The sequence below is a fragment of the Pristiophorus japonicus genome, chromosome 23 (genome assembly GCF_044704955.1).
Source record: "Pristiophorus japonicus isolate sPriJap1 chromosome 23, sPriJap1.hap1, whole genome shotgun sequence".
NCBI classification, from domain to species: Eukaryota; Metazoa; Chordata; class Chondrichthyes; family Pristiophoridae; genus Pristiophorus; species Pristiophorus japonicus.
This window is the reverse complement of record NC_091999.1, coordinates 20129916-20202004: the sequence shown is the minus strand read 5'-3', so window position 1 is coordinate 20202004 and position 72089 is coordinate 20129916. Positions and strand designations below refer to the sequence as shown.

Here is a 72089-nt window from a genome sequence, read left to right as displayed (position 1 = left end):
TGAGACTCCAGGGATGAATAAAGCCATACGAGAATAATTGAGGGTATGGAAAGAAGCACATAGACAAAAGAGGATGTGAAGAGATTTGGATAAAAGTAACAAAAAAACAATTAGGAAGGCAAATAGGAATTATGAAAATAAAATTTCTAGGAACATAAGACAAAGTTGTAAAATATTTTACATGCACATCAATTAAAAAGAAATGTTCGAATGGGAATAACGCCATTAAGGGTTCGACAGGATAATACCACAGCTAACGACAAAGAGATGGCAGAGATATTAAATCATCATTTTGCTTCAGTATATACCAGGGAGATAGAACAAGAGGCCATGATATTCGACGATGAGATTAGAAATGCGATCAGTGCATTTGAAATAAAAACAGGGGATATATTATCCAAACTAATCAAAATCAAAAAGAATGAAATCCCTGGTCCGGATGGATTGTATCCATGTATTTCAAAAGAATATAGGGAAGAGATAGCAGAGGCATTACTGCACATGCTTAATATTTCGTTAAAAACAGGTGTCGTGCCAGAGGACTGGCGGATAGCTGACGTAATATGTATATTTAAGAAGTGTCACATGTCTCGTCAAAGGAATTACAGACCAGTCAGCAAATATCCGTGGTAGGGAAACTAATGGAATCCCTACTAAAGGAGAAAATAAAAGAACATCTAGAAGCTAAAAATATAATAATGAACAGTCAGCATGAATTGTAAAAAGGAAAGTCTTGCTTGACCAATGTCATTGATTTATTTTGAAGAAGTAGCAGAGATAATAGACAGTGGTAATGCAGTTGACATAAGTTATCTAGATTTACAAAAGGCCTTCAATAAGGTGCCCCAGAATAGACTGATGAACAATGTCAGAGAATGCGGAGTGAGGGGACAAGTAGCAGAACAGAATGGATTGCTAGCTGGCTTCAAGACAGAAAGCAGAGAGTAGGGTTAAAAAGTAGTAGCTATTCACAATGGCAGAAGGTGGGTAGTGGTGTTCTACAAGGATTAGTACTGCGACCACTGTTGTTCACAATTTATATTAAAGATTTAGAATCAAAAATACAATTTCTAAATCTGCAAATGACACCAACTTGGGGAGAGGGGATATTCAAGACTGAGGACTGCAACAATTACAGGAGGACATTAATAAACTTGCAGAATGGGAATATAATTTTCAAATGAAGTGCAACATAGATGAATGTGAGTGTTACGTTTTAGTAGGACAAATGGGGAGGTCACTTATTACTTGGAGGATACGAATCAAGGTGTGCTAGAGGAACAGAGGGATCTCGGATTAAAATACACAAATCACTAAAAGTTCCACCACAGGTTAGCAAGTGCATAAAAAAGCAAACTAAGCACTAGGGTTTATTTTTACAGATAGAATTGAAAATTACGGAAATTATGCCGAACCTGTATCGAACGTTAGTTAGTACAGACTTCGAGTTTTGCGTATAGTTCTGGGCGTCACATTATAAAAAAGATATAGAGGCACTAGAGAATGTGCAGAGAAGTGTGACAAGGATTATACCAGAAATGCGAGGGTATACATATCAGCAAAGGATGAACGTGCTGCTTTTATTTTCTCTTGAAAAAAGAAGGCTGTGGGGTGACCTACTAGAGATCTTTAAAATTATGAAAGGTTTTAAAAGAGTGGATACAGAGAGATTGTTTCAACTTGTGGGGAAGAGCATAACTCGAAGCCATCAATATAAGATAGTCACCAAAAAATCCAATAGGAAATTCAGAAGAAACTTATTTACTCAAAGCATGGCGAGAATATGGCAGTCTCTACCACAGGGAGTGGTTGAAGAGAATAGCATAGATGCATTTAAGGGGAGGCTAGATAAGCATATGAGGGAGAAGGGAATAGAGGGTTATGCTGATAGATTTAGATGAAGAAAGACGGGAGGAGGCTCGATTGGAGCATAAACGCCGGCATGGACTGGTTGGGCAGAATGCCTGCTTCTGTGCCATATATCTTATGTAATCCTATGTTATACTGATAACAAATGCAACAAGAACAGCAAACGCCTTTATTGTAGTAAAACGTCCCAAGGCTATTCACAGGAGCGTTAACAAAATATTTTTGACACCGATCCATATAAGTAGATTTTAGGACAGATTACCAAATTCAAAGAGATAGGTTTTGTGGAGTGTCTTAAATGAAGAGAGAGAGAGAGATAAAGTTTGGCAGAGAGGTGTAGGGAGGGAATGACAGAGCTGAGAGACTGGGCAGCTGAAACGATTAAAATCGGTCATGCTCGTGAGGGCAGATTTGGAGGAGCCTCGAGATCTTGACAGCTTGGAGAGCTGGAGGAGTTTACAGAGATAGGGAGGGGTGCGGCCACGGAGAGATTTGTAAACAAGGGTGAGAATTTTAAAATCTAGGCGTTGCTCGACCGGAACCCCCTATAAGTAATCGAGTAGAGGTGTGATTGGTGACCGGGACTTGGTGCGAGTTTGGCTATGTACGCTAGGGTTTTGGTTGGTGTCAAGCTTATGTCGGGTCGAAGATGAAATGCTGGCCATGAGTGGGTTGGTATATTCAAGTCTAGACGTAATAAACGCATGGATGAGGGTTTCAGCAGATGAGTTGAGACAGAGGTGGAGTCGGGAAATGTTACGGTGGTGGAAGTAGACGGTCTTGTTAATGGAGTGGATAGGTGGTCAGAATCAAATATCGGAGTCAATTATGACACCAATGTTGTGAACAATCTGGTTCAGTCTCAGACGGTTGCCACGGAAAGGGGTGGAGTCGGTAATTGGACAACGGAGATTGAGGCGGGGACCGAAGCCAATGGCTATGGACTGCCCAATTTTAGTTGGAGGGGGTTTCTGCTCTTCCAGTACTGGATGTCGGACAAGCAGTCTGACCAATCAGTGAAAGGACCTAGGGGGTCATCAGCGGTAACAGTGAGGGAACGGGAAGAGAAGCCATTTCATCAATTCTCTGGATATATAAGAGTGGAACCGGGCGAGGCCAGTCCCACCCAGCTGGTCGACGTTGGAGAGGCGTTGGAGGAGGATGGAGTAGTCAACCGTGTCATTGGCTGCAGACAGGTCAAGAAGGATCAGGAGTGACATCTTACCACTGTCAGACTCACATCAGGATTTTATTTGTGATCTTCATAAGGGCCGCTTCAGTAATATGACAGGGACGAAAAACTTTGTAGATGGATTCGGAACAAGGAGCTGCGGGAATTCTGTGCTTGGATGTGGGGCGACGGCAGATCTAGGCCTTTGAACAAGAAAGGTAGGTATGAGATGGGGCAGTAGGGTGCAAGGACAGAGGTGTCACGGGCACGGTTGCCCCTAAGTTGTGTGAGTGCGTTGCGGCGCCGCTCCCTCGAGGCGGCCGTGCACCAGGCAGTGCATGCCGCACAGTCCAGCTGGCGCAGGCTCCAGCACAGATGCTCTTTTCAACCATGTCCTGCAGCCTCGTTCTTTCGACCCACAGGAGCAGCTTTCGGCGCCTGTGCGGTAGACCCTTTCGATACTAGATCGTACTAGAGGCCTGTCCCTGAGCCGCAAGGATGTGAATACGAATGATGTGATTATCCACACCACCATTTAGGCGGCCTTCTGTGCACGCATGCGGAATCCCAGAGCCACGCATGCATATCATCCAACAGTTGCAGCCTGCACCACGGACATATTTTCTTCAGGTCCATGGGGAAACTGACTGGCTGGGAATAAAGGATCGAAAAGGGAGGGTTAGAGAGAGACCACGGGTGGTGGGGGGGGGGTGGTCGAGGACTGGGGGTGTGGGTGGAGGGCGAGATACTGGGGGAGAGAGGAACTGGGGAGAGAGACAGTCTGGGGGAGACTGGGAGAGAGAGAGAGACTGGTGCGGAGAGAGATACGAGCGAGAGAGAGAGACTGGGGGAAAGAGGGAGACAGGGGGAGAGAGAGGGACTAGGAGCAGGATAGAGAAAGAGATTGGTGATCGAGAGAGATTATGGCGGGAGAGAGACTGGGGGCGGAGAGAAAGTGACTGGGGGATTGAGAGAGACTGGGAGAGAGAAAGATATACTTGGAGGAGAGAGAGGGACTGGGGAGAGAGAGTGTGAGAGAGATAGATTGGGGTGAGAGAGAGAGACTGGAGGCAAGAGAGAGACACTGGGGAGAGAGAGAGACTGGGGGGAAAAGACTGGGAAGAGAGAGACTGGAGGGAGAGAGAGAGACTTGGGGAGAGAGAGACTTGGGCAGAGAGAGAAAGAGAAACTGGGCTGTGGTTGGCGGCCGGTGGTGGGGGGCGGGGGAGGGGGAGGGGGGAGAGAGGGAGAGACACAGAGAAGGGAGTTTGTACAACGAACTAAAAGCTTTTAATTAATTCTATCACAAACAAACTTGCAGAATACGAATGTAAATGTCAAATTAATTTCAATACCGATAAGTGTGAGGCACTGCATCTTTGTAGGAGGCATAAGGAGGCTAGCTACTCCTTGGAAAATATGAATCTAAGTCGGTTAGAGGTGCAAAGGGGTCTGGCTTATAGCTTCACAAATCATTAAAAGTTACAACGTGGTTTAAAAAAACATAAAAGTGCAATTATAGCACTGGGGTCCAATTCTGGAGGAATTTAATTGAAAGGATACGTAAAAGCCGTATCGAACATTGTCTGATTGTCTCATGATTTAATGCAGCGGGATGGGAATATGGCATTACTGTATGTATGCTTATAAGTGGTTCCTGTTGTAGTTGTAAAAGTTGTTGTTGTAACATTAGCCCACAAATGAAAAGGTCACGCACAAAGGAGTTCATGGCACACTCAGTACAATAAAATTAGTGCGAACATTGGTCAAGGATTGATATTTCGAGGCGAGGTGTGATGACAGCACATTGGTGTCTGATGGGGACAGGGAACGGTTAACAATATTTGCTAACATGGGGGCCAGGTAGGGAAGTTACGTTGTCAAAGGGTTGGTGGGAATAGGGCCAGGCGGAGCGGAAGGTGGGTCTCCTGGGCGAAATGAGCTCGGAGAGGGCAAGAGCAGAAATAGGTGAGGAACTAGAAAAATATGCGATTTCAGGGATATGGCAGGCGGCCACCTTAAGAGACGTTTGGCACGGTGGGCTGGGGAACGGAAGGGAAGGGGCAGAGGCAGCTGAACGAATAGTCTCAATTATTGTGACAAAGAAGTCCATGTGCTCCTCGCACCTGTTGTTGGAGGTGAGGGCAGGGATCCGAAAATGTTTTATGTGGTCCAGCCAGATCTGGCGATGAATGTTTAAACTAGTTATCTCCCACAGAAGTTCAAAAGTGCGTCCCTTTGACTTATGGAAGCAAATATGAGGACCATACCAAGGGGAAGACCACAGAAAGAAATTATTTATTGTGGACAAGAGCACGAAAGGTGAAGGGGAGGGTGTGATTGAGCAGATTGATAGTTGCAGAAATGTTTTGGGCAATGGTAGGTCAAATGCTATGCAGTTGGGAATTTGAAATTCAGCCCTCGCTTAAATGTTGCGGCGAAGATACTGACATCTGCTCGATAGGGTGAAAATTTATCTCGGTATATCTTATCAATAAAATCGGGAAGAATCTAACCCAGACAATTACCACCCTTTCTGTTTTCTATTAATCGCCATTACATTGATTGAGCAGTTATAATAATGCCATGAAGTCACATCTACGCACAAATATCCTCCTCACTGATATTCAGTTTGGGTCTAGCCAGAAACACCCGGATGCAAACTTCATTATAGCCTTGATACAGACATCTTTCAATGAGGGGTTCAAGGTGGCAATTCTCCAATGGCTGAGATCATAACTGCTACAAGGAATGTGACCGTTATTGTCGTACCTCAGGGAAGTGTTCTCAGAGGAACCACCTCCAGCTGCCTCAATGATGACCTTCCACTATCATATATGTCAGGAGTGGGTCCACCCACTGATGATTCTGCCATTTTGCAGCTCCTCCGATATAAGGACAGGCAGAACGTCCAGGCTTCGACTGATCTGCGGTAAGTAATAATCTGCTGCATAAGAATCAGGTATACTGATCAACACTCTGACCACCCATCTCCCCATGAACTTCACCGAAGCACCACCCACAAACAGTTGGTGATCACTATTGACCAGAAGCTGAACTGGTTCAGCCATATGAACACTGACTGTAAAAGCAGGGCAGAGGCTGGGCGCTCAGTGACAAGTGACTCACGGCCTGATCGCAACAAAATAGCATAGGAAATAAGAGTAGAAGTACGCCATACGGCCCCTCGAGTCTGCTCCGCCCTGGCATAAGACCATGGCTGATCTGAGACCATGGCTGATCTGATATTGACCTGAACTCAACCTTCCTCCCTGTTCTCCATAACACTTGACTGCCCTATATTTCAAGAATCTCTGTCTCAGCCTAACACATTCAAGGACTCAGCTTCCAAAGCTCTATGGGGTAGAGTATTCCAAAGATTCACTGCCCTCTGAGAGAAGAAATTTCTTCTCATCTCTGTCTTAAACGGGCGACCCCTTATTCTGGAACTCTGCCTCCTAGTTTTAGATTCCCGCACGAGGGTAAACATGTTCTCAGCATCTACCCTGTGAAGTCCCCTCAGAATGTTATATGTTTCAGTAAGATCTCCACTCATTCTTCTAAAATCCAAAGAGTACAGGCCCAAACTGCTCAACCCTTTCTCATAAGACAACCCCTTCATCCCAGGAATCAACCAAGTGAACCTTATCCGAACTGCTTCAATTCAAGTATATGCCTCCTTAAATAAGGATACTAAAACTGTACGCAGTAGTCGAGGTGTGACCTCACCAACGTCCTGTACAGTTCTAGCAAGACTTCCCTACTTTATACTAAACCCCTTGCAATAAAGGCCAACATTGATAAGAACATAAGAAATAGGAACAGGAGTAGGCCATACGGCCCCTCGAGCCTGCTCTGCCATTCAATACGATCATGGCTGATCCGATCATGCAGTCAGCTCCACCTCCCTGCTCGCTCCCCACAATGCCTTATCCCCTTATCGTTAAAGAAACTGTCTATTTCTGTCTCAAATTTATTCAATGCCCCAGCTTCTACAGCTCTCTAAGGCAGCGAATTCCACAGATTTACAAGTCTCTATCTCCTCATCTCAGTTTTAAATTTGTGACTCCATATTCAAAGATCAGGCCCTCTAGTTCTAGTCTCCCTCATCAGTGGAAACACCCTCTCTGCATCCACCTTGTCAAGCCCCCTCATAATCGTATACGTTTCGATATGATCACCGCTCATTCTTCTCAATTCCAATGAGTACAGGCCCAACCTACTGAACCTTTCCTCATAAGTCAACCCCCTCACCCCAGGAATCAACCTAGTGAACCTTCTCTGAACTGTCTCCAAAGCAACTATAGACTTTCGTAAATATGGAAACCAAAACTGCATGCATTATTCCAGGTGTTGCCTCATCAATAGCCACTAAAGCTGTAGCAAGACTTCCCTGCTTTTATACTCCATCCCTTTTGCAATATAGGTCAAGATTCCATTGGCTTCCTGATCACTTGCTGAACTTGTATACTAACCTTTTGTGTTTCATTCGCAAGTACCCCTAGATCCCGCTGTACTACAGCAAATTGCAATCTTTCTCCATTTAAATAATAACGTGCTGTTTGATTTTTTTCTGCCAAAGTCCATGACCTCGCACTTTCCAATATTATACTCCATCTGCCAAATTGTTGCCTCTCACTTAGCCTGTCTAAGTCCTTTTGCAGATTTCCTCTTCCTATCTTTGTATCATCAGCAAACTTGGCTATGTTACACTCAGTCCCTTCTTCCAAGTGGTTAATATAGAGTGTAAATGGTTGGGGGTGCCAGCACTGATCCCGGCGGCACCCCACTAGTCAATCGTTGCCAACCCGATTCTCTGTTTTCTGTTAGTTGGCCAATCCTCTATCAATGCTAATCTGTTACCCCAAACCCAGGGAACTCTTATCTTGTGAAATAACTTTTTATGTGGCACCTTGTCAAATGCCTTCTGGAAGTCCAATTACACCACATCCAAAGGTTCCCCTTATCAATAATGTTCGTTACATCCTCAGAGAATTCCAGCAAATTTATCAAACATGACTTCCCCTTCATAAATCTATGCAGATTCTGCCTGACCGAATTTTGCTTTTCCAAATGTCCTGCTACTGCTTCCTTAATACTGGACACCAACATTTTCTCAACCACAATTGTTAGGCTAACTGGTCTATAGTTTCCTGCTTTTTGTCTGGCTCCTTTGTTAAATAGTGGCGTCACATTTGCAGTTTTCCAATCTGCTGGAACCTCCGCCTAATGCAGGGAATTTTGGTAAATTTCAACCAACGCATCCACAATTCCTGCCACTGCTTCTCTTAAGACCCGAAGATGCAAGACATCAGTTCCAGGAGAGTTATCTGACTTTAGTTCCATTATCTTACTGAGTACCACCTCCTTAGTGATTCTGATTGTGTTAACTTTCACCCCCCCTCCCCTCATCGGCCCTTGACTATCCACTGTTGGAATATTGTTAGTGTCCTCCACCGTAAAGACTGATACAGAATATTTGTTCAATGTTTCCGCAATCTCCATGTTCCCCATTACTAATTCCCCAGTCTCGTCCTCTAAGAAACCAACATTTACTTTAGCCATTCTTTTGCTTTTTATATACCTATAGAAACTCTTGCTATCTGTTTTTATATTTTGTCCTCGTTTAATTTCATAGTCTATCTTCCCTTTCTTAATCCTTGTTTTAGTCATTCTTTGTTGTTGGCTATTAAAAACTTCCCAGTCTTCTCTCCTCCCGCATTTTTTGTCCATATTGTATGCCCTTGTTTTTAATTGGATCGCGTCCTTTATTTCTTTAGTTATCCATGGATGGCTATGGTTGCTCTTACATCCTTTCCTTCTCACTGGAATATATTTTTCTTGAGAGTTGTGAAATATCTCCTTAAATGTACATCTGTTAATCAACTGTCCAACACTTTAATCTATATTCGCAGTGCACTTTAGCCAACTCTGCATTCGTATCTTCATAGTCTCCTTTATTTAAGCTAATTGCGCTGGTTAGAGATCCAACTTTCTCACCCTCCATCTGAATTTGAAATTCAATCATGCTATGATCACTCATTCCAAGGGGATCCTTTACGAGGAGATGCATTTGCCTTCCTAATTAAGTGCTGCATCTGCATGCCAACCTTTTGTGTTTGATGTACAAGGACCCCCAGTTCTCTCTGTACTTTAGCATTTTGTAGTTTCTATCCATTTAAATAATACTTTGCTTTTCTAGTCTTCCTACCAAAGTGGTTAACCTCACATTCTCCCACATTATACTACATCTGCCAAATCTTTGCCCAAGCACATAACATATCAATCTATTTCACTTTGAAAACTCTTTTTGTCATCTTCACAACTTGCTTTCCCACATATCATTTTATCGCCAGCAAATTAGGCCACAATGCACTCAGTCCCTTCATCCAAATCAATAATATAGATTGTAAATAGTTGATCCTCAAAGCCTGTCAAACACCTAAAAGCCTCAGATCATAAATGCTATAGAATAATCACCACTCACCTGGATGGGCAACTGCAACAGACAAGAATCTGTAAAACATCCAGGACAGAGTACATTAAACAAATCTGTGTCCATGTACCACTCGACTGTATCCACCCCTCCCAGCTCTGCGGCTGCAGTAAGTTAGGTCTACAGACTACTGAAACAAGTCACTGACGTTACTTGGACAGCACCTCCCGCCCGTGATCTTTACAGCGAGAAGGAGAACAGTAAACTCTTGAGAACCATTATTTCCAACACAGCAAGCCCGACCCCACCATTCATTACTGCTCAGTCAGAATCCAGGAATTCTCAAACTACCACCACGTGGGAACACCCTCAGCAGAAGAATTCTTTCAGCTCAAGGAGGATACCCACCACCAGCTTCGCAGCTCACCTAGAGATGTAAACCAAATAGATTCTCGCCACAGTCACCCAGATCCCAAGAACATATTAAAAAACGTCAATGGGAGCGGAATTATGAACCACTGTTGTGAGTTGCTTGAGACTGTGTCCAGGGAGGCGAACGGACTCTGTGCCCAGGGAGGGGAATGGAATTTGTGAATGGAAGCGAGTGGAGTCTGTGTCCAGGAAGAGGAATGGAATCTGTGTCCAGGGAGGGGAATGGAGACTGTGTCCAGGGAGGGGAATGGAATCTGTGTCAAGGGTGGGGACTGGAATCTGTGTCCAGGGAGTGGAATGGTGTCTGTGTCCAGGGAGGGAGGTGTAGTCTGTGTCAAGGGAGGGGAATGGAACTTGTGACTAGGAAGCGATTGGAGTCCGTGATAAGGCAATGGAATGCAGTCTGTATCCAGGGAGGGGAATGGAGTCTGTGTCCATGGAGTGTAATGGAGTCTGTGTCCAGGGAGGGGAACGGAGTCAGTGTCCAGGGAGGGGAATGGAGACTGTGTCCAGGGAGGTGAATGAAGTCTGTGTCCAGGGAAGGGAATAGAATATGTGTCCAGGGAGGGGAATGGAGTCTGTGTCCAGGGAAGGGAATGGAATCTGTGTCCAGGGATGTGAATGGAATCTGTGTCCAGGGAATGGAGTCTGTGTCCAGGGAGGGGAATGGAATCTGTGTCGAGTGAGGGGAATGGATTCTGTGTCCAGGGAGGGGAATACATTCTATGTCCAGTGGGGGGAATGGATACTGTGTCCAGGGAGGGGAATGGAGTCTTTGTCCAGGGAGGGGAATGGAGTCGGTGTCCAGGGAGGGGAATGGAGACTGTGCCAGGGAGGGGAATGGAATCTGTGTCCAAGGAGGGGAATGGATACTGTGTCCAGGGAAGGGAATGGATTCCGTGTCCAGGGAATGGAGTCTGAGTCCAGGGAGGGGAATGGAGTCTATGTCCAGGGAGGGGAATTGAATCTGTGTCCAGCGAGGGTAACGGAGACTGGGACCAGGGAAGGGAATAGAATCTCTGTCCAGGGAGGGGAATGGAGTCTGTTTCCAGGGAGGGGAATGGAATGTGTGTCCATGGAGGGGAATGGAGTCTGTGTCCAGCGAGGGGAATGGAGATTCTGTCCAGGAAGGGGAATGGAGTCTGTGTCCAGGGAGGGGAATGGAGTCTCTCTCCAGGGAGGGGAATAGAATATGTGTTCAGGGAGGGGAATGGAGTCTGCGTCCAGGTAGGGGAATGGAGTCTGTGTCCAGGGAGGGGAATGGAGTATGTGTACAGGGAGCGGAATGGCGACTCTGCCCAGATAGGGGTATGGAAACTGTGCCCAGGGAGGGGAATGGAGTCTGTGTCCAGGGAGGGGAATGGGTTCTCTGTCCAAGGAGTGGAATTGAATCTGTGTCCAGCGAGGGGAACGGAGACTGGGACCAGGGAAGGGAATAGAATCTCTGTCCAGGGAGGGGAATGGAGTCTGTTTCCAGGGAGGGGAATGGAATCTGTGTCCATGGAGGGGAATGGAGTCTGTGTCCAGGGAGGGGAATGGAGATTCTGTCCAGGAAGGGGAATGGAGTCTGTGTCCAGGGAGGGGAATGGAGTCTCTCTCCAGGGAGGGGAATAGAGTATGTGTTCAGGGAGGGGAATGGAGTCTGCGTCCAGGTAGGGGAATGGAGTCTGTGTCCAGGGAGGGGAATGGAGTATGTGTACAGGGAGCGGAATGGCGACTGTGCCCAGATAGGGGTATGGAAACTGTGCCCAGGGAGGGGAATGTAGTCTGTGTCCAGGGAGGGGAATGGAGTCTGTGTCCAGGGAGGGGAATGGGGTCTCTGTCCAAGGAGTGGAATGGCGACTGTGTCCAGGGAGGGGAATGGAGACTGCCAGGGAGGGGAATGGAGACTGTGTCCAGGGAGGGGAATGGAGTATGTGTCCAGGGAGGGGAATGGAGACTCTGCCCAGGGAGGGGAATGGAGACTGTGTTCAGGGAGGGTAATGAAGTCTGTGTCCAGGGAGGGGAATGGAGACTCTGTCCCGGGAACGGAATAGAGTATCTGTCCAGGGAGGGGAACGGGTTCTGTGGCCATGGTACTGAGTTTGTGGCGAGTGTTGAAGACGATTACTTCAATTATTTTCTGAAAATGTAGCAATAATTGAATTCTTTTTTAAAATCAGAACCTTCACCGGCAATATATTTAATACCCATTGCGAATGTGTTAAAGGCAAACTTTCCGAACACAAATCAATTAACCTTTAAAGAAAAGACTGTCTGTTTCAGTAGACCGATAATATGACCCACATTGTAAGCTGCCACTGTAGTGTTTCAGAAAGTGTCTGAAGACAGTTGGAGACGTGTTAACTTGCTGCTATTTACCTGGTTGTGAGAACTGAACAGATCACCAATTGATTGATGGATTCTGGAAATTAGAAATATCTAAATATTTCACGATGCACAATCCTCTGCTTACGAACGGCTGGACTAATTTCCACCAACATGAGTTGCTGAACAATTGAAATGCACCTTGTTCAAAAATAACTTAATAAACATCTTACTGGAACAGATATTACACTTTTAATCCTGTGCTGGTCATTTGGAAACAGTGACAGTTCGGCAGAGCAGGAGATGATTGAATGTAATACAGCTGCCTGGGGCTGAATAATGAGTGAATATTGTCCCATATTTCAGTGTATCTTTCGTCCATCATCAGCGCTGGTTTCTATAGATCAGTGTCATGAATTAAAGGAGTGGACATTAAAACTCCTGTTGCCGCTGAACAAATATTTCTGATCCGCTGCTAGGGTTCAGTGCAGCATGGATTTATGAAGGGGAAATCATGCTTGACATATTTTCTGGATTTTTTTGAGGATGCAACTAGTAGAGTGGACAAGGGAGAACCAGTGGATATGGTGTATTTGGACTTTCAAAAGGTCTTTGACAAGGTCCCACACAAGTGATTGGTGTGCAAAATCAAAGCACATGGTATTGGGGGTAATGTACTGATGTGGATAGAGAATTGGTTGGCCGGCAGGAAGCAGAGAGTTGGGATAAACGGGTCCTTTTCGGAATGGGAGGCAGTGACTAATGGAGTGCCGACTAATGGAGGGCTCAGTGCAGGGACCCCAGCTCTTTACAATATACATTAATGATTTGGATGCAGGAATTGAGTGTAATATCTCCAAGTTTGCAGATGACACTAAACTGGGTGGCGGTGTGATCTGTGAGGAGGATGCTAAGAGGCTGCAGAGTGATTTGGACAGGTTAGGTGAGTGGGCAAATGCATGGCAGATGCAGTGTAATGTGGATAAATGTGAGGTTATCCACTTTGATGGCAAAAACACGAAGCAGAATATTATCTGAATGGTGGCAGATTCGGAAAAGGGGACGTGCACAGAGACCTGGGTGTCATGCTTCATCAGTGAATGAAAGTTGGCATGCAGGTACAGCAGGCGGTGAAGAAGGCAAATGGCATGTTGGCCTTCATAGCTATGGGGTTTAAGTATAGGAGCAGGGAGGTCTTACTGCAGTTGTACAGGGCCTTGGTGAGGCCTCACCTGGAATAGTGTGTTCAGTTTTGGTCTCCGAATCTGAGGAAGGACATTCTTGCTATTGAGGGAGTGCAGCGAAGGTTCACCGGAATGATTTCAGGGATGACTGGATTGACATATGAGGAGAGTCTGGATCAACTGCGCCTTTATACAGTGGAGTTTAGAAGGAAGAGAGGGGATCTCATAGAAACATATAAAATTCTGACGGTACGGGACAGGTTAGATGCTGGAAGAATGTTCCCAATGTTGGGGAATACCAGAACCAGGGGAGATAGTCTAAGGATAAGGGGTAGGCCATTTATGACTGAGATGAGGAGAAACTTCTTCACTCAGAGAGTTGTTAACATGTGGAATTCCCTGCTGCAGAGAGTCGTTGATTACAGTTCATTGGACATATTCAAGGGCAAGTTAAATATGGCCCTTATGGCTAAAGGGATCAAGGGGTATCGAGAGAAAGCAGGAAAACGGTACTGAGATGAATGATCAGCCATGATCTTATTAATGGTGGTGCATGCTGGAATGGCCGAATGGCCTATTTCTGCACCTACTTTCTATGTTTCTATGTTTCCTCAATCTTGTAGAGTCTTTGGCTGGTTGCAGTGACTTCGGTATTAGCACTGGTCGACGGTTTGATGGTAAATAAATGTGCTTCCTTGAGTCAGCGCTGGATGATTGTTGGTTTTTCCATGACTCCGAGGCTTCTTGTTAGGTTCTTCTTGTTATTTTGCTGTAACCTCGTCTGGCAAGTTAGATGTTTCAAAGCCAGAGTCAAAGATCCCAGATTCCAAGTGCTTTTCCAGAGTGTTCTCAGATATATTTCTTCAGAAGTGCTTTCTCAGCCCAAAAGGTATCACAGCCCAAAAGTCACCACCAATGCCCCCATTAATACCGGAGAGCACAATTGATTTCTGACGACTGCTTTTGTGCGATTTTGGCAGGCTGATCAACTCTAATGTGATCCCTTTGTGAAAAATGTTGGTGGGCTAATTGAGCATGAGCATGATACAAGATTCCCAAAGGTGTTGATGGGGATTCCGAATGGTGCCGTTAGAATGTAATCAGGTCTTGATACTGTCCATTGTTTGTTTTGCTGATTCCAGGGATTTTCTTTATAGCCGTTTTAAGAACTATTAAAATATGTATGTATCTGGGTCCCTGGTAAGTGGGCTTTTGTCTCCCTGGGGCCTGCCTCCCAGATGGGCTAGCAGCCCTATGCAGACCCAGCATACAATTTAAAATGTCCAAACTCAATCTAAAAGGCCCTAATTTAGTCCAAAATCCCTAATAGTGAGATATTTCTGTCCACATTTCTCCTCCAAAAGTCTAACACAGTCTAATTTAAATTCCAGACACAGAAGGGCTGAATGGCCTACTCCTGCACCTATTTTCTACGTTTCTATGTTTCTATGTTTCTAGTCCATTGAGTCGGGGGTCCCAGAATTTTGTGAATCCGACAGACATTAGTGAACAGTTGGGTTGTTACAACAATCCAACAGCTTTCATGGGAACTTTTTTCTGCTGGCGGCTGCACAAATAGCCTGCTTCATTCAGCTCAATTTCACAATCTGCCTTTGTGTTTTTGTGGGTTCTCTCTCACCCACCCTTTTTCCTGTTTGAAACTCACTTTACAGGGGATTAAAAGGGGAGGATTTGGCGACCAGAGGCTCAAACCAAACATCACGTTAAGATCTGACGGAGTCACTCAATTCATTGGGAACGGAATATCATCGGCCTTTGACCATGGAAGCGAAAAGCACTGTTCACAGCGGGGAGAAACAGTACACGTGCTCTGTTTGTGGACAAGGCTTCAGCCGATCAGTCAAACTGGAGAGACACAAGTGCAGTCACACTGGGGAGAAACTGTGTAATGGTGGGGACAGTGGGAAATGTTTCAACTACCGGTCCCAGCTGGAAACATATTGGCGAGTTCACACCGGGGAAAGGCCGATCAGTTGCTCTGAGTGTGGGGAGGGATTCACTTGTTCATCCCACCTGTTGAGGCACTAGTGAATTCACACTAGGAAGAGGCCGTTCACCTGCTCCGAGTGTATAGAGGGATTCACTACATCATCCCATTTGCTGACACACCAGCGAGTTCACACTGGGGAGAGGCGGTTCACCTGCTCTGAGTGTGGGAAGGGATTCAGTACGTTAGCCCACGTGTTGAGGCACCAGCGAATTCACAAGTGACTGCAGGGGTTGGAATCTGCTGTTATCGCTGCTGTTAATCACATCCCGACTGAACCATGTTCATTCTGACAGTTGGAAGCCGAGTGAGGAGGTCTCGGATCGCGGGGATAGGTTAGGCAGGGAGGATACAGGAGGTAGGTGTAAGGGCAATTACCACCTGGGTGCAGCAGACCCCACCTCACTGTAACTGTAGGGATTTACACAGTGTGTACAACCAGAGCAGCTACAGTTAAACACAAAATGGAGGTTAAAAGAGAGGATTGCAGCCTCATTTAAATATATTACTCAAATATAATATTACAACCAGAACTGAGCACGTTGAGGTCGGGATTACGATTTTTACCAATTTAACCTCCTTCACGCCCACAACCCGCCCGCTTCATTAGGTTAAAGTCCCCCCCCCCCCATTGTCTCTGGAATTGTCCAGTTCATTGATCTTTATTGTAACTGCTCTACAGCGAAAGATCAGCGGGAACCGGCTGTGTCTGTCCTCCTGCCATCGGCAGAAGAAGTCTCCGCTCAGAGATCAGTCAGCCTCACCTGTTTAGTGAGAGGTTTCTCCCCTCGAGAAATCTTTGTCAAATGGACCGTCAATGACAAACCGGTAGATTCCGGCAACTACAAAACACCGAGGTGATGGCGGAGAATGGCAGCAGATCCTTCTCCATATAGAGCCTGCTATCCATTGCAGCTGAGGAGTGGGCCAACGGCGCTTCTTACTCCTGTGTGGTGGGACATGAAGCGATCCACTTGAAGATCACCAACAGAACCGTCAATAAATCCAGCGGTAAACCCAGTTTTGTGAACATTTCCCTTGTTCTGATGGACACCGTCAATTCTTGTCAATGACAATCTCTCGATTGCATTTCAGTTCTAAATTAAAACCAATAAAGTGTTTTCTTTCTAACAGTGAGCTAAACACACAGCCGCTCAATTAATTGTGTTTCCTATTTTGGCCAATGTGAGGGCTGTTTATCTGAAGTAGGGTGTTTGCGGGTCTCGTTTTTAAGGCTTGTACAGCCAGAGCTCCCAGCACAGATATACCATGGTGAAGCTCTCTCTTTACAGGATTCCTGAAAGTAACTTTGCAAACTTCCTCCCTTTTCCATTTCCGATAAATAAACACAGCACATTTAAATCTCTCTGTCCCTATTTCTCGGGTTGTCTATCGCGAATTCAGAATTGAAGTAAGTTTCAGATTTCAGCCACTGGGAACTGAAGTGATGGCCACACGCGAACACGAACTGTACCTCCATTCCCCGCCAGTGAGAGGGGAAAGGGTAATTGTTAACCAACTTTAGTCCCACTCCCCTAACTAGAGAGAGGGGGGGGAGGGTAATTGTTGGCCCACTTTAACACCATTCCCTAAACAGCGAGTGAGAGGAACAGCAATTGTTAACCCACTGTACACGCACTACCCAACCAGAGATAGGGAAATGGACAATTGTTAACCCACTGTATCAGGCACTCCCCCAGCAGAGATTGTGATGGGTAATTGGTAATCTACTGTAGCTCCCCACTCCCCCAGCAGAGAGAGAGTAAAGGGTAATTATTAGCTTACTGGACCTCTCACATCCACCAGCGAGAGGGTAAAGGGCAATGTGTAATTCATGTAATCCCCACTAACTACCCCTCCCCCCCCGCCTGCAGGGACATGGGAAGTGAACCACCTTCTTTTATATGGACTAAGTTGGCGTCAGTACAATGTGAGATTCTAACCCATGGTCTAAAGATTTTAAACTTGCCACATGAGTATTATATTCTGAATTAACTGTTTATTCCAAGTAATATTTTTAAATAGGATTGGGGTTGCAACAGTCCCTGTTAATTGTAAACTAACATGCTGAATTCTCATGGGCCATATCTAAATTGGTGGATGAATCCTCTGTGGGATTCTCACAGTTGTGTCCCTGATGTTTCTCAGGCCCATCGGTTGAATTGTTGCATTCTTTCGGCTGACGTCACATTATTCCTCAAACAGAACATATTTACACAGAGCCAGGGAGAATAAATGTGAAAGTGAGTTTGTGTGTGTTCACATGGAAGTGTGTTGATGATTTTGTGTAAGTGTGTGTGTTTTTGTGTAAGTGCACACTTACACACACATAAAGACACATGTCAATCCACACACACATTTACACAAAACACACTTACACACACTTTCACACACACATCAATCCAAACACACACTTACACAAAGCACACTTACACACACTTACACAGAACACACTTACACACACATAACCACACACACACCAATCCAAACACACACTTACAAAAAGCACACTTGCACACACTTACACACACATAAATACACACATCAATCCATACACGCACTTACACAAAACACACTTTCACACACTTGCACACACACATCAATCCAAACACACACTTACAAAAAGCACACTTGCACACACTTACACACACATAAATACACACATCAATCCATACACGCACTTACACAAAACACACTTTCACACACAAAAACACACACATCATTCCACACACACACTTACACAAAACACAGGTACACACACTTACACACACATTAACACACACATCAATCCACACACGCACTTACACAAAACATACTTACACACATAAATACACACATCAATCTACACACACACACACTTACACAAAACACACTTACGCACACATAAATACACACATCAATCCACACACGCACTTACACAAAACACACTTACACACACATAAACATACACATCAATCCACACACGCACTTACCCAAAACAGACACACACACACACACACTTACACCCACATAAACACACATGGCAATCCACACACGCACTTACACAAAACACACGTGCAAACACTTACACACACTTACAAACACTGATACACACTTACACAAAACACATTTACACACACATAAACACACACATGAATCCACACACGCACTTACACAAAACACACGTACACACACTTAAACACACATAAACACAAAAATTATTCCAAACACGCACTTACAAAAAGCACGCTTATACACACTTACACACACACATTTCCACACACGTCAATCCAAACACCCACTTACAAGCACACACTTCCACATACATCAATCCAAACACTCACTTACAAAAACAAACTTACACACACTTACACACACATAAACACACACATCAATCCACACACACACTAACACAAAACACACGCACAAAAACACACAAAAACTTACCTGTAAACCCACTGTTACATGTAAACACGCACACGCTGATACCTAAACATAAACGAACACTCAGACATAATCACACACTTACAATTACAGACAAACACACACATGAACTTACATACATATACACTAGGATACACATACACTTACACATAAGCACACACGTGAACGCACTTGCACACAAACATACACACACAAACATCAATACACAAACCCTTAGACATGGACGTGCTTATACATAAACTTACCTGCACACACTACACCAAACCGCACACTCATAATTACAGATAAACACACGCTTCCCTATGGACACACGCCCACTTACACAAAAAAACACAAAGACTTACACACACATACACAATTTTACAAATGCACACGTGCACAAACTTACACATCAACAAACACAGTTACACATAAACACACACACACACACACACACTTTTACACATAAACGTACACACAGAGAGAAAAGCACGCACACAATTACATAAACACACACATCAACACCCTCACAGGGACACAGAAACACGAACTAATCCAGAACAACAGATAGTCATACACTCACAAAAACAGTAAAGAGCACAAACAAAAACCTCCGGCTTTAGACGAATGACAATTAAAATGCAGTTTTTGGCCGGACAAAGTACCAATGCTTGGCCAGAATAAATAATTCCTGATACCATAATATCTCACGTTTCACTATTCTATCCTTACACATACACTGGATCAATATAGTTCTTGCAAACCGATACGTTAATTATGGTCAGAGCATTACCCTAACAAATAAATAAACAAGGTAAAAACTCACAACTGATCTCTTACATAGCCCCTTTGGCAGGCTGCAAATAATTAACTACCTTAACCTAGCGCTAAAACAATAGAGATCCAGCTGTAATCCTCACTCGATATTTCATCATATTATTTCCGAATGATCGATCGTAGCGAAGTCATCCAAAATCAATTAGCCTCTGAGATTGAAGAAAAACTATCATATTTTCCAAAACGGACGAAAGGAGGATCATAAAGGAAGAGCGACTGTGGAGTGAGGAACAGAGGGAGGTTGCTGAGAGTGATTAACTTAACACAAAGTATACATTCAAAGTTAAATTAGAGTACAAACTAATACCGTAAGGGAAAGAAAAGAGGAAATAAAATAATAGTATGACATCCCACATTAATAAACGATCTGAATATATTTCCTCCCCTACATCCACGTAGATTCCTCAGACAACATCTGGAGTGAAGTCTATGAGTACGAGAGCGACAACATCTGTACAATTGCTTCCACATTCATCATCCTGTTCTTCCTGAGCATTTCCTACAGCGCTGCCGTCACTCTGGTGAAAGTGGAAAGATTCAATCCGCTCACACTTCCATCTGACGGAAGACGTTTGACAAACCCTGAGATAAATGCCCTAGAGCACTAAACCTCAGCTTCATTCTTTTATCCCTCTATTACTGTCAAGTGATGGTCTGACTTTCGGCCGACGTAGATTTTCTTCATCTGTTTATCATTTCTGTGTCACTAAAAATAAACGATGTCCTCTTGGCGATTCTCAGAGTAAAATGCCTCAAGTTACTAGATCCGAATCAGTATATAACTTGGATTTCCGTCTTTCTGTTTGAAATGTGTTCGATAATTGTGGATGTAATGTAACTGTATCTCGGAGTTTCACCGTGCCTTGAATATTTCATGTGTAAATAAATAACTTTACTCATTCTTATTCACAATTGTTCCCTTCCCTTTATGCTGAGCCCCTGTTCTCTCTCTCTGGTGTCTGTCACAACTGTACAGATAGCTGGCAGCTCCGAGATAAGAACATAAGAAATAGGAGCAGGAGTAGGCCATATGGCCTTTTGAGTTTGCTCCGCAATTCAATACATTCAGGGCTGATCATCGACCTCAACTCCACTTTCCCGCCCGTTAGCCATATCCCTTGTTCTGCTTGAGTCCAAAAATCTATCTATTTGGGCCTTGAATATATTTAGAGACTCAGCCTCCACAGCCGTCTGGGGCAGAGAATTCCAAAGATTCAGAACCCTCTGAATGAAGGAATTCCTCCTCGTCTCTGTCTGAACTGGCCGATCGTTTATCCTTAGACAGTGCCTTCCTAGTTCTGAACTCTCCAGCCATGGAGAAACAAAGCTTCAGCATTTACCCTGTCAATCGCTCTCAGAATCTTATGTTTCAATCAGATCAACTCTCATTATTCTAAACTCCAGAGTGTACAGGCCCAATCCGCCTGTGTTCGGTTCTCAATGTTTTGCTCAGTTGTATTCACTTTGTGTTCACTTTTTTAAACTTCCCTGTAAATTGTTTTCTATGAAATTGTTAATAAATCTGGAATGACAAATAAACTAACTTGGAATTTGCTGTGTTCCTTTCTCCATGGCTCCATTTTCCCTGTCACACTCTGTTTTATTTACCTGACAGGTATGTTTCACCCCTCCTGTCTGGGTTGTGATTGAACCAAGTCCCATTGGTGAAAGACCCACTGCGCCACCCAGTGTCCCATCAGAGTAAAGACACCTCTACCGATGCCTTGTTGTATCCGGTCCCAGAGGCGCAATTACTGCACAGCGACCAGATGCACTATGCAGCCTCCTCGAATATTATGGTCTGTCGCAGTCACATGGCAGGTTCTATTAAAGAGCAGGACTCTGCTCCATCACAGCTTGTCACATTTCAGTACACGACAGAGTAAGTTTTCCTCTGCAGTATCCCATACAAATCTCCTAGGGCAGGTACAGCATGGGATTGATATAAGGTAAATGCCCCTATACACTGTCCAATCAAACACTCACAGGGCAGATAAAGCACGCATTAGATACAGAGTGAAGCTCCCTCTAGACCGACCCATCAAACATTCCCTGTGCAGGGAGAGCACGGTTAGATACAGAGTAATGCTCCCTCTACACTGACCCATCAAACTCTCCCAGTGCAGAGACAGCATGGGTTAAATGCACAGTAAATCTCCCTCTACACTGACCCATCAAACTCTCCCAGGGCAGGGACAGCACGGGTTAGATAGCGTGTAAAGCTCCCCCTACACTGACACATCAAACTCTCCCAGTGCAGGGATAGCACGGGTTAGATACAATGTAAAGCTCCCTCTACACTGACGTATTTAACTCTCCCAGGGCAGGTACAGCACGGGTTGGATATAGAGTAAAACACCCTCTACACTGTCCCATCAAAAGTCGCAGGGCAGGGATAGCACTGGTTCGAAATCTGACACAAACACCGAGCACAACCTTGGGGAATCATTCCCAGAGCCCGGTGCATTTCAGATTCACACACGCTCTCTCGACCGTTTTCTGTTATACACAGCGACTCTCTCAATTTTCCAGTTGAACAGCTTTGAGACAGTATTTCTGGCAGATGAGATCCGGCGCCGCACAGTGCCCATGGGTATTATGGAGCCCTCTCCGCCGCTGTGCTAGGTGGGGGCAGAGTGTGTGATCGCCGGAGAAAATCCAATTCTGATCTAATACCATTTTAGTTTTGACCAGGCTAAGTATGCGAGTGGAGACCTCCTCTCGGGGAGGGCATTTGTACAATGATTTTTGGTTTTGGATAGTCCTCTTTAAATGACTCTCGAGTCCAAACGTTTTAAACAGAACGAGGAGCAAAGTAACCACCTCCAATGCTGCTCAAATCTCAGCAACACCCATTAAACCCTGACACTCTGTCTCCTGTTTCCAGAATGCAGTTAGCCCTACTGAAATTAGTAATGGGGAACATGGAGATGGCAGAAATTCTCAACAATATTTTGTATTAGTCTTTACAGTCGAGGACACTAGCAATATTCCGACAGTGGATAGTAAAGGGCCTATAGGACGGGTGGAACTTAACACAATCACAATCACTAAGGCGATGCTACTCAGTAAGATAATGGGAATAAAGGCGGATAAATCCCCTAGACATGATGGATTGCATCCTCGGGTCTTAAAAGAAGTAGTGATAGGGATTGTGGATGTATTGGTTTTAGCTTACCAAAATTCTCTGGATTCTGGGGAGATCCCAGCAGATTTTAAAATTGCAAATGTAACGTGCCTATTTAAAAAAAGGAAGCAGACAAAGAGCAGGAAACTATAGACCAGTTAGACTAACATCTGTGGCTGGGAAAATGTTGGAGTTCATTATTAAAGAAGCTGTAGCCGGACATTTTGAAAAGCAAAATTCGGTCAGGCAGAATCAGCATAGACTTATGTAGTGGAAGTCATGTTTGACAAATTTGCTGGAGTTCTTTGAGGATGTAACGAACAGGGTGGATAAACCAGAATCAGTGGAAGTGGTGTATGTCGATTTATAGAGGCATTTGACAAGGTGCGACATAAACGGTTAATGCACAAGATAAACGTACACGGGGTTGTGGGTAATATAGTAGCATGGATAGAGAATTGGCTAACGAACATAAACAGAGAGTAGGGATAAATGGGTAATTCTGTGATTGGCAACCAGTAACTAGTAAGGCGCCGCAGTGATCAGTGCTGTGACCCCAACTATTTACTATCTATATTAACGACTTGGTAGAAGGGACTGAGTGTAACATAGCCAGGTTTGATGACTTTACAAAGATGTGAGGAAAAGCAATGTGTGAGGAGGACACAACAAATCTGCAAAAGGACGTAGACAGGCTAAGTGAGTGGGCAAAAATTTGGCAGATGGAGTATAATGTTAGAAAGTGTGAGGTCATGCACTTTTGCAGAAAAAAATCAAAGAGCACGTTATTATTTAAATGGAGAAAAATTGCAAAGTGCCGCAGCACAGCAGGACCTGGGGTATTTGTGCATGTAACACAAAAGGATAGTATGCAGGTAGAGCAAGTGATCAGGAAGGCCAATGGTATCTTGACTTTTATTGCAAAGGGGATGGAGTATAAATGCAGGGAAATCTTGCTAATGCGATATAAGATATTGGTGAGGCCAAACCTGGAATACGACGTGAAGTTTTGGTTTCCATATTTACGAAAGGATATACTTGTTTTGGAAGCAGTTCAGAGAAGGTTCAGGCGGTTGATTCCGGGAATGAGGGGGGTGAGTTATGAGGAAAGGTTGAGTAGGTTGGGCCTCCACGCATTGGAATTCAGAAGAATGAGAGGTGATCTTATCGAAAAGTATAAGCTTATGAAGGGGCTTGTCAGGATGGATGTAGCGAGCATGTTTCCACTGATGAGGGAGACTAGTACTAGAGGGCATGATCTTAGAATCAGGGGCCGCCCATTTAAAACAGAGATGAGCAGAAATCTGTTCTCTCAGAGGGTTGTAAATATGTGGAAATCGCTGCCTCAGAGAGTTCTGGAAGCTGGGTCACTGAACAAATTTAAGGCAGAAATAGACAGTTTCTTAAACGATAAGGTGATAAGGGGCTATGGGGTGCGGGCAGAGAAGTGGAGCTGAATCCATGAACAGATCAGCCCTGATCCTATTGAAAGATGGAGCAGGCTCCAGGGACCGTATTGTCTGCTCCTGTTCCTATTTCTAAACCCCAATGGATTTTTGTCCATCGTCTTAACCACTCGGCCACAACTACTGGTCCGCTGCCTCTTTAAATGTTACTCAGATAAAACTCAGTCATCCATCTCTGGGCAGCAGACGGCCACAGAATCCTGAAACAGTCTCCGTTTGCGAAAAATCTGGAAGAGGAAATCTGCTTTTGCTATATTTTTACTGTTCTATTTTACACTGGAACTTTTTATCATGAGTCTGTATCATGAAACAAAAGTAAAATTTTACATTTTGAAACAACTGCCTCCGCATCGGGGAATTGAACCCCAGTGTCTCGGGTAACAGGCGGGGATACTCACCGCTATACTAACGAGGAGGTGACAGATAGTGCGACTGTCAGATCCGGAATTGAGCTATGAACAGAAGTGGACACCATGAGAAGCCGACCGACACATTGAGAGACAGAGACAAACCGACAAACAGGGAGAGACAGACAACGAGATAGAGACAACGAGAGTCAGAAAGTGTGAGTCTAAGAAGGAGAGGCAGACTGAGTGAAAAAAAGACTCAAACACACACATATAGAGAGATGTGTCTGTGTGCTCTATAAAGAGAGAGAGGGAAAGAGTGAGAAATACAATGACAAGGAGAGAGACAGATAGAGAGAGAGGGACAGAGATATCAATAGAAAATGATGGAAATATTCAGCAGGTTAGAGACAGGCTGTCAAAGAGAGATGATCGGAAAGAGAGAGACAGTCAGACATAGAGTCTGAGAGAAATCCATTGGAACAGAACTGGACACCGTGAGAAAGAAAGAGAGACAAACAGAGAAACAGGGTGAGTCAGAGACTCAAACACACACAAAGCTCTCTAAAGAGAGAGAGAAAGGCAGAGACTCAACGATACAGATACTTTTCACAATTTCATTTCATTATCGGCTCAGAGTGTCACAGACAAATTCAGATTCAAATCGGGTATCACTGAGCAGGATGGGAAACAAACTGCGTTAAATTATGGGGTTACCAGGACTGAGGATCTCAAGTCCGAAGGATTGACCACTCGTCCATCCTCATCCTGTCAGTATCCGGATTCTGTCACTATGAAAATCTGGGCTTTACCTCCAGACACACACATACACATTGGGTTTCAGTCAGCATTTTCGAACATTTTTCGTAATATTGACACGGACACAACTCTCCTATTCTTTTTCGAGTAAGGGTCTGGGACCTTTCACATCCACGCGGGGGTGCAGACGGAACTTCAATTTAACATTTCTTCCGAACGTCAACAGCTTCAAGAATGCAAAATTCCCCAAGTGCTGCGCTTGAGTATTAGCCAAGATTATATGCTTAATTCTTAGGTGTGCGACTTGAAAACATAAACTCCTGATTCAGTCGAGACTGCTGCCAATGAACCAAAGCCGATACCAAAGTTCACAACCGTATTATTTATCCAATTCTTTTTTACAAGTTCCAGGACATACCAAATTAATGGTGATGATTTCCACAGACAGTTGCACATACACAGAGACATATATACAGATAGACAGAGAGAGAGAGAGAGAGACATACACACACACACATAACCTAAAATTTACACGCACCAACCGAGATGCACAGATGCCTTAGACATATAGAATGATAGACAGGCTGAATCACTGTAGCAACTTTGACAGCTTTTTGCGTTTTTCTATCCGTATGTATCTTTAATATTGCAGATTAATAAAAATCAGAAAGAGAAGTCATTGTTGAATGGTGTGGGAGGTTATTCCACCTATCTCAGGATCAGTTTTGTCGAAACCTGCTTAAATTATGAAATGCAATGAAAGATACTGAGTATCGAAGTCGGCAGGATTCGAAATTTCATGCGAAACACCCAATGGATTTCTAGTTCATCGCCTTAACCACGCGGCCACGACTGCTGCGTTGCTGCCTCTTTAAACGTTACGCAGAAAAAATGCAGTCATCCATTTCTGTGCAGCAGACGGCCAAAGAATCCTGAAAAAGTTTTCATTTGCTAAAAATCTGGAAGAGGCAATCTCCTCTATCTGTATTTTTGTTGTTCTTTCTTGCTCTGGAACTTGATAACATGGATCTATACCAAGAAACAGAAGTAAAATTATGCATTTTGAAAAAACGGCCTCCCTGCAAGGAATTGCACCCCGCTCTTCCGCATGAAAGGCTGGGATACTCACCACTATACTAACGAGAAACTGACGAGTATCAGTTCTGTCACAGCAGGAATCGAGTTGTGAAGAGAACTGGACAGCATGCGAAGTCGACAGACACATTGAGAGACAGAGACAAACCGACAAACTGGGAGAGACAGACAGCAAGATAGACACAACGAGAGACAGAAAGTGTGAGACTGAGAAGGAGAGGCATACTGAGTGAGAAAAATACTCAAACGCATTGAGATACAGAGGTTTGTGTGTGTGATCTATAAAGAGAGAGAGGGATAGAATGAGAGAAAGACAATGATAAAGACAGTGGCAAGGAGAGATACAGATAGAGAGAGAGATATAGAGAAAAAAACAGAAAATGATGGAAATATTTATCAGGATAGAGACAGGCACTAACAGAGACAGACAAAGAGAGACAGACAGGCAGAGACATAGACAGACAGAGATGATGGGAAAGAGTGAGACAGTCAGAAAGAGAGACTGAGAAAATCCGATTGGAACAGAACTGGACACCGTGAGAAACAGAGACAAACACGAAAACAGGGAGTGACAGACAGTGAGATAGAGACAGAGAGAGACAGGAAGTTTGAGACTGAGACGGAGGGTCAGACTGAGTGAGACAAAGACTTGAAAACACGTACACAGAGATGTGTTTGCGTGCTCCAAAAAGAGAGGGAGGCAAATAGTGATGGAATGACAAGAAAAAGCCAGGGACAAAGAGAGAGACAAAGAGGGAGACAGATAGAGAGAAAGACAGATAGAGAGAGAGAGACAAAGAGGCAAAAACAGAAAATGATGGAAATACTCATCAGGTTAGAGGCAGGGAGTAACAGAGACAGGCAAATACATGGACAGACAGAGATGATGTGAAGAGAGAGACAGTCAGACAGAGAGTCTGAGAGAATCCATTTGGAACAGAACTTGACACCATCAGAAAGAGACAGATTGAGCGACAGAGGCAAACAGAGTAAAAGGGATAAACAGAGTTAATCAGAGAGAGGCAGACTGATACAGACAAAGACTCAAATACACAAACACATACACAGCTCTCTAAAGAGAGAGGGGCAGAGACAAAGCGACACAGATACATTTCACAATTTCATTTCATTATCTGCTCAGAGTGTCACCGAGCTACAGAAAAATGCAAATGCAACAAATGAAAATCGGCTATCACTGAGCAGGATGGGGAAAAAAATATATTTGTTTAATTAAGCAATTACCAGGAGTGGGATATGAATCCACGCGAGGAAAAACCCATTGGATCTTAAGCCCAACGCATTAACCACTCGGCCATCCTGGTCTCGTCAGCGATTGGATTCTGTCTCTGTGAGAATCTGGGCTTCAAATCCACCCCCACAGACACACACAAATACGAAGGGTTTCAGGGAGCATTTCCGATCATTTTTAGCAATATTGACACAGGGGCAACTCTCCTATTATTTTTCGAGTAATGCTCTGGGATCTCTCACAACCACCCGAGTGCGCAGACGGAGCTTCAATTTAACATTTCATCCGAAAGTCAACAGTTTCAACACTGCAAAATTCCCCAAGTGCTGCAGTTGAGAGTTAGCCAAGATTATATGCTCAAGTCTCAGGAGTGCGACTTGAACACACAAACTCCTGATTCAGTCAAGAATTCTGCCACTGAAGCAAAGCTGAGACAAAAGTTCACAGCCATATTACTTTCCCCAAGTCTTTTTTTTAAGTTCCAGGATATACCAAATTCATGGTGATGATTTCCACAGACAGTTGCACATACACATAGACATTTTTACAGATAGACAGACACAGAGACACACACACACAAATTTACACGCACCAACGGACATGCACAGATGCCTTAGACATCTCGAGGGATAGACAGGCTGAATCAATGTCGCAACTTTGGCTGATTTTTGCGATTTTCTATCCGTAAGTATCGTGAATATTGCAGATTAATGAAAGAAAGAAAACAGCGGCGGCATTGAAAGGTGTGGAACGTTGTTCCGTCTATCTCAGAATCAGTTTTGCAGGGACCTGGTTAAATTGTCAAACAGAATGAAATATGCTGAGAAACGGAGTCGGCAGGATTCAAATCTATGCGGGGAAACCAGAATGGATTTTTAGTCTATGGCCTTAACCACTAGGCCACGACTACTGGTCGCTGCCTTTTTAAATGTTACTCATTTAAAACTCAACCATCCATCTCTGTGCAGCAGACGGCCACAGAATCGTGAAGAAGCCACCGTTTGCTAGAAATCTGGAAGAGGCTGTATTGTTGCTGCTCCATATTGCTCTGGAACTTTTTAATATGAATCTATACCAAGAAACAGAAGAAAAATTCTGCCTTTTGTAAAATGCAGCCTCCCCGTTAGGGAATTGAACCGTGGTCTACCGTGTGACACGTGGGGATATTCACCACTTTCCCACGAGGAATTGATGCGCATGGGTTTTGTCAATGCAATATTCGAGCTGTGAATAGAACTGGACACCATGAAAAGTCGACAGACACATTGAGAGACAGCGTCAAACCGACAAACAGGGAGAGACAGACAGCGAGATCGAGACAACGAGAGACAGCAAGTGTGAGACTGAAAACGAGAGGCAGACTGAGTGAGAAAAAGACTCTCAAACACATACATCTAAAGAGATCTGTGTGTGTGATCTATAAAGAGAAAGAGGGAAAGAGTGAGAGAAAGACAATCATAAAGACAGTGACAAGGAGAGAGACAGATGGAGAGAGAGCGACAGATAGACAGAGAGACAAAGAAATAAAAAGAAAACGTTGGAAATTCTCAGCAGGTTAGAGACAGGAACTACCAGCGACAGGCAAAGAGAGACAGGCAGGCAGAGACATAGATAGACAGAGATGATGGGAAAGAGTGAGACAGTCAGACAGAGAGACTGAGAGAATCCCATTGGAACACAACTGGACACAGTGAGAAAGAGACAGGCACATTGAGAGACAGAGACAAACAGCGAAACAGGGAGAAACAGAGAGCGAGGTAGAGACAGAGAGAGACAGAAAGTTTGAGACTGAGAGTTAGGGTCAGACTGAGTGAGGCAAAGACTCAAACACATACATATACAGAGATGTGTTTGTGTGATTTATAAAGAGATGGTGGGAAAGAGTGAGAGAAAGACAGGGACAAGGAGAGAGACAAAGAGGGAGACAGATAGAGAGAAAGATAAATAGAGAGAGAGAGACATAGAGACAAAAACAGAAAATGATGGAAATACTCATCAGGTTAGAGACAGGGACGAGCAGAGACAGGCAAAGACAGAGATGATGGGAAAGAACGAGACAGTCAGACAGAGAGTATGACAGAATCCCATTGGAACACAACTGGATACCGTGTGAAGGAGACAGATTGAGAGACAGAGAGAAACAGAGAAACAGGGACAGACAGAGTGAATCAGAGAGAGGCAGACTGAGAGAGACAAAGACTCAAACACACAAATACATATACAGCTCTCTAAAGAGAGAGCGAGAGGCAGAGTCTGAGCGATACAGATACATTTCACAATTTCATTTCATTATCTGCTCAGATTGTCACCGAGTTGAAGAAAAATGGAAATGCAACAGATGACAATCAGTTATCACTGAACAGAATGGGAGAAATCGCTGTTTAATTAAGCAATTGCCAGGAGTGGGTTTCGAACCCACGCGGATATAAACTCATTGGATTTTAAGGCCAACGCCTTAACCACTCGGCCATCCTGGTGCCGTCAGCAATTGGATTCTGTTTATGTGAGAATCTGGGCTTCAACTCCACCTCCACAGACACTCACAAACACATCGGGTTTCAGGGAGCATTTCCGAACATTTTTCGGAATATTGACACGGGGGCAACTCTCCTATTCTTTTTCGAGTAATGCTCTGGGACCTCTCACAATCACCCGAGTGCGCAGACGGAGCTTCAATTTAACATTTCATCCGAAAGTCAACAGTTTCAACAATGCAAAATTCCCCAAGTGCTGCAGTTGTGTGTTAGCCAAGATTATATGCTCAAGCCTCAGGAGTGCGACTTGAACACACAAACTCCTGATTCAGTCAAGAATGCTGCCACTGAACCAAAGCTTACACAAAAGTTTACAGCCATAATACTTTCCCCAAGTCTTTTTTTTAAGTTCCAGGACATACCAAATTCATGGTGATGATTTCCACAGACAGTTGCACATACACATAGACATTTTTACAGATATACAGACACAGAGACACACACACAAAAATGTACACGCACCAACGGACATGCACAGATGCCTTAGACATCTTGAGGGATAGACAGGCTGAATCACTGTCGCAACTTTGTCTGATTTTTGCGATTTTCTATCCGTATGTATCGTGAGAATTGCAGATTAATGAAAGAAAGAAAACAGCGGCGGCATTGAAAGGTGTGGGACGTTGTCCCGTCTATCTCAGAATCAGTTTTGCAGGGACCTGATTAAGTTGTCCAACAGAATGAAATATGCTGAGAAACGGAGTTGGCAGAATTCAAATCGATGCGGGGAACCCCGAATAGGTTTTTCGTTTATGGCCTTAACCACTGGGCCACGACTGCAGGCTCGCTGCCTTTTTAAATGTTACTCAGTTAAAACTCAACTATCCATCTCTGTGCAGCAGACGGCCACAGAATCGTGAAAAAGTCACCGTTTGCTAAAAATCTGAAAGAGGCTGTATCTTTGCTGCTCTATATTGCTCTGGAACTTTTTAATATGAATCTATACCAAGAAACAGAAGCAAAATTCTGCCTTTTGTAAAATGCAGCCTCCCCGTTAGGGAATTGAACCGTGGTCTCCTGTGTGACAGGTGGGGATATTCACCACTTTCCCACGAGGAATTGATGCGCATGGGTTTTGTCAAAGCAATATTCGAGCTGTGAATAGATGTGGACACCATGAGAAGTCGACAGACACATTGAGAGACAGAGACAAACCGACAAACAGGGAGAGACAGACAGCGAGATCGAGACAACGAGAGACAGCAAGTGTGAGACTGAAAACGAGAGGCAGACTGAGTGAGAAAAAGACTCTCAAACACATACATCTAAAGAGATCTGTGTGTGTGATCTATAAAGAGAAAGAGTGAAAGAGTGAGAGAAAGACAATCATAAAGACAGTGACAAGGAGAGAGACAGATGGAGAGAGAGCGACAGATAGACAGAGAGACAAAGAAATAAAAAGAAAATGTTGGAAATTCTCAGCAGGTTAGAGAGGGGAACTACCAGCGACAGGCAAAGAGAGACAGGCAGGCAGAGACATAGATAGACAGAGATGATGGGAAAGAGTGAGAGAGTCAGACAGAGAGAATGAGAGAATCCCATTGGAACACAACTGGACAACGTGAGAAAGAGACAGGCACATTGAGAGACAGAGACAAACAGTGAAACAGAGAGAAACAGACAGCGAGGTAGAGACAGAGAGAGACAGAAAGTTTGAGACTGTGAGGGAGGGTCAGACTGAGTGAGGCAAAGACTCAAACACATACATATACAGAGATGTGTTTGTGTGATTTATAAAGAGAGGGAGGGAAAGATTGAGAGAAAGACAGGGACAAGGAGAGAGACAAAGAGGGAGACAGATAGAGAGAAAGATAAATAGAGAGAGACATCGAGACAAAAACAGAAATAATGGAAATACTCGTCAGGTTAGAGACAGGGACGAGCAGAGACAGGCAAAGACATAGATGATGGGAAAGAACGAGACAGTCAGACAGAGAGTATGACAGAATCCCATTGGAACAGAACTGGATACCGTGTGAAGGAGACAGATTGAGAGACAGAGACAAACAGAGAAACAGGGACAGACAGAGTGAATCAGAGAGAGGCAGACTGAGAGAGACAAAGACTCAAACACACAAATACATATACAGCTCTCTAAAGACAGAGCGAGAGGCAGAGACTGAGCGATACAGATACATTTCACTATTTCATTTCATTATCTGCTCAGATTGTCACCGAGCTAAAGAAAAATGCAAATGCAACAGATGAAAATCAGTTAACACTGAGCAGAATGGGAGAAATCACTGTTTAATTAAGTAATTACCAGGAGTGGGGTTCGAACCCACGCGGATATAAACCCATTAGATTTTAAGCCCAACGCCTTAACCACTCGGCCATCCTGGTGCTGTCAGCAATTGGGTTCTGTCTATGTGAGAATCTGGGCTTCAACTCCACCTCCACAGACACACACAAATGCATCGGGTTTCAGGGAGTATTTCCGAACATTTTTCGGAATATTGACACGGTAGCAACTCTCCTATTCTTTTTCGAGGAATGCTCTGGGACCTCTCACAACCACCCGAGTGCGCAGACGGAGCTTCAATTTAACATTTCATCCGAAAGTCAACAGTTTCAACACTGCAAAATTCCCCAAGTGCTGCAGTTGAGTGTTCGCCAAGATTATATGCTCAAGTCTCAGGAGTGCGACTTGAACACACAAACTCCTAATTCAGTCAAGAATGCTGCCACTGAACCAAAGCTGAGACAAAAGTTCACAGCCATATTACTTTCCCAAGTCTTTTTTTTAAGTTCCAGGACATACCAAATTCATGGTGATGATTTCCACAGACAGTTGCACATACACATAGACATTCTTACAGATAGACAGACACAGAGACATACACACATAAATTTACACGCACCAACGGACATGCACAGATGCCTTAGACATCTCGAGGGATAGACATGCTGAATCATTGTCGCAACTTTGGCTGATTTTTGCGATTTTCTCTCCGTATGTATCGTGAATATTGCAGATTAATGAAAGAAAGAAAATAGCGGCGGCATTGAAAGGAGTGGGACGTTGTTCCGTCTATCTCAGAATCAGTTTTGCAGGGACCTGGTTAAATTGTCAAACAGAATGAAATATGCAGAGAAACGGAGTCGGCAGGATTCAAATCTATGCGGGGAAACCCGAATGGATTTTTAGTCTTTGGCCTTAACCAATGGGCCACGACTACTGGCTCGTGCCTTTTTAAATGTTACTCAGTTAAAACTTAACCATCCATCTCTGTGCAGCAGACGGCAACAGAATAGTGAAAAAGTCACCGTTTGCTAAAAATCTGGAAGAGGCTGTATTTTTGCTGCTCTATATTGCTCTGGAACTTTTTAATATGAATCTATACCAAGAAACATAAGCAAAATTCTGCCTTTTGTAAAATGCAGCCTCCCAGTTAGGGAATTGAACCGTGGTCTCCCGTGTGACAGGCGGGGATATTCACCACTTTCCCACGAGGAATTGATGCGCATGGGTTTTGTCAAAGCAATATTCGAGCTGTGAATAGAACTGGACACCATGAGAAGTCGACAGAAACATTGCGAGACAGAGACAAACCGACAAACAGGGAGAGACAGACAGCGAGATCGAGACAACGAGAGACAGCAAGTGTGAGACTGAAAACGAGAGGCAGACTGAGTGAGAAAAAGACTCTCAAACACATACATCTAAATAAATCTGTGTGTGTGATCTATAAAGAGAAAGAGGGAAAGAGTGAGATAAAGACAATCATAAATAAAGTGACAAGGAGAGAGACAGATGGAGAGAGAGCGACAGATAGACAGAGAGACAAAGAAATAAAAAGAAAATGTTGGAAATTCTCAGCAGGTTAGAGAGGGGAACTACCAGCGACAGGCAAAGAGAGACAGGCAGGCAGAGACATAGATAGACAGAGATGATGGGAAAGAGTGAGACAGTCAGACAGAGAGACTGAGAGAATCCCATTGGAACACAATTGGACACCGTGAGAAAGAGGCAGGCACATTGAGAGACAGAGACAAACAGCGAAACAGGGAGAAACAGACAGCGAGGTAGAGACAGAGAGAGACAGAAAGTTTGAAACTGTGATTGAGGGTCAGACTGAGTGAGGCAAAGACTCAAACACATACATATACAGAGATGTGTCTGTGTGATTTATAAAGAGAGGGAGGGAAAGAGTGAGAGAAAGACAGGGACAAGGAGAGAGACAAAGAGGGAGACAGATAGAGAGAAAGATAAATAGAGAGAGAGAGACATCGAGACAAAAACAGAAAATGATGGAAATACTCATCAGGTTAGAGACAGGGACGAGCAGAGACAGGCAAAGACATAGATGATGGGAAAGAACGAGACAGTCAGACAGAGAGTATGACAGAATCCCATTGGAACAGAACTGGATACCGTGTGAAGCAGACAGATTGAGAGACAGAGACAAACAGAGAAACAGGGAAAGACAGAGTGAATCAGAGAGAGGCAGACTGAGAGAGACAAAGACTCTCAAACACACAAATACATATACAGCTCTCGAAAGAGAGAGCGAGAGGCAGAGACTGAACGATACAGATACATTTCACAATTTCATTTCATTATCTGCTCAGATTGTCACCGAGCTACAGAAAAATGCAAATGCAACAGATGAAAATCAGTTATCACTGAGCAGAATGGGAGAAATCACTGTTTAATTAAGTAATTACCAGGAGTGGGGTTCGAACCCACGCGGGTATTAACCCATTGGATCTTAAGCCCAACGCCTTTACCACTCGGCCATCCTGGTGCCGTCAGCGTTGGGATTCTGTCTATGTGAGAATCTGGGCTTCAACTCCACCTCCACAGACACACACAAACACATCGGGTTTCAGAGAGCATTTCCGAACATTTTTCGGAATATTGACACGGGGGCAACTCTCCTATTCTTTATCGAGCAATGCTCTGGAACCTCACACAAACACCCGAGTGCGCAGACGGAGCTTCAATTTAACATTTCATCCGAAAGTCAACAGGTTCAACAATGCAAAATTCCCCAAGTGCTGCAGTTGAGAGTTAGCCAAGATTATATGCTCAAGTCTCAGGAGTGCGACTTGAACACAAAACTCCTGATTCAGTCAAGTATGCTGCCACTGAACCAAAGCTGAGACAAAAGTTCACAGCCATATTACTTTCCCCAAGTCTTTTTTTTAAGTTCCAGGACATACCAAATTCATGGTCATGATTTCCACAGAAAGTTGCTCATACACATAGACATTTTTACAGATAGACAGACACAGAGACACACACACAAAAATGTACACGCACCAACGGACATGCACAGATGCCTTAGACATCTCGAGGGATAGACAGGCTGAATCACTGTCGCAACTTTGGCTGATTTTTGCGATTTTCTATCCGTATGTTTCGTGAATATTGCAGATTAATGAAAGAAAGAAAACAGCGGCGGCATTGAAAGGTGTGGGACGTTGTCCCGTTTATCTCAGAATCAGTTTTGCAGGGACCTGATTAAATTGTCAAAAAGAATGAAATATGCTGAGAAACGGAGTTGGCAGAATTCAAATCCATGCGGGGAAACCCGAATAGGTTTTTCGTCTATGGCCTTAACCACTGGGCCACGACGACTGGATCGCTGCCTTTTTAAATGTTACTCAGTTAAAATCAACTGTCCATCTCTGTGCAGCAGACGGCCACAGAATCGTGAAAAAGTCACCGTTTGCTAAAAATCTGGAAGGGGCTGTATTTTTGCTGCTCTATATTGCTCTGGAACTTTTTAGCATGAATCTATACCAAGAAACAGAAGCAAAATTCTGCCTTTTGTAAAATGCAGCCTCCCTGTTAGGGAATTGAACCGTGGTCTCCCGTGTGACAGGTGGGCATATTCACCACTTTCCCACGAGGAATTGATGCGCAGGGGTGTTGTCAAAGCAATATTCGAGCTGTGAATAGATCTGGACACCATGAGAAGTCGACAGACACATTGCGAGAAAGAGACAAACCAACAAACAGGGAGAGACAGACAGCGAGATCGTGACAACGAGAGACAGCAAGTGTGAGATTGAAAACGAGAGGCAGACTGAGTGAGAAAAAGACTCTCAAACACATACATCTAAAGAGATCTGTGTGTGTGATCTATAAAGAGAAAGAGGGAAAGAGTGAGAGAAAGACAATCATAAAGAAAGTGACAAGGAGAGAGACAGATGGAGAGAGAGCGACAGATAGACAGAGAGATAAAGAAATAAAAAGAACATGTTGGAAATTCTCAGCAGGTTAGAGACAGGAACTACCAGCGACAGGCAAAGAGAGACAGGCAGACAGAGACATAGATAGACAGAGATGATGGGAAAGAGTGAGACAGTCAGACAGAGAGATTGAGAGAATCCTACTGGAACACAACTGGACACCGTGAGAAAGAGACAGGCACATTGAGAGACAGAGAAAAATAGCGAAACAAGGAGAAACAGACAGCGAGGTAGAGACAGAGAGAGACAGGAAGTTTGAGACTCAGAGTTAGGGTCAGACTGAGTGAGGCAAAGACTCAAACACATACATATACAGAGATGTGTTTGTGTGATTTATAAAGAGAGGGAGGGAAAGAGTGAGTGAAAGACAGGGACAGGGGAGAGAGACAAAGAGGGAGACAGAATGAGAAAAAGATAAATAGAGAGAGAGAGACATCGAGACAAAAACAGAAAATGATAGAAATACTCATCAGGTTAGAGACAGGGACGAGCAGAGACAGGCAAAGACAGAGATGATGGGAAAGAACGAGAGAGTCAGACAGAGATTATGACAGAATCCCATTGGAACACAACTGGATACCGTGTGAAGGAGACAGATTGAGAGACAGAGACAAACAGAGAAACAGGGACAGACAGAGTGAATCAGAGAGAGGCAGACCGAGAGAGACAAAGACTCAAACACACAAATACATATACAGCTCTTTAAAGAGAGAGCGAGTGGCAGAGACTGAGCGATACAGATACATTTCACAATTTCATTTCATTATCTGCTCAGATTGTCACCGAGCTGGAGTAAAATGCAAATGCAACAGATGAAAATCAGTTATCACTGAGCAGAATGGGAGAAATCATTGTTTAATTAAGTAATTACCAGGAGTGGGGTTCGAACCCACCCGGGTATAAACCCATTGGATCTTAAGCCCAACGCCTTAACAACTCGGCCATCCTGGTGCCGTCAGCATTTGGATTCTGTCTATGTGAGAATCTGGGCTTCAACTCCACCTCCACAGACGCACACAAACACATCGGGTTTCAGGGAGCATTTCCGAACATTTTTCGGAATATTGACACGGGGGCAACTCTCCTATTCTTTTTCCAGCAATGCTCTGGGACCTCACACAACCACCAGAGTGCGCAGACGGAGCTTCAATTTAACATTTCATCCGAAAGTCAACAGTTTCAACAATGCAAAAATCCCCAAGTGCTGCAGTTGAGAGTTAGCCAAGATTATATGCTCAAGTCTCAGGAGTTCGACTTGAACACACAAACTCCTGATTCAGTCAAGTATGCTGCCACTGAACCAAAGCTCAGACAAAAGTTCACAGCCATATTACTTTCCACAGGTCTTTTTTTTAAGTTCCAGGATATACCAAATTCATGGTGATGATTTCCACAGACAGTTGCACATACACATAGACATTTTTACAGATAGACAGACACAGAGACACACACACAAAAATGTACACGCACCAACGGACATGCACAGATGCCTTAGACATCTCGAGGGATAGACATGCTGAATCATTGTCGCAACTTTGGCTGATTTTTGCGATTTTCTATCCGTATGTATCGTGAATATTGCAGATTAATGAAAGAAAGAAAATAGCGGCGGCATTGAAAGGTGTGGGTCGTTGTTCCGTCTATCTCAGAATCAGTTTTGCAGGGAGCTGGTTAAATTGTCAAACAGAATGAAATATGCTGAGAAACGGAGTCGGCAGGATTCAAATCTATGCGGGGAAACCCGAATGGATTTTTAGTCTATGGCCTTAACCAATGGGCCACGACTTCTGGCTCGTGCCTTTTTAAATGTTACTCAGTTAAAACTTAACCATCCATCTCTGTGCAGCAGACGGCCACAGAATCGTGAAAAAGTCACCGTTTGCTATAAATCTGGAAGAGGCTGCATTTCTGCTGCTCGATATTGCCCTGGAACTTTTTAATATGAATCGATACCAAGAAACAGAAGAAAAATTCTGCCTTTTGTAAAATGCAGTAACCCGTTAGGGAATTGAACCGTGGTCTGCCGTGTGACAGGCGGGGATATTCACCACTTTCCCACGAGGAATTGATGCGCATGGGTTTTGTCAAAGCAATATTCGAGCTGTGAATAGAACTGGACACCATGAGAAGTCGACAGACACATTCCGAGACAGAGACAAACCGACAAACAGGGAGAGACAGACAGCGAGATCGAGACAACGAGAGACAGCAAGTGTGAGACTGAAAACGAGAGGCAGACTGAGTGAGAAAAAGACTCTCAAACACATACATCTAAAGAGATCTGTGTGTGTGATCTATAAAGAGAAAGAGGGAAAGAGTGTGAGAAAAACAATCATAAAGAAAGTGACAAGGAGAGAGACAAATGGAGAGAGAGCGACAGATAGACAGAGAGACAAAGAAATAAAAATAAAATGTTGGAAATTCTCAGCAGGTTAGAGACAGGAACTACCAGCGACAGGCAAAGAGAGACAGGCAGGCAGAGACATAGATAGACAGAGATGATGGGAAAGAGTGAGACAGTCAGACAGAGAGACTGAGAGAATCCCATTGGAACACAACTGGACACCGTGAGAAAGAGACAGGCACATTGAGAGACAGAGACAAACAGCAAAACAGGGAGAAACAGACAGCGAGGGAGAGACAGCGAGAGACAGAAAGTTTGAGACTGAGAGTTAGGGTCAGACTGAGTGAGGCAAAGACTCAAACACATACATATACAGAGATGTGTTTGTGTGATTTATAAAGAGAGGGAGGGAAAGAGTGAGAGAAAGACAGGGACAGGGGAGAGAGACAAAGACGGAGACAGATAGAGAGAAAGATAAATAGAGAGAGAGAGACATCGAGACAAAAACAGAAAATGATGGAAATACTCATCAGGTTAGAGACAGGGACGAGCAGAGACAGGCAAAGACATAGATGATGGGAAAGAACGAGACAGTCAGACAGAGAGCATGACAGAATCCCATTGGAACAGAACTGGATACCGTGTGAAGGAGACAGATTGAGAGACAGAGACAAACAGAGAAACAGGGACAGACAGAGTGAATCAGAGAGAGGCAGACTGAGAGAGACAAAGACTCAAACACACAAATACATATACAGCTCTCTCAAGACAGATCGAGAGGCAGAGACTGAGCGATACAGATACATTTCACTATTTCATTTCATTATCTGCTCAGATTGTCACCGAGCTGGAGTAAAATGCAAATGCAAATGCAACAGATGAAAATCAGTTATCACTGAGCAGAATGGGAGAAATCATTGTTTAATTAAGTAATTACCAGGAGTGGGGTTCGAACCCACCCGGGTATAAACCCATTGGATCTTAAGCCCAACGCCTTAACCACTCGGCCATCCTGGTGCCGTCAGCATTTGGATTCTGTCTATGTGAGAATCTGGGCTTCAACTCCACCTCCACAGACGCACACAAACACATCGGGTTTCAGGGAGCATTTCCGAACATTTTTCGGAATATTGACACGGGGGCAACTCTCCTATTCTTTTTCCAGCAATGCTCTGGGACCTCACACAACCACCAGAGTGCGCAGACGGAGCTTCAATTTAACATTTCATCCGAAAGTCAACAGTTTCAACAATGCAAAAATCCCCAAGTGCTGCAGTTGAGAGTTAGCCAAGATTATATGCTCAAGTCTCAGGAGTTCGACTTGAACACACAAACTCCTGATTCAGTCAAGTATGCTGCCACTGAACCAAAGCTCAGACAAAAGTTCACAGCCATATTACTTTCCACAGGTCTTTTTTTTAAGTTCCAGGATATACCAAATTCATGGTGATGATTTCCACAGACAGTTGCACATACACATAGACATTTTTACAGATAGACAGACACAGAGACACACACACAAAAATGTACACGCACCAACGGACATGCACAGATGCCTTAGACATCTCGAGGGATAGACATGCTGAATCATTGTCGCAACTTTGGCTGATTTTTGCGATTTTCTATCCGTATGTATCGTGAATATTGCAGATTAATGAAAGAAAGAAAATAGCGGCGGCATTGAAAGGTGTGGGTCGTTGTTCCGTCTATCTCAGAATCAGTTTTGCAGGGAGCTGGTTAAATTGTCAAACAGAATGAAATATGCTGAGAAACGGAGTCGGCAGGATTCAAATCTATGCGGGGAAACCCGAATGGATTTTTAGTCTATGGCCTTAACCAATGGGCCACGACTTCTGGCTCGTGCCTTTTTAAATGTTACTCAGTTAAAACTTAACCATCCATCTCTGTGCAGCAGACGGCCACAGAATCGTGAAAAAGTCACCGTTTGCTATAAATCTGGAAGAGGCTGTATTTCTGCTGCTCTATATTGCCCTGGAACTTTTTAATATGAATCGATACCAAGAAACAGAAGAAAAATTCTGCCTTTTGTAAAATGCAGTAACCCGTTAGGGAATTGAACCGTGGTCTGCCGTGTGACAGGCGGGGATATTCACCACTTTCCCACGAGGAATTGTTGCGCATGGGTTTTGTCAAAGCAATATTCGAGCTGTGAATAGAACTGGACACCATGAGAAGTCGACAGACACATTCCGAGACAGAGACAAACCGACAAACAGGGAGAGACAGACAGCGAGATCGAGACAACGAGAGACAGCAAGTGTGAGACTGAAAACGAGAGGCAGACTGAGTGAGAAAAAGACTCTCAAACACATACATCTAAAGAGATCTGTGTGTGTGATCTATAAAGAGAAAGAGGGAAAGAGTGTGAGAAAAACAATCATAAAGAAAGTGACAAGGAGAGAGACAAATGGAGAGAGAGCGACAGATAGACAGAGAGACAAAGAAATAAAAATAAAATGTTGGAAATTCTCAGCAGGTTAGAGACAGGAACTACCAGCGACAGGCAAAGAGAGACAGGCAGGCAGAGACATAGATAGACAGAGATGATGGGAAAGAGTGAGACAGTCAGACAGAGAGACTGAGAGAATCCCATTGGAACACAACTGGACACCGTGAGAAAGAGACAGGCACATTGAGAGACAGAGACAAACAGCAAAACAGGGAGAAACAGACAGCGAGGGAGAGACAGCGAGAGACAGAAAGTTTGAGACTGAGAGTTAGGGTCAGACTGAGTGAGGCAAAGACTCAAACACATACATATACAGAGATGTGTTTGTGTGATTTATAAAGAGAGGGAGGGAAAGAGTGAGAGAAAGACAGGGACAAGGAGAGAGACAAAGACGGAGACAGATAGAGAGAAAGATAAATAGAGAGAGAGAGACATCGAGACAAAAACAGAAAATGATGGAAATACTCATCAGGTTAGAGACAGGGACGAGCAGAGACAGGCAAAGACATAGATGATGGGAAAGAACGAGACAGTCAGACAGAGAGCATGACAGAATCCCATTGGAACAGAACTGGATACCGTGTGAAGGAGACAGATTGAGAGACAGAGACAAACAGAGAAACAGGGACAGACAGAGTGAATCAGAGAGAGGCAGACTGAGAGAGACAAAGACTCAAACACACAAATACATATACAGCTCTCTCAAGACAGATCGAGAGGCAGAGACTGAGCGATAGAGATACATTTCACTATTTCATTTCATTATCTGCTCAGATTGTCACCGAGCTGCAGAAAAATGCAAATGCAACAGATGAAATTCAGTTAACACTGAGCAGAATGGGAAAAATCACTGTTTAATTAAGTAATTACCAGGACTGGGGTTTGAACCCACGCGTGTATAAACCCATTGGATCTTAAGCCCAACGCCTTAACCACTCGGCCATCCTGGTGCTGTCAGCAATTGGGTTCTGTCAATATGAGAATCTGGGCTTCAACTCCACCTCCACAGACACACACAAATGCATCGGGTTTCAGGGAGTATTTCGGAACATTTTTCGGAATATTGACACGGGGGCAACTTTCATATTCTTTTTCGAGTAATGCTCTGGGACCTCTCACAACCACCCGAGTTCGCAGACGGAGCTTCAATTTAACATTTCATCCGAAAGTCAACAGTTTCAACAATGCAAAATTCCCCAAATGCTGCAGTTGAGTGTTAGTCAAGATTATATGCTCAAGTCTCAGGAGTGCGACTTGAACACACAAACTCCTGATTCAGTCAAGAATGCTGCCACTGAACCAAAGCTGAGACAAATGTTCACAGCCATATTACTTTCCCAAGTCTTTTTTTTAAGTTCCAGGACATACCAAATTCATGGTGATGATTTCCACAGACAGTTGCACATACACATAGACATTTTTACAGATAGACAGACACAGAGACGCACACACAATAATGTACACGCACCAACGGAAATGCACAGATGCCTTAGACTTCTCGAGGGATAGACAGGCTGAATCACGGTCGCAACTTAGGCTGATTTTTGCGTATTTCTATCCGGATGTATCGTGAATATTGCAGATTAATGAATGAAAGAAAATAGCAGCGGCATTGAAAGGTGTGGGACGTTGTTCCGTCTATCTCAGAATCAGTTTTGCAGGGACCTGGTTAAATTGTCAAACAGAATGAAATATGCTGAGAAACGGAGTCGGCAGGATTCAAATCTATGCAGGGAAACCCGAAAGGAGTTTTAGTCTGTGGCCTTAACCAATGGGCCACGACTACTGGCTCGCTGCCTTTTTTAATGTTACTCAGTTAAAACTCAACATCCATCTCTGTGCAGCAGACGGCCACAGAATAGTGAAAAAGTCACCGTTTGCTAAAAACCTGGAAGAGGCTGTGATTTTGCTGCTCTATATTGCTCTGGAACTTTTTAATATGAATCTTTCTCAAGAAACAGAAGCAAGATTCTGCCTTTTATAAAATGCAGCCTTCCCGTTAGGGAATTGAACCGTGGTCTCCCGTGTGACAGGTGGGGATATTCACCACTGTCCCACGAGGAATTGATGCGCATGGGTTTTGTCAAAGCAATATTAGAGCTGTGAATAGAACTGGACACCATGAGAAGTCGACAGACACATTGCGAGACAGAGACAAACCGACAAACAGGGAGAGACAGACAGCGAGATCGAGACAACGAGAGACAGCAAGTGTGAGACTGAAAACGAGAGGCAGACTGAGTGAGAAAAAGACTCCCAAACACATACATCTAAGGAGATCTGTGTGTGTGATCTATAAAGAGAAAGAGGGAAAGAGTGAGAGAAAGACAATCATAAAGACAGTGACAAGGAGGGAGACAGATGGAGAGAGAGCGACAGATAGACAGAGAGACAAAGAAATAAAAAGAAAATGTTGGAAATTCTCAGCAGGTTAGAGAGAGGAACTACCAGCGACAGGCAAAGAGAGACAGGCAGGCAGAGACATAGATAGACAGAGATGATGGGAAAGAGTGAGACAGTCAGACAGAGAGACTGAGAGAATCCCATTGGAACACAACTGGACAACGTGAGAAAGAGACAGGCACATTGAGAGACAGAGACAAACAGTGAAACAGAGAGAAACAGACAGCGAGGTAGAGATAGAGAGAGACATAAAGTTTGAGACTGAGAGGGAGGGTCAGACTGAGTGAGGGAAAGACTCAAACACATACATATACAGAGATGTGTCTGTGTGATTTATAAAGAGAGGGAGGTAAAGAGTGAGAGAAAGACAGGGACAAGGAGAGAGACAAAGAGGGAGACAGATAGAGAGAAAGATAAATAGAGAGAGAGAGACATCGAGACAAAAACAGAAAATGATGGAAATACTCATCAGGTTAGAGACAGGGACGAGCAGAGACAGGCAAAGACATAGATGATGGGAAAGAACGAGACAGTCAGACAGAGAGTATGACAGAATCCCATTGGAACAGAACTGGATACCGTGTGAAGGAGACAGATTGAGAGACAGAGACAAACAGAGAAACAGGGACAGACAGAGTGAATCAGAGAGAGGCGGACTGAGAGAGACAAAGACTCAAACACACAAATACATATACAGCTCTCTAAAGACAGAGCGAGAGGCAGAGACTGAGCGATACAGACACATTTCGCAATTTCATTTCATTATCTGCTCAGATTGTCACCGAGCTACAGAAAAATGCAAATGCAACAGATGAAAATCAGTTATCACTGAGCAGAATGGGAGAAATCACTGTTTAATTAAGTAATTACCAGGAGTGGGGTTCGAACCCACGCGGGTATGAACCCATTAGATCTTAAGCCCAACGCCTTAACCACTCGGCCATCCTGGTGCCGTCAGCGATTGGATTCTGTCTATGTGAGAATCTGGGCTTCAACTCCACCTCCACAGACACACACAAACACATCGGGTTTCAGGGAGGATTTCCGAACATATTTCAGAATATTGACACGGGGGCAACTCTCCTTTTCTTTTTCGAGTAATGCTCTGGGACCTCTCACAACCACCCGAGTGCGCAGTCGGAGCTTCAATTTAACATTTCATCCGAAAGTCAACAGTTTCAACACTGCAAAATTCCCCAAGTGCTGCAGTTGAGAGTTAGCCAAGATGAAATGCTCAAGTCTCAGGAGTGCGACATGAACACACAAACTCCTGATTCAGTCAAGAATGCTGCCACTGAACCAAAGCTGAGACAAAAGTTCACAGCCATATTACTTTCCCAAGTCTTTTTTTTAAGTTCCAGGACATACCAAATTCATGGTGATGATTTCCACAGACAGTTGCACATACACATAGACATTTTTACAGATAGACAGACACAGAGACATACACACAAAAATTTACACGCACCAACGGACATGCACAGATGCCTCAGACATCTCGAGGGATAGACATTCTGAATCATTGTCGCAACTTTGGCTGATTTTTGCGATTTACTATCCGTATGTATCGTGAATATTGCAGATTAATGAAAGAAAGAAAGAAAGAAAGAAAGAAAGCAGCGGCATTGAAAGGTGTGGGACGTTGTTCCGTCTATCTCAGAATCAGTTTTGCAGGGACCTGGTTAAATTGTCAAACAGAATGAAATATGCAGAGAAACGGAGTCGGCAGGATTCAAATCTATGCGGGGAAACCCGAATGGATTTTTAGTCTATGGCCTTAACCAATGAGCCACGACTACTGGCTCGTGCCTTTTTAAATGTTACTCAGTTAAAACTTAACCATCCATCTCTGTGCAGCAGACGGCAACAGAATAGTGAAAAAGTCACCGTTTGCTAAAAATCTGGAAGAGGCTGTATTTTTGCTGCTCTATATTGCTCTGGAACTTTTTAATATGAATCTATACCAAGAACCAGAAGCAAAATTCTGCCTTTTGTAAAATGCAGCCTCCCCGTTAGGGAATTGAACCGTGGTCTCACGTGTGACAGGCGGGGATATTCACCACTTTCCCACGAGGAAGTGATGCGCATGGGTTTTGTCAAAGCAATATTCGAGCTGTGAATAGAACTGGACACCATGAGAAGTCGACAGACACATTGCGAGACAGAGACAAACCGACAAACAGGGAGAGACAGACAGCGAGATCGAGACAACGAGAGACAGCAAGTGTGAGACTGAAAACGAGAGGCAGACTGAGTGAGAAAAAGACTCTCAAACACATACATCTAAATAAATCTGTGTGTGTGATCTATAAAGAGAAAGAGGGAAAGAGTGAGAGAAAGACAATCATAAAGAAAGTGACAAGGAGAGAGACAGATGGAGAGAGAGCGACAGATCGACAGAGAGACAAAGAAATAAAAATAAAATGTTGGAAATTCTCAGCAGGTTAGAGACAGGAACTACCAGCGACAGGCAAAGAGAGACAGGCAGGCAGAGACATAGATAGACAGAGATGATGGGAAAGAGTGAGACAGTCAGACAGAGACTGAGAGAATCCCATTGGAACACAACTGGACACCGTGAGAAAGAGACAAGCACATTGAGAGACACAAACAAACAGCAAAACAGTGAGAAACTGACAGCGAGGTAGAGACAGAGAGAGACAGAAAGTTTGAGACTGAGAGTTAGGGTCAGACTGAGTGAGGCAAAGACTCAAACACATATATATACAGAGATGTGTTTGTGTGATTTATAAAGAGAGGGAGGGAAAGAGTGAGAGAAAGACAGGGACAAGGAGAGAGACAAAGAGGGAGACAGATTGAGAGAAAGATAAATAGAGAGAGAGAGACATCGAGACAAAAACAGAAAATGATGGAAATACTCATCAGGTTAGAGACAGGGACGAGCAGAGACAGGCAAAGACAGAGATGATGGGAAAGAACGAGACAGTCAGACAGAGAGTATGACAGAATCCCATTGGAACAGAACTGGATACCGTGTGAAGGAGACAGAGTCAAGCAGAGAAACAGGGACAGACAACATGAATCAGAGAGAGGCAGACTGAGAGAGACAAGACTCAAACACACAAATACATATACAGCTCTCTAAAGACAGAGCGACAGGCAGAGACTGAGCGATACAGACACATTTCGCAATTTCATTTCATTATCTGCTCAGATTGTCAACGAGCAACAGAAAAATGCAAATGCAACAGATGAAAATCAGTTATCACTGAGCAGAATGGGAGAAATCACTGTTTAATTAAGTAATTACCTGGAGTGGGATTCGAACCCACGCGGGTATGAACCTATTGGATCTTAAGCCCAACGCCTTAACCACTCGGCAATTCTGGTGCCGTCAGCGATTGGATTCTGTCTATGTGAGAATCTGGGCTTCAACTCCACCTCCACAGACACACACAAACACATCGGGTTTCAGGGAGGATTTCCGAACATTTTTCGGAATATTGACACGGGGGCAACTCTCCTATTCTTTTTCGAGTAATGCTCTGGGACCTCTAACAACCACCCGAGTGCGCAGACGGAGCTTCAATTTAACATTTCATCCGAAAGTCAACAGTTTCAACACTGCAAAATTCCCCAAGTGCTGCAGTTGAGAGTTAGCCAAGATGAAATGCTCAAGTCTCAGGAGTGCGACATGAACACACAAACTCCTGATTCAGTCAAGAATGCTGCCACTGAACCAAAGCTGAGACAAAAGTTCACAGCCATATTATTTTCCCAAGCCTTTTTTTTAAGTTCCAGGACATACCAAATTCATGGTGATGATTTCCACAGACAGTTGCACATACACATAGACATTTTTACAGATAGACAGACACAGAGACATACACACAAAAAGGAGAGGCATACTGAGTGAGAAAAAGACTCAAACGCATTGAGATACAGAGGTTTGTGTGTGAGATCTATAAAGAGAGAGAGGGATAGAATGAGAGAAAACAATGATAAAGACAGTGGCAAGGAGAGATACAGATAGAGAGAGAGATATAGAGAAAAAACAGAAAATGATGGAAATATTTATCAGGATAGAGACAGGCACTAACAGAGACAGACAAAGAGAGACAGACAGGCAGAGACATAGACAGACAGAGATGATGGGAAAGAGTGAGACAGTCAGAAAGAGAGACTGAGAAAATCCGATTGGAACAGAACTGGACACCGTGAGAAACAGAGACAAAGACGAAAACAGGGAGTGACAGACAGTGAGATAGAGACAGAGAGAGACAGGAAGTTTGAGACTGAGACGGAGGGTCAGACTGAGTGAGACAAAGACTTGAAAACACGTACACAGAGATGTGTTTGCGTGCTCCAAAAAGAGAGGGAGGCAAATAGTGATGGAATGACAAGAAAAAGCCAGGGACAAAGAGAGAGACAAAGAGGGAGACAGATAGAGAGAAAGACAGATAGAGAGAGAGAGACAAAGAGGCAAAAACAGAAAATGATGGAAATACTCATCAGGTTAGAGGCAGGGAGTAACAGAGACAGGCAAATACATGGACAGACAGAGATGATGTGAAGAGAGAGACAGTCAGACAGAGAGTCTGATAGAATCCATTTGGAACAGAACTTGACACCATCAGAAAGAGACAGATTGAGCAACAGAGGCAAACAGAGTAAAAGGGATAAACAGAGTGAATCAGAGAGAGGCAGACTGATACAGACAGAGACTCAAATACACAAACACATACACAGCTCTCCAAAGAGAGAGGGGCAGAGACAAAGCGACACAGATACATTTCACAATTTCATTTCATTATCTGCTCAGAGTGTCACCGAGCTACAGAAAAATGCAAATGCAACAGATGAAAATCAGTTATCACTGAGCAGAATGGGAGAAATCACTGTTTAATTAAGTAATTACCAGGAGTGGGGTTCGAACCCACGCGGGTATTAACCCATTGGATCTTAAGCCCAACGCATTAACCACTCGGCCATCCTGGTCTCGTCAGCGATTGGATTCTGTCTCTGTGAGAATCTGGGCTTCAAATCCACCCCCACAGACACACACAAATACGAAGGGTTTCAGGGAGCATTTCCGATCATTTTTAGCAATATTGACACAGGGGCAACTCTCCTATTCTTTTTCGAGTAATGCTCTGGGATCTCTCACAACCACCCGAGTGCGCAGACGGAGCTTCAATTTAACATTTCATCCGAAAGTCAACAGTTTCAACACTGCAAAATTCCCCAAGTGCTGCAGTTGAGAGTTAGCCAAGATTATATGCTCAAGTCTCAGGAGTGCGACTTGAACACACAAACTCGTGATTCAGTCAAGAATTCTGCCACTGAACCAAAGCTGAGACAAAAGTTCACAGCCATATTACTTTCCCCAAGTCTTTTTTTTAAGTTCCAGGATATACCAAATTCATGGTGATGATTTCCATAGACAGTTGCACATACACACAGACATTTTTACAGATAGACAGACACAGAGACACACACACACAAATTTACACGCACCAACGGACATGCACAGATGCCTTAGACATCTCGAGGGATAGACAGGCTGAATCAATGTCGCAACTTTGGCTGATTTTTGCGATTTTCTATCCGTAAGTATCGTGAATATTGCAGATTAATGAAAGAAAGAAAACAGCGGCGGCATTGAAAGGTGTGGAACGTTGTTCCGTCTATCTCAGAATCAGTTTTGCAGGGACCTGGTTAAATTGTCAAACAGAATGAAATATGCTGAGAAACGGAGTCGGCAGGATTCAAATCTATGCGGGGAAACCAGAATGGATTTTTAGTCTATGGCCTTAACCACTAGGCCACGACTACTGGTCGCTGCCTTTTTAAATGTTACTCATTTAAAACTCAACCATCCATCTCTGTGCAGCAGACGGCCACAGAATCGTGAAGAAGCCACCGTTTGCTCGAAATCTGGAAGAGGGTGTATTGTTGCTGCTCCATATTGCTCTGGAACTTTTTAATATGAATCTATACCAAGAAACAGAAGAAAAATTCTGCCTTTAGTAAAATGCAGCCTCCCCGTTAGGGAATTGAACCGTGGTCTACCGTGTGACACGTGGGGATATTCACCACTTTCCCACGAGGAATTGATGCGCATGGGTTTTGTCAATGCAATATTCGAGCTGTGAATAGAACTGGACACCATGAAAAGTCGACAGACACATTGAGAGACAGCGTCAAACCGACAAACAGGGAGAGACAGACAGCGAGATCGAGACAACGAGAGACAGCAAGTGTGAGACTGAAAACGAGAGGCAGACTGAGTGAGAAAAAGACTCTCAAACACATACATCTAAAGAGATCTGTGTGTGTGATCTATAAAGAGAAAGAGGGAAAGAGTGAGAGAAAGACAATCATAAAGACAGTGACAAGGAGAGAGACAGATGGAGAGAGAGCGACAGATAGACAGAGAGACAAAGAAATAAAAAGAAAATGTTGGAAATTCTCAGCAGGGTAGAGACAGGAACTACAAGCGACAGGCAAAGAGAGACAGGCAGGCAGAGACATAGATAGACAGAGATGATGGGAAAGAGTGAGACAGTCAGACAGAGAGACTGAGAGAATCCCATTGGAACACAACTGGACACCGTGAGAAAGAGACAGGCACATTGAGAGACAGAGACAAACAGCGAAACAGGGAGAAACAGAGAGCGAGGTAGAGACAGAGAGAGACAGAAAGTTTGAGACTGAGAGTTAGGGTCAGACTGAGTGAGGCAAAGACTCAAACACATACATGTACAGAGATGTGTTTGTGTGATTTATAAAGAGATGGTGGGAAAGAGTGAGAGAAAGACAGGGACAAGGAGAGAGACAAAGAGGGAGACAGATAGAGAGAAAGATAAATAGAGAGAGAGAGACATAGAGACAAAAACAGAAAATGATGGAAATACTCATCAGGTTAGAGACAGGGACGAGCAGAGACAGGCAAAGACAGAGATGATGGGAAAGAACGAGACAGTCAGACAGAGAGTATGACAGAATCCCATTGGAACACAACTGGATACCGTGTGAAGGAGACAGATTGAGAGACAGAGAGAAACAGAGAAACAGGGACAGACAGAGTGAATCAGAGAGAGGCAGACTGAGAGAGACAAAGACTCAAACACACAAATACATATACAGCTCTCTAAAGAGAGAGCGAGAGGCAGAGTCTGAGCGATACAGATACATTTCACAATTTCATTTCATTATCTGCTCAGATTGTCACCGAGTTGAAGAAAAATGGAAATGCAACAGATATCACTGAACAAAATGGGAGAAATCACTGTTTAATTAAGCAATTGCCAGGAGTGGGTTTCGAACCCACGCGGATATAAACTCATTGGATTTTAAGGCCAACGCCTTAACCACTCGGCCATCTTGGTGCCGTCAGCAATTGGATTCTGTTTATGTGAGAATCTGGGCTTCAACTCCACCGCCACAGACACACACAAACACATCGGGTTTCAGGGAGCATTTCCGAAAATTTTTCGGAATATTGACACGGGGGCAACTCTCCTATTCTTTTTCGAGTAATGCTCTGGGACCTCTCACAATCACCCGAGTGCGCAGACGGAGCTTCAATTTAACATTTCATCCGAAAGTCAACAGTTTCAACAATGTAAAATTCCCCAAGTGCTGCAGTTGTGTGTTAGCCAAGATTATATGCTCAAGTCTCAGGAGTGCGACTTGAACACACAAACTCCTGATTCAGTCAAGAATGCTGCCACTGAACCAAAGCTTAGACAAAAGTTTACAGCCATAATACTTTCCCCAAGTCTTTTTTTTAAGTTCCAGGACATACCAAACTCATGGTGATGATTTCCACAGACAGTTGCACATACACATAGACATTTTTACAGATATACAGACACAGAGACACACACACAAAAATGTACATGCACCAACGGACATGCACAGATGCCTTAGACATCTTGAGGGATAGACAGGCTGAATCACTGTCGCAACTTTGTCTGATTTTTGCGATTTTCTATCCGTATGTATCGTGAGAATTGCAGATTAATGAAAGAAAGAAAACAGCGGCGGCATTGAAAGGTGTGGGACGTTGTCCCGTCTATCTCAGAATCAGTTTTGCAGGGACCTGATTAAGTTGTCCAACAGAATGAAATATGCTGAGAAACGGAGTTGGCAGAATTCAAATCGATGCGGGGAACCCCGAATAGGTTTTTCGTTTATGGCCTTAACCACTGGGCCACGACTGCAGGCTCGCTGCCTTTTTAAATGTTACTCAGTTAAAACTCAATTATCCATCTCTGTGCAGCAGACGGCCACAGAATCGTGAAAAAGTCACCGTTTGCTAAAAATCTGGAAGAGGCTGTATCTTTCCTGCTCTATATTGCTCTGGAACTTTTTAATATGAATCTATACCAAGAAAAAGAAGCAAAATTCTGCCTTTTGTAAAATGCAGCCTCCCCGTTAGGGAATTGAACCGTGGTCTCCCGTGTGACAGGTGGGCATATTCACCACTTTCCCACGAGGAATTGATGCGCATGGGTGTTGTCAAAGCAATATTCGAGCTGTGAATAGATCTGGACACCATGAGAAGTCGACAGACACATTGCGAGACAGAGATAAACCGACAAACAGGGAGAGACAGACAGCGAGATCGTGACAACGAGAGACAGCAAGTGTGAGATTGAAAACGAGAGGCAGACTGAGTGAGAAAAAGACTCTCAAACACATACATCTAAAGAGATCTGTGTGTGTGATCTATAAAGAGAAAGAGGGAAAGAGTGAGAGAAAGACAATCATAAATAAAGTGACAAGGAGAGAGACAGATGGAGAGAGAGCGACAGATAGACAGAGAGACATAGAAATAAAAAGAAAATGTTGGAAATTCTCAGCAGGTTAGAGACAGGAACTACCAGCGACAGGCAAAGAGAGACAGGCAGGCAGAGACATAGATAGACAGAGATGATGGGAAAGAGTGAGTCAGTCAGACAGAGAGATTGAGAGAATCCCATTGGAACACAACTGGACACCGTGAGAAAGAGACAGGCACATTGAGAGACAGAGAAAAACAGCGAAACAAGGAGAAACAGACAGCGAGGTAGAGACAGAGAGAGACAGGAAGTTTGAGACTCAGAGTTAGGGTCAGACTGAGTGAGGCAAAGACTCAAACACATACATATACAGAGATGTGTTTGTGTGATTTATAAAGAGAGGGAGGTAAAGAGTGAGAGAAAGACAGGGACAAGGAGAGAGACAAAGAGGGAGACAGATAGAGAAAAAGATAAATAGAGAGAGAGAGACATCGAGACAAAAACAGAAAATGATGGAAATACTCATCAGGTTAGAGACAGGGACGAGCAGAGACTGGCAAAGACATAGATGATGGGAAAGAACGAGACAGTCAGACAGAGAGTATGACAGAATCCCATTGGAACAGAACTGGATACCGTGTGAAGCAGACAGATTGAGAGACAGAGACAAACAGAGAAACAGGGAAAGACAGAGTGAATCAGAGAGAGGCAGACTGAGAGAGCCAAAGACTCTCAAACACACAAATACATATACAGCTCTCGAAAGAGAGAGCGAGAGGCAGAGACTGATCGATACAGATACATTTCACAATTTCATTTCATTATCTGCTCAGATTGTCACCGAGCTACAGAAAAATGCAAATGCAACAGATGAAAATCAGTTATCACTGAGCAGAAGGGGAGAAATCACTGTTTAATTAAGTAATTACCAGGAGTGGGGTTCGAACCCACGCGGATATAAACCCATTGGATCTTAAGCCCAACGCCTTAACCACTCGGCCATCCTTGTGCTGTCAGCAATTGGGTTCTGTCTATGTGAGAATCTGGGCTTCAACTCCACCTCCACAGACACACACAAATGCATCGGGTTTCAGGGAGTATTTCCGAACATTTTTCGGAATATTGACACGGGGACAACTTTCATATTCTTTTTCGAGTAATGCTCTGGGACCTCTCACAATTACCCGAGTGCGCAGACGGAGCTTCAATTTAACATTTCATCCGAAAGTCAACAGTTTCAACAATGCAAAATTCCCCAAGTGCTGCAGTTGTGTGTTAGCCAAGATTATATGCTCAAGTCTCAGGAGTGCGACTTGAACACACAAACTCCTGATTCAGTCAAGAATGCTGCCACTGAACCAAAGCTTAGACAAAAGTTTACAGCCATAATACTTTCCCCAAGTCTTTTTTTTAAGTTCCAGGACATACCAAATTCATGGTGATGATTTCCACAGACAGTTGCACATACACACAGACATTTTTACAGATATACAGACACAGAGACACACACACAAAAATGTAAGCGCACCAACGGACATGCACAGATGCCTTAGACATCTTGAGGGATAGACAGGCTGAATCACTGTCGCAACTTTGTCTGATTTTTGCGATTTTCTATCCGTATGTATCGTGAGAATTGAAGATTAATGAAAGAAAGAAAACAGCGGCGGCATTGAAAGGTGTGGGACGTTGTCCCGTCTATCTCAGAATCAGTTTTGCAGGGACCTGATTAAGTTGTCCAACAGAATGAAATATGCTGAGAAACGGAGTTGGCAGAATTCAAATCGATGCGGGGAACCCCGAATAGGTTTTTCGTTTATGACCTTAACCACCTGGCCACGACTGCAGGCTCGCTGCCTTTTTAAATGTTACTCAGTTAAAACTCAACTATCCATCTCTGTGCAGCAGACGGCCACAGAATCGTGAAAAAGTCACCGTTTGCTAAAAATCTGGAAGAGGCGGTATCTTTGCTGCTCTATATTGCTCTGGAACTTTTTAATATGAATCTATGCCAAGAAACAGAAGCAAAATTCTGCCTTTTGTAAAATGCAGCCTCCCCGTTAGGGAATTGAACCGTGGTCTCCCGTGTGACAGGTGGGGATATTCACCACTTTTCCACAAGGAATTGATGCGCATGGGTTTTGTCAAAGCAATATTCGAGCTGTGAATAGATGTGGACACCATGAGAAGTCGACAGACACATTGAGAGACAGAGACAAACCGACAAACAAGGAGAGACAGACAGCGAGATCGAGACAACGAGAGAGAGCAAGTGTGAGACTGAAAGCGAGAGGCAGACTGAGTGAGAAAAAGACTCTCAAACACATACATCTAAAGAGATCTGTGTGTGTGATCTATAAAGAGAAAGAGTGAAAGAGTGAGAGAAAGACAATCATAAAGACAGTGACAAGGAGAGAGACAGATGGAGAGAGAGCGACAGATAGACAGAGAGACAAAGAAATAAAAAGAAAATGTTGGAAATTCTCAGCAGGTTAGAGAGGGGAACTACCAGCGACAGGCAAAGAGAGACAGGCAGGCAGAGACATAGATAGACAGAGATGATGGGAAAGAGTGAGACAGTCAGACAGAGAGAATGAGAGAATCCCATTGGAACACAACTGGACAACGTGAGAAAGAGACAGGCACATTGAGAGACAGAGACAAACAGTGAAACAGAGAGAAACAGACAGCGAGGTAGAGACAGAGAGAGACAGAAAGTTTGAGACTGTGAGGGAGGGTCAGACTGAGTGAGGCAAAGACTCAAACACATACATATACAGAGATGTGTTTGTGTGATTTATAAAGAGAGGGAGGGAAAGATTGAGAGAAAGACAGGGACAAGGAGAGAGACAAAGAGGGAGACAGATAGAGAGAAAGATAAATAGAGAGAGAGAGACATCGAGACAAAAACAGAAAATGATGGAAATACTCATCAGGTTAGAGACAGGGACGAGCAGAGACTGGCAAAGACATAGATGATGGGAAAGAACGAGACAGTCAGACAGAGAGTATGACAGAATCCCATTGGAACAGAACTGGATACCGTCTGAAGCAGACAGATTGAGAGACAGAGACAAACAGAGAAACAGGGAAAGACAGAGTGAATCAGAGAGAGGCAGACTGAGAGAGCCAAAGACTCTCAAACACACAAATACATATACAGCTCTCGAAAGAGAGAGCGAGAGGCAGAGACTGATCGATACAGATACATTTCACAATTTCAATTCATTATCTGCTCAGATTGTCACCGAGCTACAGAAAAATGCAAATGCAACAGATGAAAATCAGTTATCACTGAGCAGAATGGGAGAAATCACTGTTTAATTAAGTAATTACCAGGAGTGGGGTTAGAATCCACGCGGATATAAACCCATTGGATCTTAAGCCCAACGCCTTAATCACTCGGCCATCCTGGTGTTGTCAGCAATTGGGTTCTGTCTATGTGAGAATCTGGGCTTCAACTCCACCTCCACAGACACACACAAATGCATCGGGTTTCAGGGAGTATTTCCGAAAATTTTTCGGAATATTGACACGGGGGCAACTTTCATATTCTTTTTCGAGTAATGCTCTGGGACCTCTCACAATCACCCGAGTGCGCAGACGGAGCTTCAATTTAACATTTCATCCGAAAGTCAACAGTTTCAACAATGCAAAATTCCCCAAGTGCTGCAGTTGTGTGTTAGCCAAGATTATATGCTCAAGTCTCAGGAGTGCGACTTGAACACACAAACTCCTGATTCAGTCAAGAATGCTGCCACTGAACCAAAGCTTAGACAAAAGTTTACAGCCATAATACTTTCCCCAAATCTTTTTTTTAAGTTCCAGGACATACCAAATTCATGGTGATGATTTCCACAGACAGTTGCACATACACATAGACATTTTTACAGATATACAGACACAGAGACACACACACAAAAATGTACACGCACCAACGGACATGCACAGATGGCTTAGACATCTTGAGGGATAGACAGGCTGAATCACTGTCGCAACTTTGTCTGATTTTTGCGATTTTCTATCCGTATGTATCGTGAGAATTGCAGATTAATGAAAGAAAGAAAACAGCGGCGGCATTGAAAGGTGTGGGACGTTGTCCCGTCTATCTCAGAATCAGTTTTGCAGGGACCTGATTAAGTTGTCCAACAGAATGAAATATGCTGAGAAACGGAGTTGGCAGAATTCAAATCGATGCGGGGAACCCCGAATAGGTTTTTCGTTTATGGCCTTAACCACTGGGCCACGACTGCAGGCTCGCTGCCTTTTTAAATGTTACTCAGTTAAAACTCAACTATCCATCTCTGTGCAGCAGACGGCCACAGAATCGTGAAAAAGTCACCGTTTGCTAATAATCTGGAAGAGGCTGTATCTTTGCTGCTCTATATTGCTCTGGAACTTTTTAATATGAATCTATACCAAGAAACAGAAGCAAAATTCTGCCTTTTGTAAAATGCAGCCTCCCCGTTAGGGAATTGAACCGTGCTCTCCCGTGTGACAGGTGGGGATATTCACCACTTTCCCACGAGGAATTGATGCGCATGGGTTTTGTCAAAGCAATATTCGAGCTGTGAATAGATGTGGACACCATGAGAAGTCGACAGACACATTGAGAGACAGAGACAAACCGACAAACAGGGAGAGACAGACAGCGAGATCGAGACAACGAGAGACAGCAAGTGTGAGACTGAAAACGAGAGGCAGACTGAGTGAGAAAAAGACTCTCAAACACATACATCTAAAGAGATCTGTGTGTGTGATCTATAAAGAGAAAGAGTGAAAGAGTGAGAGAAAGACAATCATAAAGACAGTGACAAGGAGAGAGACAGATGGAGAGAGAGCGACAGATAGACAGAGAGACAAAGAAATAAAAAGAAAATGTTGGAAATTCTCAGCAGGTTAGAGAGGGGAACTACCAGCGACAGGCAAAGAGAGACAGGCAGGCAGAGACATAGATAGACAGAGATGATGGGAAAGAGTGAGACAGTCAGACAGAGAGAATGAGAGAATCCCATTGGAACACAACTGGACAACGTGAGAAAGAGACAGGCACATTGAGAGACAGAGACAAACAGTGAAACAGAGAGAAACAGACAGCGAGGTAGAGACAGAGAGAGACAGAAAGTTTGAGACTGTGAGGGAGGGTCAGACTGAGTGAGGCAAAGACTCAAACACATACATATACAGAGATGTGTTTGTGTGATTTATAAAGAGAGGGAGCGAAAGATTGAGAGAAAGACAGGGACAAGGAGAGAGACAAAGAGGGAGACAGATAGAGAGAAAGATAAATAGAGAGAGAGAGACATCGAGATAAAAACAGAAAATGATGGAAATACTCATCAGGTTAGAGACAGGGACGAGCAGAGACTGGCAAAGACATAGATGATGGGAAAGAACGAGACAGTCAGACAGAGAGTATGACAGAATCCCATTGGAACAGAACTGGATACCGTGTGAAGCAGACAGATTGAGAGACAGAGACAAACAGAGAAACAGGGAAAGACAGAGTGAATCAGAGAGAGGCAGACTGAGAGAGACAAAGACTCTCAAACACACAAATACAAATACAGCTCTCTAAAGAGAGAGCGAGAGGCAGAGAGTGATCGATACAGATACATTTCACAATTTCATTTCATTATCTGCTCAGATTGTCACCGAGCTACAGAAAAATGCAAATGCAACAGATGAAAATCAGTTATCACTGAGCAGAATGGGAGAAATCACTGTTTAATTAAGTAATTACCAGGAGTGGGGTTCGAACCCACGCGGATACAAACACATTGGATCTTAAGCCCAACGCCTTAACCACTCGGCCATCCTGGTGCTGTCAGCAATTGGGTTCTGTCTATGTGAGAATCTGGGCTTCAACTCCACCTCCACAGACACACACAAATGCATCGGGTTTCAGGGAGTATTTCCGAACATTTTTCGGAATATTGACACGGGGGCAACTTTCATATTCTTTTTCGAGTAATGCTCTGGGACCTCTCACAATCACCCGAGTGCGCAGACGGAGCTTCAATTTAACATTTCATCCGAAAGTCAACAGTTTCAACAATGCAAAATTCCCCAGGTGCTGCAGTTGTGTGTTAGCCAAGATTATATGCTCAAGTCTCAGGAGTGCGACTTGAACACACAAACTCCTGATTCAGTCAAGAATGCTGCCACTGAACCAAAGCTTAGACAAAAGTTTACAGCCATAATACTTTCCCCAAGTCTTTTTTTTAAGTTCCAGGACATACCAAATTCATGGTGATGATTTCCACAGACAGTTGCACATACACATAGACATTTTTACAGATATACAGACATAGAGACACACACACAAAAATGTACACGCACCAACGGACATGCACAGATGCCTTAGACATCTTGAGGGATAGACAGGCTGAATCACTGTCGCAACTTTGTCTGATTTTTGCGATTTTCTATCCGTATGTATCGTGAGAATTGCAGATTAATGAAAGAAAGAAAACAGCGGCGGCATTGAAATGTGTGGGACGTTGTCCCGTCTATCTCAGAATCAGTTTTGCAGGGACCTGATTAAGTTGTCCAACAGAATGAAATATGCTGAGAAACGGAGTTGGCAGAATTCAAATCGATGCGGGGAACCCCGAATAGGTTTTTCGTTTATGGCCTTAACCACTGGGCCACGACTGCAGGCTCGCTGCCTTTTTAAATGTTACTCAGTTAAAACTCAACTATCCATCTCTGTGCAGCAGACGGCCACAGAATCGTGAAAAAGTCACCGTTTGCTAAAAATCTGGAAGAGGCTGTATCTTTGCTGCTCTATATTGCTCTGGAACTTTTTAATATGAATCTATGCCAAGAAACAGAAGCAAAATTCTGCCTTTTGTAAAATGCAGCCTCCCCGTTAGGGAATTGAACCGTGGTCTCCCGTGTGACAGGTGGGGATATTCACCACTTTCCCACGAGGAATTGATGCGCATGGGTTTTGTCAAAGCAATATTCGAGTAATGAATAGATGTGGACACCATGAGAAGTCGACAGACACATTGAGAGACAGAGACAAACCGACAAACAGGGAGAGACAGACAGCGAGATCGAGACAACGAGAGACAGCAAGTGTGAGACTGAAAACGAGAGGCAGACTGAGTGAGAAAAAGACTCTCAAACACATACATCTAAAGAGATCTGTGTGTGTGATCTATAAAGAGAAAGAGTGAAAGAGTGAGAGAAAGACAATCATAAAGACAGTGACAAGGAGAGAGACAGATGGAGAGAGAGCGACAGATAGACAGAGAGACAAAGAAATAAAAAGAAAATGTTGGAAATTCTCAGCAGGTTAGAGAGGGGAACTACCAGCGACAGGCAAAGAGAGACAGGCAGGCAGAGACATAGATAGACAGAGATGATGGGAAAGAGTGAGACAGTCAGACAAAGAGAATGAGAGAATCCCATTGGAACACAACTGGACAACGTGAGAAAGAGACAGGCACATTGAGAGACAGAGACAAACAGTGAAACAGAGAGAAACAGACAGCGAGGTAGAGACAGAGAGAGACAGAAAGTTTGAGACTGTGATGGAGGGTCAGACAGAGTGAGGCAAAGACTCAAACACATACATATACAGAGATGTGTTTGTGTGATTTATAAAGAGAGGGAGGGAAAGATTGAGAGAAAGACAGGGACAAAGAGAGAGACAAAGAGGGAGACAGATAGAGAGAAAGATAAATAGAGAGAGAGAGACATCGAGACAAAAACAGAAAATGATGGAAATACTCATCAGGTTAGAGACAGGGACGAGCAGAGACTGGCAAAGACATAGATGATGGGAAAGAACGAGACAGTCAGACAGAGAGTATGACAGAATCCCATTGGAACAGAACTGGATACCGTGTGAAGCAGACAGATTGAGAGACAGAGACAAACAGAGAAACAGGGAAAGACAGAGTGAATCAGAGAGAGGCAGACTGAGAGAGCCAAAGACTCTCAAACACACAAATACATATACAGCTCTCGAAAGAGAGAGCGAGAGGCAGAGACTGATCGATACAGATACATTTCACAATTTCAATTCATTATCTGCTCAGATTGTCACCGAGCTACAGAAAAATGCAAATGCAACAGATGAAAATCAGTTATCACTGAGCAGAATGGGAAAAATCACTGTTTAATTAAGTAATTACCAGGAGTGGGGTTAGAACCCACGCGGATATAAACCCATTGGATCTTAAGCCCAACGCCTTAATCACTCGGCCATCCTGGTGTTGTCAGCAATTGGGTTCTGTCTATGTGAGAATCTGGGCTTCAACTCCACCTCCACAGACACACACAAATGCATCAGGTTTCAGGGAGTATTTCCGAAAATTTTTCGGAATATTGACACGGGGGCAACTTTCATATTCTTTTTCGAGTAATGCTCTGGGACCTCTCACAATCACCCGAGTGCGCAGACGGAGCTTCAATTTAACATTTCATCCGAAAGTCAACAGTTTCAACAATGCAAAATTCCCCAAGTGCTGCAGTTGTGTGTTAGCCAAGATTATATGCTCAAGTCTCAGGAGTGCGACTTGAACACACAAACTCCTGATTCAGTCAAGAATGCTGCCACTGAACCAAAGCTTAGACAAAAGTTTACAGCCATAATACTTTCCCCAAGTCTTTTTTTTAAGTTCCAGGACATACCAAATTCATGGTGATGATTTCCACAGACAGTTGCACATACACATAGACATTTTTACAGATATACAGACACAGAGACACACACACAAAAATGTACACGCACCAACGGACATGCACAGATGGCTTAGACATCTTGAGGGATAGACAGGCTGAATCACTGTCGCAACTTTGTCTGATTTTTGCGATTTTCTATCCGTATGTATCGTGAGAATTGCAGATTAATGAAAGAAAGAAAACAGCGGCGGCATTGAAAGGTGTGGGACGTTGTCCCGTCTATCTCAGAATCAGTTTTGCAGGGACCTGATTAAGTTGTCCAACAGAATGAAATATGCTGAGAAACGGAGTTGGCAGAATTCAAATCGATGCGGGGAACCCCGAATAGGTTTTTCGTTTATGGCCTTAACCACTGGGCCACGACTGCAGGCTCGCTGCCTTTTTAAATATTACTCAGTTAAAACTCAACTATCCATCTCTGTGCAAAAGACGGCCACAGAATCGTGAAAAAGTCACCGTTTGCTAAAAATCTGGAAGAGGCTGTATCTTTGCTGCTCTATATTGCTCTTGAACTTTTTAATATGAATCTATACCAAGAAACAGAAGCAAAATTCTGCCTTTTGTAAAATGCAGCCTCCCCGTTAGGGAATTGAACCGTGCTCTCCCGTGTGACAGGTGGGGATATTCACCACTTTCCCACGAGGAATTGATGCGCATGGGTTTTGTCAAAGCAATATTCGAGCTGTGAATAGATGTGGACACCATGAGAAGTCGACAGACACATTGAGAGACAGAGACAAACCGACAAACAGGGAGAGACAGACAGCGAGATCGAGACAACGAGAGACAGCAAGTGTGAGACTGAAAACGAGAGGCAGACTGAGTGAGAAAAAGACTCTCAAACACATACATCTAAAGAGATCTGTGTGTGTGATCTATAAAGAGAAAGAGTGAAAGAGTGAGAGAAAGACAATCATAAAGACAGTGACAAGGAGAGAGACAGATGGAGAGAGAGCGACAGATAGACAGAGAGACAAAGAAATAAAAAGAAAATGTTGGAAATTCTCAGCAGGTTAGAGAGGGGAACTACCAGCGACAGGCAAAGAGAGACAGGCAGGCAGAGACATAGATAGACAGAGATGATGGGAAAGAGTGAGACAGTCAGACAGAGAGAATGAGAGAATCCCATTGGAACACAACTGGACAACGTGAGAAAGAGACAGGCACATTGAGAGACAGAGACAAACAGTGAAACAGAGAGAAACAGACAGCGAGGTAGAGACAGAGAGAGACAGAAAGTTTGAGACTGTGAGGGAGGGTCAGACTGAGTGAGGCAAAGAAACAAACACATACATATACAGAGATGTGTTTGTGTGATTTATAAAGAGAGGGAGGGAAAGATTGAGAGAAAGACAGGGACAAGGAGAGAGACAAAGAGGGAGACAGATAGAGAGAAAGATAAATAGAGAGAGAGAGACATCGAGACAAAAACAGAAAATGATGGAAATACTCATCAGGTTAGAGACAGGGACGAGCAGAGACTGGCAAAGACATAGATGATGGGAAAGAACGAGACAGTCAGACAGAGAGTATGACAGAATCCCATTGGAACAGAACTGGATACCGTGTGAAGCAGACAGATTGAGAGACAGAGACAAACAGAGAAACAGGGAAAGACAGAGTGAATCAGAGAGAGGCAGACTGAGAGAGACAAAGACTCTCAAACACACAAATACATATACAGCTCTCGAAAGAGAGAGCGAGAGGCAGAGACTGATCGATACAGATACATTTCACAATTTCATTTCATGATCTGCTCAGATTGTCACCGAGCTACAGAAAAATGCAAATGCAACAGATGAAAATCAGTTATCACTGAGCAGAATGGGAGAAATCACTATTTAATTAAGTAATTACCAGGAGTGGGGTTCGAACCCACGCGGATATAAACCCATTGGATCTTAAGCCCAACGCCTTAACCACTCGGCCATCCTGGTGCTGTCAGCAATTGGGTTCTGTCTATGTGAGAATCTGGGCTTCAACTCCACCTCCACAGACACACACAAATGCATCGGGTTTCAGGGAGTATTTCCGAACATTTTTCGGAATATTGACACGGGGGCAACTTTCATATTCTTTTTCGAGTAATGCTCTGGGACCTCTCACAACCACCCGAGTTCGCAGACGGAGCTTCAATTTAACATTACATCCGAAAGTCAACAGTTTCAACAATGCAAAATTCCCCAAATGCTGCAGTTGAGTGTTGGTCAAGATTATATGCTCAAGTCTCAGGAGTGCGACTTGAACACACAAACTCCTGATTCAGAAAATAATGCTGCCACTGAAGCAAAGCTGAGACAAATGTTCACAGCCATATTACTTTCCCAAGTCTTTTTTTTAAGTTCCAGGACATACCAAATTCATGGTGATGATTTCCACAGACAGTTGCACATACACATAGACATTTTTACAGATAGACAGACACAGAGACACACACACAATAATGTACACGCACCAACGGACATGCACAGATGCCTTAGACATCTCGAGGGATAGACAGGCTGAATCACTGTCGCAACTTTGGCTGATGTTTGCGTATTTCTATCCGTATGTATCGTGAATATTGCAGATTAATGAATGAAAGAAAATAGCGGCGGCATTGAAAGGTGTGGGACGTTGTTCCGTCTATCTCAGAATCAGTTTTGCAGGGACCTGGTTAAATTGTCAAACAGAATGAAATATGCTGAGAAACGGAGTCGGCAGGATTCAAATCTCTGCAGGGAAACCCGAAAGGATTTTTAGTCTGTGGCCTTAACCAATGGGCCACGACTACTGGCTCGTGCCTTTTTTAATGTTACTCAGTTAAAACTAAACATCCATCTCTGTGCAGCAGACGGCCACAGAATAGTGAAAAAGTCACCGTTTGCTAAAAACCTGGAAGAGGCTGTGTTTTTGCTGCTCTATATTGCTCTGGAACTTTTTAATATGAATCTATATCAAGACACAGAAGCAAGATTCTGCCTTTTATAAAATGCAGCCTCCCTGTTAGGGAATTGAACCGTGCTCTCCCGTGTGACAGGTGGGGATATTCACCACTGTCCCACGAGGAATTGATGCGCATGGGTTTTGTCAAAGCAATATTAGAGCTGTGAATAGAACTGGACACCATGAGAAGTCGACAGACACATTGCGAGACAGAGACAAACCGACAAACAGGGAGAGACAGACAGCGAGATCGAGACAACGAGAGACAGCAAGTGTGAGACTGAAAACGAGAGGCAGACTGAGTGAGAAAAAGACTCCCAAACACATACATCTAACGAGATCTGTGTGTGTGATCTATAAAGAGAAAGTGGGAAAGAGTGAGAGAAAGACAATCATAAAGACAGTGACAAGGAGAGAGACAGATGGAGAGAGAGCGACAGATAGACAGAGAGACAAAGAAATAAAAAGAAAATGTTGGAAATTCTCAGCAGGTTAGAGAGAGGAACTACCAGCGACAGGCAAAGAGAGACAGGCAGGCAGAGACATAGATAGACAGAGATGATGGGAAAGAGTGAGACAGTCAGACAGAGAGACTGAGAGAATCCCATTGGAACACAACTGGACAACGTGAGAAAGAGACAGGCACATTGAGAGACAGAGACAAACAGTGAAACAGAGAGAAACAGACAGCGAGGTAGAGACAGAGAGAGACAGAAAGTTTGAGACTGAGAGTTAGGGTCAGACTGAGTGAGGCAAAGACTCAAACACATACATATACAGAGATGTGTTTGTGTGATTTATAAAGAGAGGGAGGGAAAGAGTGAGAGAAAGACAGGGACAAGGAGAGAGACAAAGAGGGAGACAGATAGAGAGAAAGATAAATAGAGAGAGAGAGACATCGAGACAAAAACAGAAAATGATGGAAATACTCATCAGGTTAGAGACAGGGACGAGCAGAGACAGGCAAAGACATAGATGATGGGAAAGAACGAGACAGTCAGACAGAGAGTATGACAGAATCCCATTGGAACAGAACTGGATACCATGTGAAGGAGACAGATTGAGAGACAGAGACAAACAGAGAAACAGGGACAGACAGAGTGAATCAGAGAGAGGCAGACTGAGAGAGACAAAGACTCAAACACACAAATACATATACAGCTCTCTAAAGACAGAGCGAGAGGCAGAGACTGAGCGATACAGACACATTTCGCAATTTCATTTCATTATCTGCTCAGATTGTCACCGAGCTACAGAAAAATGCAAATGCAACAGATGAAAATCAGTTATCACTGAGCAGAATGGGAGAAATCACTGTTTAATTAAGTAATTACCAGGAGTGGGGTTCGAACCCACGCGGGTATAAACCCATTGGATCTTAGGAACAACGGCTTAACCACTCGGCCATCCTGGTGCCGTCAGCGATTGGATTCTGCCTATGTGAGAATCTGGGCTTCAACTCCACCTCCACAGACACACACAAACACATCGGGTTTCAGGGAGGATTTCCGAACATTTTTCGGAATATTGACACGGGAGCAACTCTCCTATTCTTTTTCGAGGAATGCTCTGGGACCTCTCACAACCACCCGAGTGCGCAGACGGAGCTTCAATTTAACATTTCATCCGAAAGTCAACAGTTTCAACACTGCAAAATTCCCCAAGTGCTGCAGTTGAGTGTTCGCCAAGATTATATGCTCAAGTCTCAGGAGTGCGACTTGAACACACAAACTCCTAATTCAGTCAAGAATGCTGCCACTGAACCAAAGCTGAGACAAAAGTTCACAGCCATATTACTTTCCCAAGTCTTTTTTTTAAGTTCCAGGACATACCAAATTCATGGTGATGATTTCCACAGACAGTTGCACATACACATAGACATTCTTACAGATAGACAGACACAGAGACATACACACATAAATTTACACGCACCAACGGACATGCACAGATGCCTTAGACATCTCGAGGGATAGACATGCTGAATCATTTTCGCAACTTTGGCTGATTTTTGCGATTTTCTCTCCGTATGTATCGTGAATATTGCAGATTAATGAAAGAAAGAAAATAGCGGCGGCATTGAAAGGTGTGGGACGTTGTTCCGTCTATCTCAGAATCAGTTTTGCAGGGACCTGGTTAAATTGTCAAACAGAATGAAATATGCAAAGAAACGGAGTCGGCAGGATTCAAATCTATGCGGGGAAACCCGAATGGATTTTTAGTCTATGGCCTTAACCAATGGGCCACGACTACTGGCTCGTGCCTTTTTAAATGTTACTCAGTTAAAACTTAACCATCCATCTCTGTGCAGCAGACGGCAACAGAATAGTGAAAAAGTCACCGTTGCTAAAAATCTGAAAGAGGCTGTATTTTTGCAGCTCGATATTGCTCTGGAACTTTTTAATATGAATCTATACCAAGAAACATAAGCAAAATTCTGCCTTTTGTAAAATGCAGCCTCCCAGTTAGGGAATTGAACCGTGGTCTCCTGTGTGACAGGCGGGGATATTCACCACTTTCCCACGAGGAATTGATGCGCATGGGTTTTGTCAAAGCAATATTCGAGCTGTGAATAGAACTGGACACCATGAGAAGTCGACAGAAACATTGCGAGACAGAGACAAACCGACAAACAGGGAGAGACAGACAGCGAGATCGAGACAACGAGAGACAGCAAGTGTGAGACTGAAAACGAGAGGCAGACTGAGTGAGAAAAAGACTCTCAAACACATACATCTAAATAAATCTGTGTGTGTGATCTATAAAGAGAAAGAGGGAAAGAGTGAGATAAAGACAATCATAAAGAAAGTGACAAGGAGAGAGACAGATGGAGAGAGAGCGACAGATAGACAGAGAGACAAAGAAATAAAAAGAAAATGTTGGAAATTCTCAGCAGGTTAGAGAGGGGAACTACCAGCGACAGGCAAAGAGAGACAGGCAGGCAGAGACATAGATAGACAGAGATGATGGGAAAGAGTGAGACAGTCAGACAGAGAGACTGAGAGAATCCCATTGGAACACAATTGGACACCGTGAGAAAGAGGCAGGCACATTGAGAGACAGAGACAAACAGCGAAACAGGGAGAAACAGACAGCGAGGTAGAGACAGAGAGAGACAGAAAGTTTGAAACTGTGATTGAGGGTCAGACTGAGTGAGGCAAAGACTCAAACACATACATATACAGAGATGTGTTTGTGTGATTTATAAAGAGAGGGAGGGAAAGATTGAGAGAAAGACAGGGACAAGGAGAGAGACAAAGAGGGAGACAGATAGAGAGAAAGATAAATAGAGAGAGAGAGACATCGAGACAAAAACAGAAAATGATGGAAATACTCATCAGGTTAGAGACAGGGACGAGCAGAGACAGGCAAAGACATAGATGATGGGAAAGAACGAGACAGTCAGACAGAGAGTATGACAGAATCCCATTGGAACAGAACGGGATACCGTGTGAAGCAGACAGATTGAGAGACAGAGACAAACAGAGAAACAGGGAAAGACAGAGTGAATCAGAGAGAGGCAGACTGAGAGAGACAAAGACTCTCAAACACACAAATACATATACAGCTCTCGAAAGAGAGAGCGAGAGGCAGAGACTGAACGATACAGATACATTTCACAATTTCATTTCATTATCTGCTCAGATTGTCACCGAGCTACAGAAAAATGCAAATGCAACAGATGAAAATCAGTTATCACTGAGCAGAATGGGAGAAATCACTGTTTAATTAAGTAATTACCAGGAGTGGAGTTCGAACCCACGCGGGTATTAACCCATTGGATCTTAAGCCCAACGCCTTTACCACTCGGCCATCCTGGTGCCGTCAGCGTTTGGATTCTGTCTATGTGAGAATCTGGGCTTCAACTCCACCTCCACAGACACACACAAACACATCGGGTTTCAGAGAGCATTTCCGAACATTTTTCGGAATATTGACACGGGGGCAACTCTCCTATTCTTTATCGAGCAATGCTCTGGAACCTCACACAACCACCCGAGTGCGCAGACGGAGCTTCAATTTAACATTTCATCCGAAAGTCAACAGGTTCAACAATGCAAAATTCCCCAAGTGCTGCAGTTGAGAGTTAGCCAAGATTATATGCTCAAGTCTCAGGAATGCGACTTGAACACAAAACTCCTGATTCAGTCAAGTATGCTGCCACTGAACCAAAGCTGAGACAAATGTTCACAGCCATATTACTTTCCCAAGTCTTTTTTTTAAGTTCCAGGACATACCAAATTCATGGTGATGATTTCCACAGACAGTTGCACATACACATAGACATTTTTACAGATAGACAGACACAGAGACACACACACAATAATGTACACGCACCAACGGACATGCACAGATGCCTTAGACATCTCGAGGGATAGACAGGCTGAATCACTGTCGCAACTTTGGCTGATGTTTGCGTATTTCTATCCGTATGTATCGTGAATATTGCAGATTAATGAATGAAAGAAAATAGCGGCGGCATTGAAAGGTGTGGGACGTTGTTCCGTCTATCTCAGAATCAGTTTTGCAGGGACCTGGTTAAATTGTCAAACAGAATGAAATATGCTGAGAAACGGAGTCGGCAGGATTCAAATCTCTGCAGGGAAACCCGAAAGGATTTTTAGTCTGTGGCCTTAACCAATGGGCCACGACTACTGGCTCGTGCCTTTTTTAATGTTACTCAGTTAAAACTAAACATCCATCTCTGTGCAGCAGACGGCCACAGAATAGTGAAAAAGTCACCGTTTGCTAAAAACCTGGAAGAGGCTGTGTTTTTGCTGCTCTATATTGCTCTGGAACTTTTTAATATGAATCTATATCAAGACACAGAAGCAAGATTCTGCCTTTTATAAAATGCAGCCTCCCTGTTAGGGAATTGAACCGTGCTCTCCCGTGTGACAGGTGGGGATATTCACCACTGTCCCACGAGGAATTGATGCGCATGGGTTTTGTCAAAGCAATATTAGAGCTGTGAATAGAACTGGACACCATGAGAAGTCGACAGACACATTGCGAGACAGAGACAAACCGACAAACAGGGAGAGACAGACAGCGAGATCGAGACAACGAGAGACAGCAAGTGTGAGACTGAAAACGAGAGGCAGACTGAGTGAGAAAAAGACTCCCAAACACATACATCTAACGAGATCTGTGTGTGTGATCTATAAAGAGAAAGTGGGAAAGAGTGAGAGAAAGACAATCATAAAGACAGTGACAAGGAGAGAGACAGATGGAGAGAGAGCGACAGATAGACAGAGAGACAAAGAAATAAAAAGAAAATGTTGGAAATTCTCAGCAGGTTAGAGAGAGGAACTACCAGCGACAGGCAAAGAGAGACAGGCAGGCAGAGACATAGATAGACAGAGATGATGGGAAAGAGTGAGACAGTCAGACAGAGAGACTGAGAGAATCCCATTGGAACACAACTGGACAACGTGAGAAAGAGACAGGCACATTGAGAGACAGAGACAAACAGTGAAACAGAGAGAAACAGACAGCGAGGTAGAGACAGAGAGAGACAGAAAGTTTGAGACTGAGAGTTAGGGTCAGACTGAGTGAGGCAAAGACTCAAACACATACATATACAGAGATGTGTTTGTGTGATTTATAAAGAGAGGGAGGGAAAGAGTGAGAGAAAGACAGGGACAAGGAGAGAGACAAAGAGGGAGACAGATAGAGAGAAAGATAAATAGAGAGAGAGAGACATCGAGACAAAAACAGAAAATGATGGAAATACTCATCAGGTTAGAGACAGGGACGAGCAGAGACAGGCAAAGACATAGATGATGGGAAAGAACGAGACAGTCAGACAGAGAGTATGACAGAATCCCATTGGAACAGAACTGGATACCATGTGAAGGAGACAGATTGAGAGACAGAGACAAACAGAGAAACAGGGACAGACAGAGTGAATCAGAGAGAGGCAGACTGAGAGAGACAAAGACTCAAACACACAAATACATATACAGCTCTCTAAAGACAGAGCGAGAGGCAGAGACTGAGCGATACAGACACATTTCGCAATTTCATTTCATTATCTGCTCAGATTGTCACCGAGCTACAGAAAAATGCAAATGCAACAGATGAAAATCAGTTATCACTGAGCAGAATGGGAGAAATCACTGTTTAATTAAGTAATTACCAGGAGTGGGGTTCGAACCCACGCGGGTATAAACCCATTGGATCTTAGGAACAACGGCTTAACCACTCGGCCATCCTGGTGCCGTCAGCGATTGGATTCTGCCTATGTGAGAATCTGGGCTTCAACTCCACCTCCACAGACACACACAAACACATCGGGTTTCAGGGAGGATTTCCGAACATTTTTCGGAATATTGACACGGGAGCAACTCTCCTATTCTTTTTCGAGGAATGCTCTGGGACCTCTCACAACCACCCGAGTGCGCAGACGGAGCTTCAATTTAACATTTCATCCGAAAGTCAACAGTTTCAACACTGCAAAATTCCCCAAGTGCTGCAGTTGAGTGTTCGCCAAGATTATATGCTCAAGTCTCAGGAGTGCGACTTGAACACACAAACTCCTAATTCAGTCAAGAATGCTGCCACTGAACCAAAGCTGAGACAAAAGTTCACAGCCATATTACTTTCCCAAGTCTTTTTTTTAAGTTCCAGGACATACCAAATTCATGGTGATGATTTCCACAGACAGTTGCACATACACATAGACATTCTTACAGATAGACAGACACAGAGACATACACACATAAATTTACACGCAACAACGGACATGCACAGATGCCTTAGACATCTCGAGGGATAGACATGCTGAATCATTGTCGCAACTTTGGCTGATTTTTGCGATTTTCTCTCCGTATGTATCGTGAATATTGCAGATTAATGAAAGAAAGAAAATAGCGGCGGCATTGAAAGGTGTGGGACGTTGTTCCGTCTATCTCAGAATCAGTTTTGCAGGGACCTGGTTAAATTGTCAAACAGAATGAAATATGCAAAGAAACGGAGTCGGCAGGATTCAAATCTATGCGGGGAAACCCGAATGGATTTTTAGTCTATGGCCTTAACCAATGGGCCACGACTACTGGCTCGTGCCTTTTTAAATGTTACTCAGTTAAAACTTAACCATCCATCTCTGTGCAGCAGACGGCAACAGAATAGTGAAAAAGTCACCGTTGCTAAAAATCTGGAAGAGGCTGTATTTTTGCAGCTCGATATTGCTCTGGAACTTTTTAATATGAATCTATACCAAGAAACATAAGCAAAATTCTGCCTTTTGTAAAATGCAGCCTCCCAATTAGGGAATTGAACCGTGGTCTCCCGTGTGACAGGCGGGGATATTCACCACTTTCCCACGAGGAATTGATGCGCATGGGTTTTGTCAAAGCAATATTCGAGCTGTGAATAGAACTGGACACCATGAGAAGTCGACAGAAACATTGCGAGACAGAGACAAACCGACAAACAGGGAGAGACAGACAGCGAGATCGAGACAACGAGAGACAGCAAGTGTGAGACTGAAAACGAGAGGCAGACTGAGTGAGAAAAAGACTCTCAAACACATACATCTAAATAAATCTGTGTGTGTGATCTATAAAGAGAAAGAGGGAAAGAGTGAGATAAAGACAATCATAAAGAAAGTGACAAGGAGAGAGACAGATGGAGAGAGAGCGACAGATAGACAGAGAGACAAAGAAATAAAAAGAAAATGTTGGAAATTCTCAGCAGGTTAGAGAGGGGAACTACCAGCGACAGGCAAAGAGAGACAGGCAGGCAGAGACATAGATAGACAGAGATGATGGGAAAGAGTGAGACAGTCAGACAGAGAGACTGAGAGAATCCCATTGGAACACAATTGGACACCGTGAGAAAGAGGCAGGCACATTGAGAGACAGAGACAAACAGCGAAACAGGGAGAAACAGACAGCGAGGTAGAGACAGAGAGAGACAGAAAGTTTGAAACTGTGATTGAGGGTCAGACTGAGTGAGGCAAAGACTCAAACACATACATATACAGAGATGTGTTTGTGTGATTTATAAAGAGAGGGAGGGAAAGATTGAGAGAAAGACAGGGACAAGGAGAGAGACAAAGAGGGAGACAGA

General features: G+C 43.8%; 16 non-coding genes across 16 annotated transcripts; all 16 read right to left on the bottom strand.

Moving 5' to 3' along the window:
• Positions 1–30083: 30083 nt before the first annotated feature.
• trnal-uaa (transfer RNA leucine (anticodon UAA)) lies at positions 30084–30166 on the bottom strand. The gene has a single exon. It is a non-coding gene; the product is annotated as a tRNA-Leu (tRNA).
• Positions 30167–32483: 2317 nt separating this feature from the next.
• On the bottom strand, positions 32484–32566 carry trnal-uaa (transfer RNA leucine (anticodon UAA)). The gene has a single exon. It is a non-coding gene; the product is annotated as a tRNA-Leu (tRNA).
• Positions 32567–34888: 2322 nt separating this feature from the next.
• On the bottom strand, positions 34889–34971 carry trnal-uaa (transfer RNA leucine (anticodon UAA)). Its single transcript has one exon. It is a non-coding gene; the product is annotated as a tRNA-Leu (tRNA).
• Positions 34972–37292: 2321 nt separating this feature from the next.
• On the bottom strand, positions 37293–37375 carry trnal-uaa (transfer RNA leucine (anticodon UAA)). Its single transcript has one exon. It is a non-coding gene; the product is annotated as a tRNA-Leu (tRNA).
• Positions 37376–39702: 2327 nt separating this feature from the next.
• On the bottom strand, positions 39703–39785 carry trnal-uaa (transfer RNA leucine (anticodon UAA)). The gene has a single exon. It is a non-coding gene; the product is annotated as a tRNA-Leu (tRNA).
• Positions 39786–42105: 2320 nt separating this feature from the next.
• trnal-uaa (transfer RNA leucine (anticodon UAA)) lies at positions 42106–42188 on the bottom strand. The gene has a single exon. It is a non-coding gene; the product is annotated as a tRNA-Leu (tRNA).
• Positions 42189–44508: 2320 nt separating this feature from the next.
• trnal-uaa (transfer RNA leucine (anticodon UAA)) lies at positions 44509–44591 on the bottom strand. Its single transcript has one exon. It is a non-coding gene; the product is annotated as a tRNA-Leu (tRNA).
• Positions 44592–48517: 3926 nt separating this feature from the next.
• trnal-uaa (transfer RNA leucine (anticodon UAA)) lies at positions 48518–48600 on the bottom strand. The gene has a single exon. It is a non-coding gene; the product is annotated as a tRNA-Leu (tRNA).
• Positions 48601–50910: 2310 nt separating this feature from the next.
• trnal-uaa (transfer RNA leucine (anticodon UAA)) lies at positions 50911–50993 on the bottom strand. Its single transcript has one exon. It is a non-coding gene; the product is annotated as a tRNA-Leu (tRNA).
• Positions 50994–53317: 2324 nt separating this feature from the next.
• trnal-uaa (transfer RNA leucine (anticodon UAA)) lies at positions 53318–53400 on the bottom strand. Its single transcript has one exon. It is a non-coding gene; the product is annotated as a tRNA-Leu (tRNA).
• A 4731-nt stretch (positions 53401–58131) lies between these two features.
• On the bottom strand, positions 58132–58214 carry trnal-uaa (transfer RNA leucine (anticodon UAA)). The gene has a single exon. It is a non-coding gene; the product is annotated as a tRNA-Leu (tRNA).
• Positions 58215–60538: 2324 nt separating this feature from the next.
• Positions 60539–60621, bottom strand: trnal-uaa (transfer RNA leucine (anticodon UAA)). Its single transcript has one exon. It is a non-coding gene; the product is annotated as a tRNA-Leu (tRNA).
• A 2324-nt stretch (positions 60622–62945) lies between these two features.
• Positions 62946–63028, bottom strand: trnal-uaa (transfer RNA leucine (anticodon UAA)). The gene has a single exon. It is a non-coding gene; the product is annotated as a tRNA-Leu (tRNA).
• A 2319-nt stretch (positions 63029–65347) lies between these two features.
• On the bottom strand, positions 65348–65430 carry trnal-uaa (transfer RNA leucine (anticodon UAA)). Its single transcript has one exon. It is a non-coding gene; the product is annotated as a tRNA-Leu (tRNA).
• A 2321-nt stretch (positions 65431–67751) lies between these two features.
• Positions 67752–67834, bottom strand: trnal-uaa (transfer RNA leucine (anticodon UAA)). Its single transcript has one exon. It is a non-coding gene; the product is annotated as a tRNA-Leu (tRNA).
• Positions 67835–70152: 2318 nt separating this feature from the next.
• Positions 70153–70235, bottom strand: trnal-uaa (transfer RNA leucine (anticodon UAA)). The gene has a single exon. It is a non-coding gene; the product is annotated as a tRNA-Leu (tRNA).
• Positions 70236–72089: the final 1854 nt, after the last annotated feature.